The sequence below is a fragment of the Rhipicephalus microplus genome, chromosome 7, assembly GCF_043290135.1.
Source record: "Rhipicephalus microplus isolate Deutch F79 chromosome 7, USDA_Rmic, whole genome shotgun sequence".
Lineage (NCBI taxonomy): Eukaryota > Metazoa > Arthropoda > Arachnida > Ixodida > Ixodidae > Rhipicephalus > Rhipicephalus microplus.
In genome coordinates, this window is record NC_134706.1 from 139529210 (window position 1) to 139590746 (window position 61537).

The following is a 61537-nucleotide window of genomic DNA, read 5'->3' on the forward strand; positions in this document are numbered from 1 at the left end:
AAGGCATTATGTGAACTTTGTTGATGCTGTGACTGATGACAGAGAATTATGACTGAGCCCTTCATAAAAGATGAGCAGTTTTGTATTAATGAAACGGGGTTTATTGGCGCAAGTAGTACTTGCACAGCAGGTCTATTGATGCGGAAAGCGGGCAGCAGCAACGGACCCAAGAATCACAGCACTCGGGGCAAACGCTCGCACTTGGCTCCTCTTGCTAAAGGCGTGACCCACTGCGGCACATAATCTTCTTGCTGTCGATGGAACGCTTGCTGTCGATCGAACGATCGAAGATATCCGAGGAGTAGTCATCCCGCGTAAAAGGAGGAGTAACAGCGTTCAGTTGAAGTTGTTGGCCAGGGTCGTGGGACTCAATAGGCACAATAACGTTGTCATCAACAGCAAGAACATAGCCCAGTGTTTGTTGAGCTCTTGAGGTGAGAAGGCATGAGCTAGGATTGCAAACAACAATTTTGGAAGTATCTTGGTGAGGTGGCAGAACGACCTATGGCAGAGACGTACCGTGGCGGCGACTGAAAACGTCAGATGGGGAGAACACAACTGTAGAGCCGGACAATTCAGTGCGATTGACGGAGACAACGATGGCACTAAGAGGGGGAACATCTATGTCGGAAGCAACAAGAAGCTTGCCAAGTTGAGTGAGCTCATTGTCGGTAGATCGCGCATCAGAAAACACAGAAAATTCCACCTGCGCGCGAGTGCAGTCAATTGCGGCATGGTGGCGTGACAAAAGGTCCCATCCAAGTATCACGTCATGGGCACAAGTGATCAACACGAGAAACTCGATGTGGTGCAGGACGTCCTGAATGTTTACTCTCGCCATACATGCTCCGACTGGTCGAATTGGTTACGCACTTGCGGTATTCAGCAAAACGCCGGAAGGCGGCGTCGTTACTTTTCGTATCGAACGGCAGAGTTTCTGACTCATCGCAGATACGGCGGCACCCGTATCAACAAGCGCAAGAGTTCGTAGACCTTCACCAAACACTTCCAGAACGTTTGTGGGGGACGGGCGAGGACTTGTAAAATGCGACGAATTCGCAGCTCGTGCCTCCGGAGCTGCGGCAGTCAGTTTTCCGTCTCTACGGGGTTCGATCGGCGACGCAGCGGGGACCGAGAACGGTAGCGGCGTGGTGAGAATGAGCGACGGGGACCGAATGGTCGGTAGTCGGCAGCAGGGTGGTAGTCTAGTTCGGATGGGGACGGGTCGCGTTGCACTGACTGTCGGTCGCATTGACGGGGCACTTCTCGTTGCGCGTTGTACGGGGCTGGGAAAGAGTCGTCAGAGTACCTCGAAGCTGCAGCCGGGCCCATTGCGAAGTGCTGGCGACAGAAGCGCGCCACGTGACCTGGATATCCGCATGCGTAACAGATCGGACGATTGTCAACTGTGAACCAAGGGTTTCCGTTATAGCGCTGTTGTGTTGCTGGAAATGGCGTCGTAGGCACTCGTAGAGGCTGGGGAGTCGGCCAAAGTGGAGGTCATGGTGGAGTTGCAGCAACAGCAGCGTAAGTCAATGGCACGGTGACAGGTGTTGTCTGAGAGACGGATGGCAGTGCTTCAGAGACCTGCGCCTGTATTACCTGTCTGATGGCGGGTGCGAGATGCTCAGAAGAGGGTTCCGTTGCCAGTTGATACGACAGACACGAAAGTTGTCGGGCCACCTCCTCGCGCACATATCGTTTGATTTCCAACATGATTGTGTTGTGGTCTAGGGTCAATGCCGCGAGAGTTTCGTCGGTAGCCGCTGGCCGCCGTGTCATGACCTGTTGTTTGCGCAATTCCTCGAAGCTCTGGCAAAGAGTGGCGAGTTCGGACACGGTACGGGGGCTCTTGGCCAGCAGCATCTGGAAGGCGTCGCCGTCTATCCCCTTCAAGATGTGTTTGATCTTGTCTGCTTCGATCATTGAAGGGTCAAGGCGCTTGCACAAGTCGAGCACATTCTTGATGTAGCTTGTGAAGCCTTCCCCCTGAAGCTGTGCGCGTCCCCGTAGACGCTGTTCGGCACGGAGCTTGCGTACCTCGGGGCGACCGAATACATCGGTAATGCGTAGCTTATAACCACCCCAAGTGGCGAATTCCGAGTGGTGGTTGTAAAACCAGAGACTCGCTACCTCTTTCACGTAGAAGGGTACATATTGCAGCTTCGATGTGTCGTCCCACTTGTTGCTTGCGGCTACCTTTTCAAATGTTGACAGCCAATCTTCTACGTCTTGCTCATCGGTACCGTCGAAAAAAAGTGGATTGCGCACGCGTAGTGCAGTGGGCACGATGACCATTGGAGGCTGGGTCGTACCTTGCTGAGTGTTTTCTTCAGCCATTTCTGGGATGGCAGGTAGTTTCCTGTTGCGGAGTTCCAGGTTGAGTTACCCGGCACCTCCACCACTCTGAAACGGGGTTTATTGGCGCAAGTAGTACTTGCACAGCAGGTCTATTGATGCGGAAAGCGGGCGGCAGCAACGGACCCAGGAGTCACAGCACTCCGGGCAAACACTCGCGCTTGGCTCCTCTCGCTAAAGGCGTGACCCACTGCGGCACATAATCTTCTTCCTCTCTATATTATCAATGTGTTATGCTAGTAGCACTGTGTGATGCCTGATGTTATCTACTCTTCTAACAGCTTGCCCGACACGACCTTTTTGCAACGTCTTTTGCAACAAAGTTTCAAGCACCTGTGTGGCTCTGTGGTAGGATACTAAACTGCCATGCAAAAAGCCCTCGAGTTCGAATACTGTCTCAGCCCATATTTTATTCTATTAATGATCGATGGCGTTTGCAAACGCTGGCCGAGGCAGCAGTGGACAACTATGTCCCCAAAGTCGGCTGTTGTCACCTCACAACAGCTTTTGTTGATATCCGAAACTCGAGGTAGAGGAGGCAACCACATTCTCTTGCCCTCCTCCCTTCTTCCCCTGCTGGGCCCCCATAAACATTCTGCATTAGTGATAACGCTGGTATGTGTGATGATACATGCACAAATTTGAACTTAATGCATTTCACCAAACATCATATTACCAATGAACAATTGTTGCACTTGTAGCTATCACCATACCACAAATGTTTCGTTCCACTTGGTCCCACATTTACCCAATGTTCTGTATTTACCAGTCTCACTGTTGTGTTCTATGATGCCAACTACACAAGAAAAACGTAGTAAAAGAAAAAAGAAAATTGCCATAGAAGCATAGGAAGTGACAGCAAGGCATAACCTAGTGCTTGAGTTCCTCACACAGTGTTCTTAAACACAGAGGCAACATGCCACATGTGCTCTGCGTTAGGAATGCATTCGGAACAGTGAAGCTGAACAGTGACCTAACAGATACCAGCACTAAGTGTTTCACAATAATGACACGGTGAGAAAAAGCAGCGGTGTTAGTTACTTCGCACCTTAACGTTGCACACTTGCCAAAAGGTGAGATGTAAAAGAAAGTGCCTCATTCAATGACACAAAGAGACTAGTTCTGGATGAAAGTGGCGATTTGCTCATGAAATAACAAAAGCGTACCATATTAAGAATAAAAAAAAGGCATGTACGGAAGACCCTTCTATTTCGGTTTGTAGCAAGGAAACAAAAAACATGTCAGAAATACTGCAAGAGTTTGTTTCAACTGCGTTCTTTTTCAGATGGATGTGCGGATCCCATGCGTGATTCAGTCTGTGCCTAAACACGCCCGTAAGGTGCTTCCAATCCAGTTCAGTAGCAAGTTAATAATAACGAAAATATTTGAGGTTTTATGTCCCAAAACCAAGATATGATTATGAGAGACGACATGGTGGAGGGCTCTGGAAATTTGGACCATCTGGTGTTCTTTAAAGGGGTGGTGCTATTAAATTTGGAGGCTACAACAAGCTTGTTGGTTGTTTCCTCTATATGCAAGGGTTTTCCACACCAATGTATAGAATATTTTTTAATTCACTTGCAAAGTGTACTGTTGTGACTCTCGGTCGCTGACGGCATGTTGTTCATGAGAAGCATAGCCGGGGTCCGTTTCCACGTATTGAAACTCATGTGTCCTTTTCTGAAACGAGCGTCCAGTGGTGGGAAACGCCATGAAAGGATAAGAATGTGGCAACTCCTTCAGACCGGGAGTCAATGTCTATTCTGGCATTTCCTCCACAATGGTTTGTTTGGAGAGGCTGCGCGGCTAACTGACCTCGTAGGTCGTGATCAAGCCATTATGTCGCTATTTCCATTGCTGCCCCTCTCGGGAAAGGCGGCAGTAAGTTACTTGTCTGCCAACTTGCCTCATGATTCTCTCTTGAGTGAAACCGGCCAAAGGAACAGTGCGTCAGCAAGTGCAGTGACTTCAGGGACCGTGTTGGCTGGTGCCATGGTGGTTGGTCCCATTTGTGTGATTGGTTTTTCCAATCAAAAAGGAGGAGCCTGATTGAGGGTTAAAAACGACGAAGCAAACTGCCAAAAGTTGCTCAGAACCTTGGTTTATTGTTTATCAACCTCGCTCGTGGCTCGTCGAATTCGAACCTGTTGATGTTGTAAATAGTTGTACAAAGCGCCAGTAAATTTGTTTGTTTTCATTTTCCCCAACTTTTGAGCATCGTTTCCTTCACCCAGAGATGCTCCATGGTACCACAGAAGTTTGGGTCCTTTTACTTGACCTTGACGTCTCGGCAGCCCATGTCAGCAGGGACACGTTGGAAAGAACCCTGATCCGCAACAGTATCTAAATGTTCATTCTCCTGATCGAAGCCCATCACTAGCAGGGGCGAACCCAGCCACCCATTTTAGGGGAGGTCTTTTGAATCAACACCGGAAAGGGGGGCGTGGTCATTACCTTTTCATTTCTACTAGCACAAAAACCCTGTAATGACATAAATTCTGTAACTGTGTGTTCACAGTGGTCCCACTCATTTGTGCTAACTGGTGATAGCAGGTGGATGGCAAGCACTGAAGAGAGAGAAAGGGGGTGCTGACAGGCTTTGGAAGGGAGGGGGCGATCACCCCAAATACCCCCCTTGATCCGCCACTGATCACTAGCGCATCCCACACTGGCGTGGCCCTACAGGAAAGGCAGCGAAAGTTGTACAGTAGAAGCTCGTTAACTCGGATCTCACGGGACTGGAGAAAATGTCAGAGTTAACCGAATTCCAAATTATCGAAGGGATCATGAAAACAAAAGGAAAACGTACACGGCACAGACAAACCTTTATTTCTTAAAAAAGTGCGTTATTTTTGCCTGCCTCGCAGTCGAAATTTCTGACAGAACGATCTTATTTAATCTCATCAGGTGGTGGTGCGCATGTTCACTGTCACGAGCACAAACGCAGAACCCCTCGAGGACAGCGAGGGCTTCGGCAGCCTACTGCACGGTGCGGCGACGTCGCGTCGGCTCATCAGGTCTTTCAATATCATAACCTTTCTTTCAAAATCATTTTTTAGCTGCTATGGCCGCTCAACTCCTGCGACGGTCGCCATGAAGCGCGGCGGTGGCGACAACACGCACAAACACAGCCGCAACATGTTAAGTCACAACACAAAGAACCAAGACAGGAAGTAGTACACTAGTAGGCGTAGCGAGCAGCTGTTAGTAAACACTAGATGCGCCGGTGGCCAGAGCGCTTCCGCCGGGTGGTGACTAGCACCACCTAGCCACTTCCCCTTCATTCACTATCATCATCGTCATATTCTGCTGCAGTTCGCTCGGTTTTGGTTTCTCCAAAACTCCGGTTCTACCGTCGGTTACGGCAAGCGGTGCTTGAGCCTCCAAGCCGCCGAGATCGCGTGACTCTGGAGTACCGATAGCCCTCTCCGGAGTTGTCCGAGATAACCGGTGCGCGGCTAAATCCCTCCGAATCGATAATCATTTGACCTCATTGAAATACACACAGTTTTGCCGGAACCGCGCCGCGTGTCCGAGTTAACCGAATTTTCGAGTTAACGAGGTCCGGATAAACGAGCTTTTACTGTAGTGACGTCACACCAGTGAGGTGAGTGACCTACAGCATCACGGCTGCTGCAGCTGGCAGTATGTTTGTTTTGCAGGTGCTTGTGGGGCACGTGCGTGCGAGCGCAGATGATACTCAGTAACGTGCACCACAGCTTTGTGTGGTCATGTGACCAAGCCACCTATACTGCTACGTCACTGCCCAACTGGGCATCCAGAAACCAAAACCCAAAAATGTCCAAATAAGTGTGGCGATATTGAATTATTGAGCAATAATACATGATAATACATCTAGGTGCTTATAATACTAGCACCTGGTCAACCTCCCTGCCTTCCTTTTTTCTCGTTTCTCTCTCTTGTTGCGTGTATCATGCTTCTTGGAGCTGTAAAAAATGCTTGCAGTGAAGAACACGCAAGCCACAAATATGATGGCACCACCCTGTTAATGTGCACTGACATCGCACCGTACACAGGCCTATACCATTTCACTTCCATCAAACCGCGACTGTCATGGCTGGTATCCAATCCGTCACCTTCGAGTCCGTAGCCAAGCGCCATGATAGATCAGTAGCAAGTTAGTGCTTTTCTTTCATTTCCTTGACGTAAATGAAGCTTGCGACTTTTTTCTTTTTACAAGGAAGAAGCAAATGGCTCAGCAACACCTCCTGTTGATCAGAAATGCTGCCATTTTCTTGTTGCCCCCCTAAAGAATTATGGACAGATTTAGCTCGCATTGTTATCCACACACTTCTGACCAGTGCATATACTCTGATCTACCTAGCAAACAACTGGTAATTAGATATGGCAAGAAAGTGTCTTGGAAGCTGCGCACTAAAGGCACACTAGAGCGAAACAACAGATTGATTTACATTGATAAATCATACTCTGATAACTCTAATGGTGTCGATTTCATGATCACAGGTTCATTGATATAAGAGATAATCAAGGTCAGTTTCATTTTTAAAATTTACACCGAAATCTCCACGTGTACCCTCACGAACGGCTCTCCTAGAAGACAACGTACAATTTTGCTGATCAGGAATTACCATATTTACTGTAATGTAAGGAAAGTTTTTTTCAGAAATTTGCTTCATGTAGACAGATACAACTTGAAAAGTTAGGGGAAGCCCCGCCTAGACGACTGAAGTGTGGTAGACGATCACCTGAGCGACTAAAGAAATAGTGCCACTACAGCTCTTGGAAACGTCCTGTGCAGAGGGGCCAACGGCCGTCTAGCTCATGACGTGAGTCTGGAGTACAAGCCCAATGGTGCAGGCTTGTGGGCAGCCGACTTTGAGGGGGAAATGCCGCTGACTTCTAAAGCTGTAACTGACTACAGAGTCAAATTTCACCTTGCAATTGAATACTGAAATTCTATTTTTTCTTCATGAACGTGACCGAAAGTCACCCGTCAGGTTATTGTGGTGGTCACATTAGAGTTGCTAACAATTATTGTCTGAGTGTAACGTCTCAAAACAACAATATAGTAGGCGTGCGCATCACAAGTGAGTTAATACAGTATGTAGGACACAGTAGCTGCCGTTGTCACCTACACTTTCTTCTCGAACGATTTCTTGCTTACGAAGTATCATTGCGCTGAAAGCATGGCAACTTTAAAATTGGGAAAGAGTTATTAGGCAATATAAAAAAAAAACATTTTTTTCCTTTGCGTCCCTTCAGGCATAATTGGGTACCCTGAACTCCACAGACTGCATGCTCTCTTTCGCAATTTTTTTTTAGCACATCTTCACAACACGTTTTCCCAGGTTTTGCATTTTTTGGCCCACAGCCCCAGCAAAGAATCTACAGACGCCTCCTTTTTCACCTGTACCTGCTTGGCGAGTTGCAAACTTGTACTATAATTTGAAGAGTAGTATTGTTTGTAGCTTTTGAGAGATGGAAATTATATAGAAACCCGGACCTGACACTCTAGCCAGAAACTTCATACGTAAACCACAAAGGTATAGCCATTGAGATTTGCTTCTGCTCCAACTGCTAAGGGCTGCCGTGGCTAGAGTTTTTACTTGGGACACTAACCTTCCAGGCTTTGAGGAACAGTATAGATCAAGAGCAGGAGCTGATCAAAGACTCCCTGAAATGATAAAGTGATAAATAAGTTATACTGAGGTGAAGTGCTGTGCCATGCATGTTTTATGACTTAGCAGCACTTTTTTTCTGATTAAAACGGCATGCTCGTGTTATACATTTAGAATTTGAGATTATTTCATTGTGTTTCTTGAAAAACAAATACCAGTTCTGCTGTAAAGTTTTCTCGCCAGTGGTGGAAGGTAGCGATGAAAGCTAGAACGCTGCTCTTGCTTAGCAGCGTGAACCGTGCAGTGTGCAACGATGCCAGCTCAGCTTCGTAACTTTTCCAGTCAAACACACACCTAAACACGCTTATGTTCCATCAGTACCGTGACAGAGTGGAGCAAACATGTGCAGTGCGTTCGTAACTTGCTACAGCAGTAACAAGAAAAAAAAAAGTCACGGTGCAGCATCAGTTTGGTAGATTGCAAATATAGCTTCCTTGTTTTGCAGCCACTTATGAAACAGCTTACAGAAAACTGCAGGAACATTGCTACCCCTAAGTCAATAGTAGTCAGTCATTTACAAGCTAAATGCACTCATTGCACAACAATAATTGTTGCCTAGCAAGCTTGCATTCCATTTCTCGAAAGCAATGAGACAGTTGACAACTACTGATAACAATGCTCCATGCAGGATGCAAGTGTCTTGTGAAAGTAGCAATGGACACTTGTTCTGTGGACTTAAGTGTCATTGTTTGAAAATCACGAAAAATATTTTTGCCACCCGAAACACACATCCAGACGGCAATAATAGCTCTGGTTCAGTGTTTCTAGCAGGGCTGTCTTGAACACAGTTATCTTGCACAAAGCTTGTTAACTTCACTAAACCGCACACAACTGTCATAAATGTAGGCCTAGCACCCCTTAGCGACGAGCTTCGTGGAGTGCAATAAGTACCGCACTTTGCAGTGCAGCAAAGGCAAGGATACGAAAAGACCACATGCTTCAAGCACTGTATTTCGGGCATCAAAATATATGTACAACATGCGACAAGTTCATTATTAAACACGACTGAATGTTCCATTGAAGAAAAAACAAATCGTGAATCACACTTACGCAAGTTGCAGCACAAAATGCCTTTTGTCCATATGTGTTCAAAGTCTTGGCTACCTTCGAGGACAATGGCCTCAAAGGACTGCAGTCTGCCAATCGTCAGATCCTACCAATCACATGTCGGCTCGCTTCCTTCCTCGCTCTGTCCTGTGCCGTCACCATCGTACTTTGCACCTAACGGGCTCCCGAAGTCAACGTCGAACACTTTACACAGACACGAGAAACAGAGTGTAAGAGTTTTCAACAGTATTGCCCATAGGCCTAAACGCTTGTCTAAATAATGCCACAATGAGAATGCCGAGCATGGCATAGCGAAATTTGTTGGACGGCGATTGGGCTGGCTGCGAATTGGCTTAGCCCTAGGCGTGACTTTGGGCATGCAGATGAAGCTTCCAGACTGGACTAAATCTGTCACGTTAAATACTTCAAAGTTTAACAACACAAATAGGCAAAGAAAAACATACGATTAAACTAATGCACAGGTAACCTAGATTCTTTCTGTCATTACTGCCAACTATGGTTGCTCAGCAGCCCAGCTTGTGTTGTGATGAAAAGCATTTCTCTATTAAAAACCTCTGTATTATACAATCCATTGCTATACAACGAAAATTGAACTCTCAAAACGGATTTACAATAGCTTGACGTTTGAAGAGCAACAATCTAGGACCGCAATTACCTCCGATTCTTTTGAATGGAATGGCATTGTATTATAGAACAACTTTTGCACCTGGGCAATACTGAAAAACTCCTACACGATGGTGGTCGACGTAAAATAGATGCTGCACAGCTCTTGGGTGACAGAAGATTCTCTACACGGTGAACTTCGCCACTTGCTGCAGTGACGATATGCGCCGGAGCTGACGTCGAACAGAGCCGTGCCACATTGTGGCTTGGCGGAGACGCGCACTTGCACAGGTGCGCACACATTAACCGCACACACAAACACAGCAGTAGCCTTGCCACGTGACTACCAATCCACTGCTTCAAGCCTTGCGGTGTGCGTAGTACATCTCGAGGGGCTTGTTGACCTTCCAGTACTTTTCGTTCACCTGGTCGAGCGTCATGTTGCCCGGCAGAGGAGTGAACTGGCCGGGTGTGACGGCGATGTAAATGGTAAACGGTGCTACACTGCGGGGAGCTGAAGCGTCCTGCTCGAACTTGTCCAGGGCCAGGCGCATCGCCAGGTACTTCGAGAGGTGGTCCACTGCATATGCAAGAAAGGCCACCAGTTATGACCATTTATATTTCTTAAGCCCTTTCCCTACTAGGCTAAAATTACAACTAAGTTGCCTTTAAAAAACAGAGAGAGAGAGAGAGAGATATACGGGCCTGCGGGCAACACCGGGCCCAGTCACAGCGTAACTTGCCTTTCTAGAGATCACTGGGATCTCTCCAAGGGTGACTACTGCAAGTACAGTTACACGATACACACTACGGGTGTGTAACCCAATATGTCCACCTTCGAAGCGGCACAAGTGATGGATGCTCAGGCTGATGATAAAAAACTATGACTGATCCTTTTGTAACAGGCGCGGAGAATTATACCACACCCTCATAGTGCAATTCACATCGTGTGATGCATGGCGTTGTTCCACCCTTCCGACACACAGCATTCAAATTCGCTAGGGCACATACATTGTCGTGCTAGTTAGGAATTGTAATTCACATGGCGTGGTGCATCACAACAGAGACATAGAAGAGGGACACTATGTGTGTGTCCTCCTCTGTCCCTGTAGTGATGCACCTCACTATATTAATTATGAATACAGAAAAAGCTTGCTAATTAGAGCTCTATTAAGGGGGCAGACTGGCCTTTGGAGCCAAAAAGTGAAAAAAAATTCATTTTTTAAAATTGACATATTTGGTTTCCGCAAGTTTTTTATATCTCTCTGCAAATTTTTACACACCAGGAAGTGGTAATTTTTTTGTAATGTCATTCTAACTGTCCAGATTCTTGGTACTGTTAACATGCAGAACCTGGAAAAAAAAGGAGAACCGACTTCAATGCTCCTTTATAATTTGCCAGAACCTGTGTTAGAAGCTCTGCTACGAATTTATGAGCACCTTTATGAGGATTGCAAAACATGCGCACCACGATTGTTGCTTTTTGAAGAAGCTGTGAGTTTTCAGTTTTTTTTCCATTTTTCTAATAAAAGTAAATTTACGACAGTTCAGTTTAGAGGCCTCAATATCTCGGCAGCTAGGGCTGGTACAACAACAATTTCTCTCATTAGAAACTTGTGTGCGTGTAGAATGCAAGTATTGGAGCAGAATTTCAACTGCTTTTGAAAATAGATATTTAATTTTGCTGTAAAATACCCAGAAAGGCCTAAAAAAAAATGTTGCATACTTTCAATCTGTAGTCATTAGTATATGTCGGCGTATCTTAAATATCACTTTTAATTAAGCACTTTTTTCTATGGCAGCCTTAAACAATAGGGGTGAACTTAAGTTACTCAGGAACAAGATGAGTTAGAGAAAAATTAAATATTTGAATTCAGAAAAAAAAAAAAACTGCATAATCCTGTGCAGTTTGACCAAGATCACTGAAGAAATAAACAGAAAAATGTCTAAGACTAGTCTGCCCTTGAAACTTACAGTTCATTTGAACTGATGCCCTGGTCCCGGCGCAGCCCAACGTATTTCTAACGGGGAAAACTACCGGTCATTTGAACAAGTTAATATATACAAGAAAGCTTGAGTCGAACTAGAAGCCCCCTGGCTTTTCACCCCATCTTGCAGAAATCTGCCCTGAGTGGTCACCCAAATTACTACTTACTTTCCTCTGCACAAAAAATAAGTGCCGTGATTGATTTCCACATATGCTTTTATAGTTGTAAATGTTGTCTGCCTGTCTGCTGCTGCTGGCTCTGTATAGGTGGAACGGCCAAGTCAAGCAATGTTCCCCTTGAACAATTTCAATAAACTAAGAAGACTCAAAATATTGATTGTGTTAACTCTGCCATGCAAATGAACGTGTTTCAGAGCACAAATAGCTTCGTTTATTTTGGCACTAAGGCCCACTGCTTATGTGAATGCAAGACTCTGCTTCTTTTTGGTTTGTTTATGATTGACTGATCAATACATCCTATTTGCTATTAGAGCATGAAATTAATTTCTAAAATTAGCTGCCACAAACACACAGTACTGCCTAATTTAGGAGAATGAGTCCAGAGGTGGCTTCTACGGGTCCTCCCCACACAGTGTGGCCTAATGTCAGTTAATTCTAGTGCCTGCTCGCTAATTCAAACTCCACTGAATTCAAACAATTTTACAGTCCTGTCTGAGTTCAAATTAACGAGCTTTTACTGTGTTTGATTTGTTAATGTGATTCCCTGCCCGACTGGACGCCAGCTATAATCTTTTCGTGAGGCAGTTTCGAGCATCAGAGTGCCTCTGGGGCAGAATACTCTACCCCTACGTAGAGTTTGTGGGCTCAAACCCCACATGGAACCTATTTTTTTTTTTTCTCCCTGTAGAATGGCTGTGACAGACACAGGCAGAGGACAACTACCTCAGCGAAACCACCTGTTGTGAGCCCATAACAGCGTATGCTGTAAAATAAAGTAAAAGAAGAGAAGAAAAAAAAGAGGTCAGTAAAAAAAGGAGGTTCCTTCATTTCTCTTTGATAGGAATCACTGAGAAGACGAAAGTGACCTATAGAAGAACTACCAGCAAAGATATACAATCTGCTATTGCTTGCATGCGCACTGCAATACAGTTGTACTGCCACTGGGCAGCCATGACAGACTTCAATGAGCATGCAGCTGTGTTGACATGCACTACCACACTACCACTGTGCATTTTGGTTAGACTCTGCAGTGGGTCCGGTATGTTGCAACCAGGAGAACTAAACTAAAATTGATGGGAGTGGAAGCTCCTGCAATGCCTTGCCAGCTAAAGTGAAGCCAGCTTTTACCCACCATAGATCTCGGAAAAATCAAGTTGCTTTGATCTGTTAGTGTACAATTTCTCACTGTTCAAAATGGACATAACGAAACATTAATTAGCACTATATTCCTAGCGTGACATTTTATTCTGTTTATGCCAAAAGTATGTATAAATGACTCAAAGGTAAGGACATATTTTATTATAAGTTAATTAAGATGAGTTGTTAAAACACATGTAAATTAAGTTATTGCATTATTCTTGTAACAATAAAATATTGAGTGCCTTGAAGTAAATTTATAGCGATTTCATGCAATTACAGACAGTTTTTCATGGGTGGCGTCTGAAACGGTTGAACGAAAGTTGTTCTGATCAAATAACACATAGAGACGAGTATCAGCGACCTAATCTCCAACAATATTTGCACAGAATTCAAGGATTACTGAAGAAAAGTAGCAACACATAGACACGATTCTAGCACTATCTGACCCGAAGAAGTTGCTACATTAATAAACTCATTGGGCGTGCAAGGTAAACGCTCTATTTCAATCACTGAACGCTGACAGTTATCATGCCCTTAGTAAAATGGCGGCCACAGCCGTCGTCTTTTCAGTGGATACAGCTTCACTCTGAGGCAATAATTTCCATTCCAGCAATATTTCTTAATCCTCCTTGGTTGCAACGAGCTCATACTCAAGAAGGCAAGAGACACACTTTGCAATGTGCACCTTGAATGTACGAGCATGCTTCCTGCTTGCACACAAAATCCATAGGCATAAACTAGAATAAGCTAACACCACGAGGGCTCTTGAAATTGTAAAGCGCTGTCGCTGTCCCTGGAACATTGACTGTAAAATTCTTTTTTACCGATAAAAATGAACAAAGACTGAGGAGATATCACAAAAAATACGTTTGGCGACATGGTAAGTCGGTTTAGGAGTCCGAAGATGATGTTCCTACCAGTTGGCTGCCTTTTGAAACAAAATTTTCAAAACATACCCCGAATTCTCTTATGGCAGTAAGCAGCATCTTATTTGTATTTCATATAAGTACAAGTTATACCAAGTCTGTGCCCATTATTCTCACTTTTAACGTAACTCTAAAGGGGTATGGTAGGGTAAATGGGTCACCTCGGGTACAGCTTGATATCTCAAGAACTTTGCCATATTTTATTGCGGAATTTCGCACCCTCAATAAGAAAGCTTTTGGCCTTCACTTTGAGCGATTTTGGCATCGTAGCTTTCGTTCCTACTTTGTACTTAACGGGACATGGCTTGTGGGCACCTAAAAGTTTTATAGGATCAGTGTTTCATTTGCAGTTTAGATTTGTGCCATGAGTACGAGCTGAATGTTAAGTGCTATGAATACGCTTATTTAGTTTACCAGAATAATATCTCATGATCTCATGAGGACCTCTGCATGATCTATGCTCGTTCCGTGGCTATTTTCACACTTTGCCCGTCAGAATAGCCTTGACCAATTTCGTGCGGCTCCCTCTCGTTCCGTCCCTCCTTCGTTGTGTGTCAAAACGCTAACGAAATAGGCTCTCTGACGACAATGTCTGCGTGTGTTCTTGTGTTATAGTCGAAACCACTCATAACGGTTGCAGGTATAATGATAATATTTCGGTGCACTAATGACGTTCCTATGCAACCCATTGAAACTGCATCCACATATAGTGAAAATTTTTCAGAGCCTCATACTTTTACAATGAAGACTTCGGACATGGTTGCAGCAAAAATATGGCACATACAAAATAATAAAAAAAGAGAAAACAGGCATTTTGAAGCATGCAATAAGCGCGTGCTCGCATGCGCCCCGCTGCAGTTTGCTTGCAACGAAGATATCATAGACCGTGGCGAGCATCGAAAAAAGATTTTGGACACTGCAAGCAAAGTCGCTCGCTTTCCAGGAATTGCTTTATCGGCAGAATGAAAGTGAAGAAAAAAAGAAAAGAAATAGTCAGCTTTTGCTTTTCAAGCGTCTCCAATGCCGTTCTTGGCATCTACGATCGCCTACGATTAACCAAACAAGTTCGAAAGCAAGAAACCATAAATGCGAGAAGCGATAACTTTCTGTGAAGTTCACTGCAATGTTCAACTAGCTGACACCACAATGTGCCGCAAAAGGTTTTCAACTTTTCGGCAGAGACCGATCGATCATTGATGACAACTTTTGCATGGTTGCGGCGGCCCCTCAATGATAAGCAAGAGAAAAGAGCCCAGTCGAGGTGGCCAGTGATGTGCCATTTTGACTCATTGCTGACAACCTTATTGAAAAGTTATCACAGTCATCTGCATACATTTGCTTGGTTGCACGTGTTGAAACTGCGTGGAGTGACGGCGGAACAAGCGCATCATGTCGCCGTTAGCAAGTTTGCCGCGTCATGCAAGGCTACTTGTGTGCATTGCTTGCAAAATACGTCTTCGTTGCGTGAACAAGCAAGCTGCCCAATGCACCCAAAAATGTTTTGGAGTGAAACATGCATGAAGAAAGCACAAATGCACACATACATTGGACAGCAAAGAACCCGGCATGCGATGACAAAAGCAGAGTAGGGGACATGCTGCACGCAAATGGCCAGAAATGATTGGTTTGATGTGACAGTACCGCACCGCAGTGGAATGGTGCAAGTTTATTGCGTAGGTGGTTCAATTCACACGTGAGCAAGCGGGTGTCACTTCACACGCAAAAAAGCAAATCTTGTCAGTGGAGGAGTTGTTGGCACTTTTTGATAAAAAATACCCAGAAAAAGAAAAAAAAATGGTTTGGGCGCTAAGTGTATGTGTTTATGGGCGAGTTCATATACAATGAATTACTGATATAATGACCACTTATGGCAACACTTCCGAGTTCGTTATAAATGGTTTGGGCTGTGTATATAAGTTGTGCTTCAGAATATGTGCACTTGATCCAATAAATTTAGTTGTGAGGCAGCACTGCTGTTGGTGTCCCTTTTCTGTCTTGACTCGATACATGCTGAATACACTTGATTGATTGATTGATATGTGGGGTTTAACGTCCCAAAACCACTATATGATTATGAGAGACGCCGTAGTGGAGGGCTCCGGAAAGTTCGACCACCTGGGGTTCTTTAACGTGCACCCAAAATCTGAGCACACGGGCCTACAACATTTTCGCCTCCATCGGAAGTGCAGCCGCCGCAGCCGGGATTCGAACCCGCGCCCTGCGGGTCAGCAGCCGAGTACCTTAGCCACTAGACCACCGTGGCGGGGCCATGCTGAATACACTCAAGTGCATAACTACACCCAAATAACTGAAGTGTCACCTCTTCTGCAACAAAGGTATGTAGCACATATATTACTTTGATGGATCAAGTAGGTAAGTGACAGAGCAAAGTAGGCAAAGAACTAATTTATTAGTAAGTAATCAGTGGTTACACTAATTAATAAGCATAATTACCAACCACACAAGTCATGTGCAAATCACAGTGTTGTAGTCATACAAAGCAACCATAGACTAAAATTGAGAGACGAAATTTACAAACTATATCTTGAAAGGTATGATTGAACTTAATTTTTTAGAGTAAAACATAATGAGCAAGCAGATGAGCACAGCAGTCGGATTACGTGTTGCACAAATTCGCGGACTCACCTGTCGCATTTGCCGTGGTCTTGATGTAGCGGACCTGGGCGCTGGAGTCCTCCAGCATCATCTGCGGCTGAGGCTTGAACACAAGCTCGATCTCGCTGTTGAGGGCGGCGTCCCCATCCTCCGCGTCTGTCTCCTCGGTCTCCCCTCCAGCGGACTCCGTGTCGTTGGAGCAGGTCGCGGCCTGAGGGGCAAACTCACACGGCTCGTACTTGCGGGCACTTTCGCAAGTGCTCGCTAAGACACGTGAGAGCACTCCGTCAACAATCAATCCGCCACTCAAATACATAAGGTAGTCATTAATCTTTGTCATCAACTTCATGCAGAGCCGTAAAGGCCAGGAGTCAGGCTAGAGAGGTGCGACACAGAACCAGAATGGCTTTTACACTGTCCATTATTTACTGCCCTGTACTTGATGGTGGGTGGTAATTACACACATTTATTTGAGAAGGCCATAAACAAAGCAATGAATTGTGCTGCACATTAAAGGCCAGCTTGAATGGTGACGAAAGCACATTCTATTTGCGGTTCTTTACTTGGGCTGTTCACGATGCCCAGCCCCGATAATGGCACATGATTGTTATGTCTGGTGATGAAGATGACACTGCTGAATGATTGCCGAAAAACAATCAGTGACTTTGCCATTGGAAAACACCACTGAGCGCCGAGCAGGGCCATTATTTAGTGATGAGTCAACTGGCTAAGGCGCTTCGGTTTCCTAAATGTGTTTCAGGGGTCCCCTTCAGGCTTAATCTGACTATATATAGTGCTCCGAAAGTTGCCAGCTTTTCCCGGCACCTGGCTCTTGTTTAATTAGCACAGACATTTTTCAAGGACTCCTCTGACCTCTGAATCTGGCTAATTGGTGTTTATTCCAGGATCCGGGAGTTTCTCTGCCACACACACCGTTGATCCTTTTTTTTTATATTACAGCCCGACTACAATCAAACCCTTTTATAAGAGACCATGATAGAAGAGACAAATGTGTACAAGAGATGCCAGTTTGCTCACTTTGAGAGGGGTTGATAAGAAAATGCACACGTGGTAGCCTGCTTATAAGAGACACCTCCTCAAGGGACAAGAATTGCTCCCCTGTGGATGCCTCTTACGAAGGGGTTCCACTGTAGTACACAGCAGCAAAAGCCATGAATGTCTCACCATTCAAGTGGTGTCTGCATGGCACAATGTTTATGTTTACCTAAACTATACCGCATCAATACGTGCACGTTTGGTGAAGCTGGGGGCAAATCGATCGGAGGTTCAATTTTGTATGGGTGTATACAGGCATATACGGAGACATAGAAATGCATAAAGTATGGTTAATCCCTCCCTCACAGGAGAAACATTATGGCTATGCCTCTAGTGTGCCTTGAAGAAGAAGTCCACATTTATGCGACATGAACGATGTACACTGCAGCATAAGGTATCAATTACCTCCACGCAAATGTAGTGCCGACTCGGAGACAGATGCTGTCAAATCGCTGTTGTGATGCTGTTGACCAAATAAAACAAAACACGCGAAAAGTGATGACATGCTACGGAGGCAATCAATCTATGGCCTGTTTTGGCTTTTATTGGGTTTGCACCACATGATGCCAATGGGGATGCGAACTGCACGGCAAGCCATGCATTGCCATGAAGCCAACCTCTGCTTCCGGATTATTCGCAAATAACCCGCACCCCCACTTTTCAGGCGATCTTATTTCAATTTTTTATGCGGGTTATGTACGAGAAAATACAGTATATGACTGTATTGAAATAGCGAATGCTCTCTCATACTTTTGACGGAAATGATACAAGAGTTCGTTTCCTAGGGCAAGAGGAAGAGTAAAAGCTAGAGTGAACAGTAATGGCAACTGCATCGGTTTAGAAGCATTTGCTGACGGGCTAGCCGGTGCATGGCAGAAGTTAATGGCTTAAATGCATGGACATTTGCGGCACTCGCATCCTCTGTTCTTTATCCCTGTCTGAGCATTGCACTTCTGCATGGACCTCACAATTCTCAACGTAATTTCGATACCACATAGCTCACAGTGTAGTGGAGCATACGCACCAACATGTATGCGCCCTCGGAAGACAATGAAAAGCCCGTGCCCTGCTTGCGCGAGAGTTTGTGCCGCCTTTGCCAGACTTGCCGTACGCCCACTCTTCGTCGCGACCTCGTTGCGACTTCTCTGCTCGAATAAACGTCATCACATTTGGTGGAGGCTGCTGAGATCCCCAAGCAGACCTGGAGCTCCGCTCTCGCAAGTTGCCTGAAAGACTACCGCGAAACATGACTGACGCAGTCGCCAACCAGCCCGTCCCAGCCCAGCCAGCACCATCGGCTGCCCCGTCTACCTGCCCCGGCGCTACTCGCCAGTGGGACCCACCAATCTTCAGCGGAAGTGTTGAGCAAGACGTTGAAGACTGGCTCTCCTTGTACGAACGCGTAAGCGCCAGCAACAAGTGGGACGACGACTCTAAGCTCGCCTACGTTATTTTTTACTTGGCAGACGTAGCTAAGCTTTGGTTTACCAATCGCGAAACCGCCATTGCCAACTGGTCCTCCTTTAAGACCCTCGTAGCTGAAGCGTTCGGCCGACCAGAGGTCCGCAAGCTCCGCGCTGACCAGCGTCTGCGCCACAGAGCCCAGCAGCCTGGCGAAACGTTTACGAGTTACATTGAGGATGTGCTCGACCTCTGCAGGCGTGTTAACCCATCTATGCCCGAAGAAGAGAAAATTCGGCAGATTCTCAAGGGCATTGAGGATGGCGCATTCCAGATGTTGCTAGCGAAAAGCCCGACCTCGGGGGCAATCCTCGTAAGCCTGTGCCAGAGCTTCGATGAATTACACCGTCAGCGTTCCATCGCCCGACAGAGTGTCTCACCACCGGATTCGATCTCGGCTGTCGCACTCACAAATGCCAACGTTCGCCAAGAAAGTCTGTCCAACCAGATCAAAGACTTCATCAGGGAGGAAGTCGCCCGACAGCTCTGCCTGCTGCCGCATAGCGCGCGCCCACCGCAAGTCTGCCTTCGACACTGCAGCAGGCCATACGCACTCAAATTTGCGATGTCCTACCTACAGTGCAGGCCCCTTACGCACGCACTTCAGCAGCATCTAATCTCTCAGCTGTCAACTACGCACCACCTGCACCATCTTCCCCTCTCAGCTACGCAGCTGTGGTTGCGCGGCCCCCACCGCATCCAGTATCCTTATCAGCTCCACCTCCTCCGGCAGCGCCTCCGGTTTACAAGCCCTCACCTCGCTTTTTCCGTCCATCTAATGAGTGGCGCACCCATGACAACCGTCCTAGCTGCTTCGCGTGTGGCATCGCTGGCCACATTGCATGCTACTGACGCCGCCGTCCCACACCTGCGTACGCCTCCTTTGGAACTCCTACCTATGCGTCGCAGCAGGCCACCACGTCTGCATACGAACAGAGGCACTCTGACTCGGATCGTCGCCCATCAACTTCTCGTTTCCCATCTCCTCGTCGCCGATCGCCATCTCCTATGCGTCGTAGACCACCTCCTGAGGAGGGAAACTAATCAGTGCAGTTCCAGAGGCAAGAACTGCAACTTCTGCGCAATTATCAAGGCCTCCATTTTCGCCGCAATATGTTGTTGATGTCAATGTTGAGGAAGTCGCCACACAAGTGTTAATTGATACTGGGGCCGCCGTTTCTGTGATGAACGCAAAATTTTGTCGCAAACTGAAGAAAGTGACCACATCTCTCTGTGGCATGGTGCTGTCCACGTCTAGCGCGCAACGCATTCATCCCTCGGCTGTGTGTACGGCGCGCGTCGTCATCCAAGACGTTTTGTACATCGTCCAATTTTTTGTACTACCATCTTGCTCTCATGACCTCATCCTGGGTAGGGATTTCTTATCAGGTCATGAAGCTATCATCGATTGTTGCCGTGCGGAAGTGTCCCTAGTGCCAAGTTGTGAATTTCCATCGCCCGACCATTCACCACTGCTCTGCAAACTCATCGCTGACGACGACATCACCTTGCCTCCGGAAGCTTCAGTCCCTATTAGCCTTTCATGTGTGGCGCAACCTGACGCCACGGTGGTGTTTTCGCCATCCCCTGTATTTACTGAACGCAAGGGCATCGTGCTCCCATTTGCCATTCTTACAACTGCGTCTGGTTTAACCGTAATGCTGGTTACCAACCACTGCAACTACCCCATTGGCTTACTCCGTGGTGAAACCTTAGGATATGTAGAACCAGCCGACCTTATCGATAATATTATTCTTCCCGACAAATCCCCATGTCACATTGCCGCAATCACTCAGGCGTCTGAGCCATCAAGCTCGCCAGCCTTCGACAATGCTATAGACGCAGACCTTCCCCCCTCGCATCGCAGCCAACTTGTTGCTCTCCTTAACAAGTTTCGCTCTTCTTTCGACTTTCAGAAACCTGCTTTGGGCCGCACCACGACTGTCACTCATACTATTGACACCGGCTCACATTCGCCTCTGCGACAGCGTCCTTACCACGTTTCTGCCGAAGAGCGCCGCGTCATTATGGAGCGAGTAGATGACATGCTTAAACGTGGAGTCATACAGCCTTCTCAAAGCGCTTGGTCGTCACCCGTGGTTCTGGTAAAGAAAAAAGATGGCACCGTTCGATTTTGCGTGGACTATCGCCGCTTAAACAAGATTACAAAGAAAGACGTCTACCCGCTACCACGAATAGACGATGCTCTTGACTGTTTACAAGGCGCCGAGTACTTCACATCCTTGGATCTGCGTTCTGGGTATTGGCAGGTACCAATGGCTGAATGTGATCGCCCTAAAACAGCCTTTGTAACGTCGGACGGCCTATATGAGTTCAAAGCCATGCCATTTGGGCTCTGCAACGCGCCTGCGACGTTTGAGCGCATGATAGATACCATACTGCGGGCCCACAAGTGGAAAACTTGCTTGTGTTACCTAGATGACATCGTAGTCTTTTCAGCTGATTTCCTGACACATCTTCGTCTCCACGAGATTCTGACGTGTCTAGCTTCTGCAGGCCTACAACTTAACACCAATAAGTGCCACTTCGCAGCCCGAAAACTAACCATCTTGGGACACATCATCACAAGAGACGGTGTTCTTCCGGATCCCGATAAGCTTCAAGCTGTCGCTGACTTCCCAATGCCCACATCACTGAAAGCCCTAAGAAGTTTCGTTGGTCTTTGCTCTTACTTTCCTCGCTTCGTGTGCAACTTCGCGTCCATCATCGCACCTCTGACTAGTCTGCTTTCCAACAGCAAAGGTATATCTGCATGGTCACCTGCATGTGACGACGCATTTCACCAGCTACGCCGCCTGCTGACCTCGCCACCTATTCTTTGCCACTACGACCCCACTGCTGCCACAAAAATTCACACTGATGCAAGTGGCGTTGGTCTTGGCGCAGTTTTGGCACAACGAAAAGGCACCCAAACCGAATACGTAGTCGCTTATGCAAGTCGCGCTCTTAAGAAGGCTGAATTGAATTATTCCGTGACAGAGAAGGAGTGTTTGGCCATAATCTGGGCGCTTACGAAGTTTCGCCCGTACCTTTACGGCCGTCCTTTCGACGTGGTCACAGACCACCCCGCTTTATGTTGGCTGTCCACCTTGAAAGACCCGTCCGGACGTCTGGGGCGTTGGGCACATCGATTGCAGGAATACGACATCCGTGTCGTATATCGTTCCGGTGGCAAGCATGCGGACGCCGATACACTTTCCCGATCGCCATTAACACCAGATGTGGCTTCTCTGTCACCCCCTTTTACCACCTTGTCACCACTCGACACCACTGACATGCTTTCGAAGCAGCGTAAAGACCCATACCTAGCCTTGTTAGTCGACTACCTTACCGATCCGTCTACTATCCCTTCCACGAGATTGCTACGCCGGCAAGCAGCCCACTTTTCCTTACGAGACAACATTCTGTACCGCAGCAACTACATGCCTGGTGGTCGGAAGTAGCTCCTTGCTGTCCCAACTCATATGCGCTCTGACATCTGCATGAATTTACATGCAGATCCCCAAAGTGCTCACGCAGGTGTCCTGAAAACCTACGAAAGGCTGCGTCAACGATATTACTGGCGAGGAATGTATCGCTTTGTGCAGAAATACGTTCAGTCTTGCACCACTTGCCAACTGAACAAGACACCTCCGCGGCACCTTACTGGCATGTTACAGCCGCTCCCGTGCCCGGCTCGCCCGTTCGACCGCGTGGGTATAGACCTCTATGGCCCCCTCCTATATAGTAGCTCTGGAAACCGGTGAATTATTGTCGGAGTCGATTATCTGACACGCTACGCTGAGACTGCAGCTCTACCAGCAGCGACCGCCCACGAAGTTGCACTCTTCATTCTCCGCAGCTCCATTCTACGCCATGGTGCTCCGCGGAAATTACTAAGTGATAGGGGTCGAGTGTTCCTGTCGGAGGTCATCCAAGCTATCCTCGCTGAATGCAACATTATCCACCGGAAATCTACCGCATACCATCCACAGACAAATAGTCTTACTGAGCGGTTCAACCGCACACTTGGCGACATGCTGAGGATGTACACCTCCTCCGACCACACTGACTGGGACGCTGTATTGCCCTTTGTTACCTTCGCTTATAACACCGCGACGCAAGGGACTACCGGTTTTTTCCCGTTCGTTCTATTGTATGGCCGCGAACCTTCCCACCCACTCGACACTATACTCCCGTACCGCCCTGATGCATCTGAGTGCTCCCCGCTTTCGGAAGTCGCCAGATACGCTGAAGACTGCCGTCAGTTGGCTCGGTCTCTGACAAGTGAGGCTCAAGGTTTACAAAAGACTCGACACGACGACGCTCACCACATAGCTCCTACGTTTCGTGCTGGCTCCCTTGTGTGGCTTTGGGTGCCCCCGCACGTTCCTGGCCTGTCTTCTAAGCTTCTGGTCCGGTACCATGGTCCGTACCGTGTCATTGACGCGACCTCCCCGGTGAATTACATCATCGAGCCATTAACACAATCACCAGATTTGCGCCGTCGAGGACGCGAGACCGTACACGTCGACTGTCTCAAGCCCTACTACGACCCCTTCATTGTGCCTACTCCCTGAGTCGCCAGGATGGCTACCCTTCACCCCGGGGGTATTGTAGTGGAGCATACGCACCAACGCGTATGCGCCTTCGGAAGACAACGAAAAGCCCGTGCTCTGCTTGTGCGAGAGTTTGTGCCGCCTTTGCCAGACTTGCCGTACGCCCACTTTTCCTTGCGACCTCGTTGCGACTTCTCTGCTCGAAGAAACGTCATCACAACAGCTTTGATACGCCCAGGTTGTGTTGTTAAATTTTGCTGCGATTGTGGTCATTGTAAAGTTGCTATCATTTGTACAATAGATTACTCAACTTAACAGAGAGTTCTTATCAAAAAATTTCACTGCTGGAAGTCACTACTAACACCAGACTAGAATAGTTGCAAATTATGAGTTTTATAAAACAAGTACAGTCAAACCTCATTTATAACAAGCTGACATCTTACACAAAAATAAGTTCGTTGTATCTGAAAATTCGTTGCAAAAGTATGTTCCTAACAATGTATTTTTTGCAAGACTATCCTTCATTTATTTGTTATAACTGATATTTAGTTATATCAAGGTCTGAGCATACCGTATTTACGTGCATGATTTGCGCACCCTTAATATTTTACCAGATTTTCGAAAAAAAAAAAAGAACTAACATATATCGTGCTCCTTAACCCACCCGAGCCCGCTTGCCGGCGCGCACCTTTGGACATTTCGATGCTTTGGCCGAGTGTGTGCTTCGCCGAGCAGACGAGCGCAGTCAAACAGGGTGCAAGTGCGAAGTCCCTTCTTCCGAGGACTTCCTCCAAACTAGGGTCTCTAGAATACCGCACCGGAACACAAACCTTCTGACGGGTCGCCAGAACTGCTCGAGCGTTCGCCTTCCCCTATCTGCCAACCTCTACTGCTGCGATAATGGTGAGAATGCACGCTTGCGTCACGACACAGATGACTTTCTGCATCGGAGGCGTGGGAAAGCCTGTCGCGCCAACTGTTCCCCTTGTTCTCTGCGTTCCCGCTGCAACGCATGCTCGGTCGATTTTGGAAGTTTAGGTTTCTCCATCCAGTCGATGCGTCTTGACAGTTCTCTTGCGATGTGCTACAGTAATTATATAAGGCGAAATTGAAGCTCAATGTTGTAAATTTCCCCCACGAAACCGGAAGCGTGCTGCTTCAAAGCACTTCAAATACTTCAACGTGACGGCTGGCGCGATCGGTTTATGAAAAAGCAGAAGAGTGGCGCAAGTTTCCAGCCATTGAAGAAGGCCTTTTCAATTGTGTTTGGATGCTTAGTTCTTCCGGTATCGCCGTGTCGTGGGACCTAGTTTCTCCAAGCATTGTCGAAAGAGCTTTAAAAAAGATGGGGCGTTCAAACGCGCTCGACGGAACCAGGGACGATGCTCTATGGGAGGATGGTGGCAACGGCCGCGACGATCACTCTCAATTGGACTTCGTGATCAGTGATTCCCACTAGACCGCGCGTGACTGGACCTGACTGGTTAAAGTGCTTGCTAATTCTTTCAAAAGTAACAAGTAGCTCTTGTTTGTGCTCCAATTTATTTCTTCTTTTTTAAAATGTATATGTACTGCGAACGTTAGAACTGTGACACAATATTTGGTATGCGCTCGACAAATCCCTGCATAATTTGCACAACCCCTTCTTGGCACCCTAAAATCACGAAAAAGTGAGCAAATTATGCAAGTAAACGCGGTATTATAATTCCCCCCCATTTTTATTATTGCGTTGGCAAGTTGTATGAAGTTTTGACTTGCGTGCTGGCAACTTGTAAAAGTGAACAGAAGCCAAAGCATACTATTCATTCGAATGCCATTTGCACTATTGCAGAGCATAGATTTCAAGGCGAGCAGGAGTCTTCGGGTAGCATTCTGCTGGATGGAAATCGCCATCTGGCAAGCCTGCATATCTGTTCTCAAAAACCATCGGCACACTTTCTGTCAAGAGTGCCAAGTCGCACTGATAATTTTCCACCACTCTTTCACTAGAAAGTATACTCTCGTGCAACGACAAGTGCAAGTAAAGCCCTTTTGTTTGTTGAGGGGCTAGAACCACATGACCTGTTCAAAACTCTATTCTCGTGAAAAGCCTGAATTCGCAACAAGTACACTCAAATCTCATCATAACAAAGATAGATCTTATACCAAAATAATTTCGTAATTACTGAAAATTTGTTATAACATAAATTCCTGGCACTATTCAATACTTACTTCGTTATAACCGATATTTTATTACATCCATGTTCATTATATCGATGTTTAAGTGAAGGAGAGACTCCATGAGCTATCTTTTTTTTTTTACTGGGCTGGTGTAGTACTAACTCTGATGGTCACCCAGGCGAAGATGTTTCTGGTTCACCATGTGACACGGTGCATTTTTTGGACATACAATGTCACTAGTTGATGCTAACTGAAGAAGGCAGGAAAGGCACCGCCCAGACGGCGGAAACACGGCAGCCAATCACATCTACGACTAAATGGTCCCGCTCCTGTTCTTATGCATGTTTTTTTGAGTGCTTGTGCAGACTCGTGCACATCCTCCTTCTAGATGATAATACTGTCGCCTTCTGGAATTGTACCAGACTACAGTTCTGTAGAGATGGCACCTGCTTCGGGTTACACAGAGCACAATAAAGGTATCTAGCAAACAGGAACGTGAAAGCATGGGTACGCACCTTGCGTGGACAGAATAGATGCAAAACAGGATAGCAGTGTGCGTGACTCTGGCAGAATACGGTTGGTGCTAACCCCGGTTAAATGAGTTAACCATGGTTAAGCTTTCTGCAGGGGTGCAACAGCCGAAATGCAATTTGGAGCAATTTTCGGAGCAGCAAAATGTTACTATTGGAGCACTAAAATCTAAATTTAGAGCAAGTTACAGTGAAAAAAACCATACATTTTTCTTCCGTCATGACATACGAAACTTAGAGCAGTGTAAATAAGAAGGCTTACATCCTGAAAAAGAAATGTATAAACTATTCAACATCAACTAAATCGTGCAGTGTTAGCATGAGCACTGTTATTTCAATGAAAGTAGTATTTTGAACCACCCCACTGAGCAAACAGTGATAAAGTCTATATTAGCATTTTCTGCACCTATGAACTCATTTGGTAGACTCTGCCAAGCTCGTCGCCTTAAAATTTGGGAGATTTGTGAAACCGATGATCAGGGGTGGCGGGGAAAAAAAATGGCATACAATTTAGTTTGTCTTTTAGGGAAGCAGAAATGTCACAAACTGCTCCATGTAAGTGCCAGTAGCTTATTTAGATGCCAGCTATTATACTGGTACTCAGAATTATGCGGCGCACAAACGCATGAGTAACCTAGCAATATGTGCAGTGCCCCGTGAATAGTGCTAACAGCCCCTTTCAAATCTCAATACGCTTTTCCACTGGGCACCGTTGTACTGCAGCGAAGGCGGCATTCTCTGCACGAGTTAGAACTAAATCCAAGAAATTAATTTTCTAACCGCTACACCCCCCCCCCCCCTTTCCCACCTTTTTTTTTTTCTTTTACCGGGGGGGGGGGGGTTAGGTGCCACTTCCGCTCCCTTGCAAAGCGCTTTCGACCTGGTAAAGTAACAACGGCACGTGCCTGTTGGCCCGGCGGTGGTACCGAATATCTACCGCCAGGACCATGGCCGGGATGACGCAAATAAAAAAAAAAAATGTTTTATGCGCCGCTGCTAAGGCAATCGATCCAGTCGCTGGAAACGCCGGCGTTCGCAGTACGTCGACCTTGTTCACGCGAGGGAAACGTGACATACACTTCCAAATTTAGTTTTTAACAAGCCATAGCCGCATTTCCAGGCTAGGAAATTTATATTTCCCGTGAAGCGTTGGTGGCAACAACAAAGCATTGTTGTCTTGAAGTTCCAACATCCTGCCAATAGGTATCCGCTACGATCAATGGACCGATGGGCGCGCAGCATTGTTACTTTATCTGGTCATATTTTAAGTACATTCAAGGCACTCAAGTTAAGGTCCGTGCGCTTTGATGAATGGTGCAAACTGCAGATGGCCGACGTGGCCTGCATTTTTCGCCGAAATTAACGCACCCGACAAAATTTCGAGGCTGGCTGGGCGTTTCGGTGCAGCTTGGCGTGACAATCAAAAATTGCATCAAATTTGCGCAATTGGCACACCTGTTGCACCCCTGTTTCTCACCACAGCCACTTCAGACATGGCTGTGGTGATTTGACCGCTTGAGCAGAATAAAAAATCATCAATTGGTTTTTTAAGACCATTTTCCAGTCTTTAAGAAATGCGAAAAATCAAGCTGTTCACAGTATAGCACACAATGACAACGTTAGGCGCAGTTTGTCTTGGCTATTTTGAGCCTCGACATACAGCTCCCGGCCACACAACGAGCCAGAGTGGCGGTTAGGCATGGCCTAACTGCGTTCCCTCTGTGAAAGATTGTACTCTTTCTCACTTCAGTGAAGTTGTTTCTTTCTCTCTCTTGGCTAAAGTGTTTGTTGTATGCGGGTGTACCGAGATGTCACATTCAGTGAGAGAACCTTAGGTAGTAAGTTTGGTTGCTGAAACTCGACATACACCCTTTGGTGCAGGTTGGGCGCAGACTCGTTAAAATTTGAGGAAACGCAGCAAGATATAGCAGCCAAGGCACTTTGGTGCATTTTGGCACAGCGGTAGCATCACTGATATGGTTACCTAACAATTCTGCAGTTAGTGTCAAGCATCATTTCGCCCCAACTTTCAGTTCACATGTGGATTATTGCCACGAAATTAAGAATGCACAGACACAGGGGCACCTACACAAGCATTGTACCGCATTTCCCGCCTTGGAAGAGACGACGTGTCAGAAGTGACTTGTGCAGTCATTATTATAATGTCCTCCATACTCCGTTTCCCACATCAGGTGCAATGCTGCGGAAGCTATGCAGGGGCGGCGCCAGGATGTTTTTACTGGGGGGGGGGCAACCACGAAAAGTGAGTTCCTCCGGGGGGGGGGGGGGGGGGGGGGCAAGCTAGCTCTGCTCCTACTAGGTTTTCAATATATGCTTCCGGGCACTTGGGTGGGCATAGGGGGGGCAGGCGAGAATTTTGGGGGGGCTCCAGCCCACCCTTGCCTCCCCCTGGCGTCGCCCCTGCAAGTAGTTCGGTGAGCAACACTTATCACTCCGCACATATTGTGGTCGGCTCTTGTCATAGTAAACGTTAATGTGGGCGAGCAAGTGCTTCCCCATGACGCATTGCGACCACCTGCAAAACAAAACACTGAAGAATGAAAAGGTGAAGACATTAACTAATCCAGCCATGTGGTAAGAACCATACACTGGGGTTTGCTTACTTGTAATGTACAAAACATCCTCATTTAATATAGAGCCTTAAAATGAGAACAAAAAATCTATTTTGAGTAGGAATGACACTGAACTACTTCTTGATTCGAATGCATCAATTGAAAGAAGTCTTGCTAGCCTCCACAGTATTGCACCTGATGTGTGATACAGAATGTAGTTCACAAAGTAATCACTATATTTTTGACACAAGCCGGCTAGAGCGAGTGTTACACCGGGTTTCTCTACCTGTTGGGTCTTGGGCCTCTTGCGTGGCTGTGAGGAGCCCACGCTGCTAGTGCTGCTCTGGTTGGTGGCGTCGCTGCAGCTGCCGGGGGTCGGCGTCTGACGTGGTGGTGGCTGTTGCTGCAGCTGTAACTGCTGCTGTTGTTGTTGCTGCTGTTGTTGTTGCTGTTGCTGCTGTGGTTGTTGTTGCTGCTGTTGCTGAGGCTGTGGTTGCTGGAGCTGCTGCTGCTGCACCGTACTGCTGGCAGTAGGGGCAGCCGCCCCAGAGAAGGAGGTGGGCATGGTCGGTGTGGCTGTGCTTGCGACCTGGTGGCTGCCGCCGCTGTTCGACGTTGCGCCAGAAGACGGCACCGACACGCACGCGGTAGCAGCCGGGGTCGCCGGCCCGCTGCTGCCATTGTTCTCGTCTCCACCGTGCTTGCGAACGCGTTGGTTGCGGTTGAGAGCCTGCGTACGAACGAGCAGTTGAATGGGATATGCAAACCAGAGGGATGAACTCTGAACTACACATAGATGGTTGAGTGCTTTACTTGAGTGCTTTACATCAGATCCGAAGCAAATGTGCTTCAATTCACTTCGTAAATTAAACACTCTCACCTCCTCCCTGAACATAAACCTCACCTTGCCTTTAACCTCCATTTCATCTCACACTGATCATTGCTATAGATTTGGAGTTTTTCAAGCCTGCCCTAGGACCTGTTACAGGTATTTTATTCTTAGGACAAATCAATGACCTGAATCCTTAAAGAGACTGACAACCAATTTTCATGCTACACATTTTCTTTATTGTAACAAAAAGCTTAGTGGTCAGAGTGCCTAATAACTTAATACTTTTACGTAAAACACTGAAATATTCATAATGAAAATTCTCCACTTGCGACAAATATGAAGTAGTACACAACACATGGTGCAAACAGCTAGATGCGAGCGTGGCAGCAGTTCACGTTTGTGCTCTGTGGTTTGGTGCACATGCATGCACTCTGGGCACGTGTGCTGAGGCTTGACATATTGCATTATTGCCGTGAAGGCAGCGCCGCATCTTATTGTGCAACAATTTTTACTTTGTAAGCAGCACAGAATAGAGCTGGGATGAATAATAATACAGACACTCTAATTTTGAGGTATTAGTTTGGTGCGGATGAAAGCATCAGACTACGAGCAGCAACGTGAGCGACTCCATAATGTAGCTTCAAGGTTCTTGCGTTAGGCTGCACAATATACTGCTTACTTTGTGACTTATAATGCGATTTAAAAACTTAAATCCTACTACAATCAAGAAAAGTGTGCTTGAGTCGGTCACTCTTAATGCACGGTCATTTCATTTCCATCAGGATATAATCATGCACTCTGAATAGTTGCCAGCCTTTTTGAGCGAGCCCTTTAGCAGCAAAGTTGTTGAAGCTGGCAGTAAGATGTCCATTAACAAAAAAAAAAAAAATTATGCCGTATGTTGCCATAATTTTTGTGAACACTATCTATGACATTATTCGTCATTTTTGTTACCTGTTACACACCTCTAAGGCGTACCTGTTATACACCAGTACAGACAAGGATTTCAACACATTCAGAGTTGCAAGCTTTACACCTAGTGCAGATTTGCCCATCACTGCCCCTTGGCTGCTGCTTGATCCGCTACGAATGCGGAGTCCAACGGCACGCAGGATCCAACGATTGAATCCCAACGCCGGCGACGATTGTAACCAGCGTGCTTTGCTGAAGCAGCAGCAGCCAAGAGAATTATGGGGCTGTTTGGAAATGGTTGTCTTACTATTAAAAAATAACTGAAATAATATTTAATTTGGTTCAGTTCTAAAATTCACTATTTTACACCCGTATATTCAAGTGTCAAAACCCAAATCTGATTATGAGACACTGTAGCGGGAAACACTAACTAAATAAATAAAGTTGGACTCCTGGTGTACTTTAATAAGTGCCTAAACCTAAATAGAAAAGACTCTTGTCAAACGGAAGCTGAAGGGAGCAATAAAATAGGTTCCGCTTAACAGGAGTTTCACTTACTGAGGGATGAACAGGGAGGCCGAATACAAGTACGAAAACAATATTAAAAGCTGTTGCTCCAGTTAAGTGGCCATTCCATTTAAGTGATTTTTGTTTTACTGTTACTGTATACAAATTTTCAGAATTTCTCCCCCTTTGAAATGTGGCCGCTGCAACCAAAAACTAAGTTTGCATCCCATCCTGATGCCTTGCAACAAAATGCAAAGCAGCAAAATTCTGATAATGAGTACGGATTGCACACTTCATGAGAAAAAATATTTTCAGAAGCTCCCGTGATGCCTTATGTGTTGCCCATAGAGACTACAGAGTTCAGTGGCACAGAATTTGGGCTGCAACATGGCGACCATGGTTGAAGGGGCCCTAAGCCTTCCTTATACAGGGTTATGTGAAACTGGCTTTGGGAACACCTGTAGTTCAGACAGCGTTCATGACACTGACGGTTTTCTATGACAACGCAGCCATGCAGTGTTGGCACAGCTTTGATCATGGGCGGTATGTGGCAACTTATATCAAGCCCGACTGTACATGGCAGCAGCGCTGACTAGTGATCGCTGGTTCACTAGTCAACCCTAGGGGGCATGTACTACTGAACACCAGTGTCACTAACACAGGTCTGCACAAACAGGACTCCCTCAAAGAAACATTTCTCTGCTAAGGGCTCAGCAGGATTTGACTTGCCAAAATCTTGCTCTATCCAGCAAACCTAGATCTGAATACTCACAAAAACTATACTCAGCCAGGTTCACCTACACTTGCTCGGGCTCATGGGCTGCACCGAGCACATGAGCCTGTCAACCCATGGGCAACTAGGGAAGCAAGGCAGTGTTCACTGGTGGATTTTGCTTATATTTCTGTCATATGGGGCACCTTAAAAGCCCTTTGAGGCACTTCACTTCACCGCTAGTGTCATTTGCACACTAACACGCTAGAAAATTTAGTGACACTGGTTGCACTTATCGACGAGTACATTTGCCAAGCTCACGACGGAGTGTCTAGCCTCGATAGCAGTGGCTCGAGAATAAATAAGTTATTATACGAACAGGAGTTCACAACAGTTTTTAGGTAGTATATTCACCGTTAAAAATATCCTAATGAGTGAAAAAAATATATATATATATATATATATATACACACACACACACGTACACACACATGTACACATGTTGATACACAACAGCCAGCACAGCATTGCTGCATAAAAGAGAAAGACGTCGGTTCCTGGTTGTTGATGAACTGTCGCCATCTTGTTCACCGAGCACATAATTTAATAATTAAGTTACTCGTAACATTATTGGTGGAAGTGGACGATTTCCGCACCTTGATGGAAAAGCACAGCAGTCGCAACATCGGGGACTCTTCGGCTACTTCAATTGCCAGTGCCTCATCACCACCGGCCTCTACAGCCGAGTCGACAACCAACATCACCCTGCCACCCCTGTGGAATCTTGGCACTTTCTCCACTGACGGTACCTTCGACGTTGACTCCTGGCTGCACCGGTACAAGCGTGTCAGTGCTACCCACCGCTGGCATCGCACGCTCATGCTCGCCAATACTGGCATGCCGGCGAGCTCATGCTCGCCGGCATGCCATGGGCATGGTTCGAAACCAATGAAGCCGAAATCACAAGCTGGGATCTCTTCAAAACGAAGATCCGTGATCTTTTCGGCGATTCATCTGGTCGTCAGCTCGCTGCCAAGAACTCTCGCCACTCGCGCCCAGACGTCTACTGAATCGTACGTCTCATACAATCTTGACGTCTTGGTGCTTTGTAGCAAGGTCGAGCAGCGCATGTCGGAAGATGAAAAAGTTAATCCCGTCCTGAAAGGCATTGCTGACCATGCCTTCAACCTGCTGGTTTTTAATAATGTCACGAGCGTCGACATGATCCTGACAGAATGCCACTGTCTAGAACAGTCTAAAGCCTGCAGCGTCACCCACGGCATCATGCGCCTGCCGAACACAGTTGCTACTTCCTTTCGCGATGACGCCGTACGCCAATTTCCCCGATATGAACACCTCACTCGCACCATTCGTTGCAAGGTCGAGGCAGCTCAACCAGTGGTTACTCCATTCCCAATGCCTGATCCTTCACCAACCACAATCTCACTGATACAAGCCGTCGTTCGTCAAGAATTATTGAACGTCGGCCTACACCCCGTTCAACCAGTCTACTCTGCCGAGCCTTTTAATCGTCGTCCATCTGCTCCTCGCTTTTGTTCCAACTACTCTCGACAGCGCAATTTGTCCGAATGGCGTACACTGGACGACAAGCCTATATGCTTCAACTGCCGACGCGTCGGTCATATTGCTCGCAACTGTTGCAATCACTGGGCTCCGCCGGCACACTATGGGCCTCCTACCAAGGCCACTTCTGTCCACCAGTTGTCCTCAGCATTCGATTTTGATTCCCCTATGCCAACCACATCCTCTGATGCTGCCGCACCTCTGACGAGACCTCGCTACGCCCGCTCATCATCCCCTGCTCGCCGTCAATCTTGTTCGCCCCCACAACGCCGTCCTGCCTCTCCGACCTATTAACAGTGCCCCCGACCGGGAAACTAGGCAGTGCAACTTCTGGAGGTGGAGCTGCATTGATGACGACCTCTTCAAGAAATCCTCGTGTAACATTACCGAATACCCGGAATCTGGTGAACGTTATGTTAGACAATGTACCTGTGCGTGCGTTGATCGATACCAGCGCGCATGCGTCCATAATGAGTGCTGCTCTTCGTCGCCGCCTAAAGAAGGTTATCACACCCGTCCTGAACCGAGCCGTTCGAGTCGCCGGCGGGGGAACTGCCGCTATTATTGGCATGTGCTCTGCCCGTGTGAATATTGCCGATAAAAGCACTGCTGTTCATTTCACCGTTATAGAAAATCGCCCTCATGATCTAATTCTAGGTATAGATTTTCTAAGTGCTCACTCGGCCCTTATAGATTGTTCAGCCGGCTGTCTTGACCTTGAGATGCCTCTACTTTCTGATCCGACCAACCCACCCCAAAGCCGTCTTTGCTGCATTGATTTCGTACGCCTTCCACATAACCGTGTTACACGCATCGACCCCTTCTCTACGCCACCTATACCTGACGGCGATTACATGGAGGCACCAATTTATGCCATGATGCTTTCGCATGGCGTCGCTGTTCCGCACACTATTTTGACAATTTTTGAAAACCGCACATGCCTTCCTATTGTAAATTTTGCCCTCACTGCCCAAATTCTTCCACAAGCTGTCTCCCTGGCCGAAATTACTGCCCTATAAGACCATACAGTTGAGCCCTTCAGAGTGGATGATTGCTGCCCCTCAGACCATGACCCAACTCTATCACGTTCATCGGGCGTAGACGTTGACCGCATGGTACCACCAGACCTCGCTCCTGATCAAGTGGAAGCCGTCCGTCACGTCCTGGAGTCCTATAGTGACATTTTTTACTTCGCCAGCACAGCCTTAAGCCGAACGAGTGTTGTTATTTATCGCATCAGTAAGGGTGACGCGAGTCCCATTCTCGCGACAGTTTGGATTAGAGTCCGGCCTTCGTTAGGAAAGCCAGACTTTGGTCCAAATTGTCGAAATAAACGCTTTCATTGTTGCTGTTCTCACGGAGGATCTACTTGATTATTTGCAACACTACGGCCACTTTTTCCATCATTGATTGATTAATATGTGGGGTTTAACGTCCTAAAACCACCATATCAATATGAGAGACGCCGAAGTGGAGGGCTCCAAAAATTTAGACCACCTGGGGTTTTTTAACGTGCACTTAAATCTGAGCACACAGGCCTACAGCCATTTTGCCTCCATCAAAGATACAGCCTGGGATTCGATCCCGCGACTTGAGGTTCAGCAGCTCAGTAACTTTTGCTATATATATATATATATATATATATATATATATATATATATATATATATATATATATAAGAGAAAGAAGTGTATACCTAAGGGCTCCTTTTTCCCTGTTTTGACACAATATTAAAAGATCTGACAGTCAAGAAGGCCAAGGAAAGGAAGGTAAAGGGGAAGTTACTAGAGCGAACGGTAATCTAAATGTGAAGAAAGAAAAGTGGGTGAAAAGATAACTTGCCGTGGGCAGGAACCGAACCTGCGACCTTCAAATAACACATTATTCGGAGGGGTGCAACATGCAGTGGTACAACATGCAGGGGTGCAACAGCCAAAATAAAATTTGGAGCAATTTTCGGAGCGGCAGAATCTTACTTTTGAAACATTAAAATGCAAATTTGGAGCAGGTAACGGGAAATGAAACATCTATTTTTTATCATGAAAGACCAAATTTAGACGAAAGAAGGCTTACATTCAGAAAAACAAAGTATGTGCAAGTCACTCAACATCACTTAAATCATGCAGAGTAAATATGAGCATTGCTGTTTCAATAAAACTAGTGTTTCGATCTACCCCAATGAGCAAACAATAATAAAGTTCACATTACCATTTGCCACGTCTGTCAAATCCTTTGACATAATCTGCGAATCAAAATGTAGATCTGCCAACCTGGCGACCTTGAAATTCAAAGAATTCGTGAAACAGAGGAGTAGGGGTGGCGGGGGAAAAAAAAGAGGAAAAAAGATCTTGTGCAGTTTTTTCTTTCTCTTTAGGGCGGCAGAAGTGTTGTAGACTGCTCCAAATGAATATCAGTGTCTTTTTTAGACGTCGACAATCATACTAGCGCTCACAATTATGCGATAGTATACACGCATGAGTAATTGAACGAAATTTGCTGCCTCATGAGTAGTGCTAACATCCCCTTTCAAATCATAATACGGTTTTTAGCAGGACACCGGGGTATTGCAGCAAAGGTAGTTTAAGAAGCGTTGTGCACGGGTTAGAATAGGCCAAGAAATTTTCTAGCACTGCTACGCTCCCCCCCCCCCCACCCCCTTTAAGATGCGGGTTAGGTTTAGGCCACAACATGTCGGCTCGCCTGCAAGGCGTGTTCTACCAGATAAAGTAACAGCGACGCACGCCCATTGGTACGGCGACAGCACCAGATATCTATCGCCAGGACGATGGAACTAATGCAACTTCAAGACAGAATATGTTTTATAGGCCATTGCTATAGCGACCAAAGTGGTCGCTGGCAACACCAGTGTTTGCAGCACGTCAACTCTTTTAGAGCGCAAAAAATGCGATATGCACTTTCAGCTCTAGTTGCTAACATGCCATAGCCGCTTTTGCTCACTATAGTCAGATACAACTTTAGAAGGCAGCGGCATTTTCACCTCAAACGCAGATGCATAGGCGCGCACTTCAGGAGACGTCATAAGCCAGACGGTTGATGACCCTGCCGACACAGAATAGGCTGCCTTCGTTGCTTCCAGCTCAATGCACAAACGACCGATCATTGGCACCAGTGTGACAAGATAGCTCAGCATCCAGCTGCCCGAATGAGCAATTTGAGCTTGTTAACGATACTGAGGGAACAATAGTGTTTCAATTCAGATATGGCAGCACTGAAAGGGCTTCTATGCCACTTCTCAAATCGATCATGATGTGTGAGGGACGTTGTTTATCGGAATACGCGTTTTAGAAACAGTCACAATTTTCTGAGTGGGACTATTTCTTTAGTGGCGGAGTGGATTGGCTGCTGGGCTTCGGTCATCTGGGTGGAGCCTCTTCTGTCTTCATAAGTTGTACCCAACCATAGGAAGTTCACATTTCCTTTGAAGCAATCGTGGCTACGGCAACGCATTTTTGTCTTGAAGTTGCGAGGCCCTGCCAAGAGGTATACGTTGCGGTCAGCGGACTGATGGGCGCACGGCTTTGTTACTTTATCTAGTCGATCACGTTTCACAAGTACCTTGACCTAATGGGACTAAGGTTAGCGTTGGTTAGGTTACCATGGTTTAAGGTTAGAGTCTGCACGCTTGGATTGAGTGATGACCCAAATGCAGGTGGGCAACTTGGCCCCTATTTCTTGCTGAAATTAGAGAAGCTAAGAAATATTTAAGGCTGGCCGGGCACTTTGGCGCAGCGTGGCGCGATTTCAGCAAATTTCATGATTTTGGCGCAGCTGCTGCACCTAGTGGTGTCCGCCGAGGCGGTTTCGACTGGCAGCAGCGGCGCACGCCGTGTAAAATCATCTGCAACAGCATAGAAACCGAAACGACAAATTAAAAAAGCTCTTTACTGTGTCTTTTTTGCTTAATTAGCTGAAATTCAGAGCTTCTAACACAGACAGAAGAAAATGACATATGCGATTACTAGAAAAAAATTGGCAAATATTTCGTAAATGCTGTGTTTTTATGCATGCATATAGAAAATTTGAAAGAAAAAGGGGGGGGGGGGGGTGAGGGGGGATTCTTATTTTAGCTCATGGACAGTGTATTATTAATTTCAGGGGAAGTTTTGACCAACTGCTTAGCGCTCGTCAAATTGCGATTACCGCGGCTGAGATCGAACACGCATCAGAACACTGCGGTACGTATGTTGAATGTATGTTTATTGCTTCCCCAAATGTGCAACATACTTCTTTTTGACACCTTGTTCGCATATGTTTCCCTATATTCATGGCGGTGATCTGCTGGCATATCATTTGAAAGAACGACCAATTCAGCCTTGAAGGACGCCCGCATCAACATGCAAGCTTGGACTAGCAACTCTTTAAAGAAGCAACACGGTTCGAAATAAAAACCAAGACGCACATGCACTCCACGCGATGCAGCTGGTACAGATAAAAAAACTCCGCATGAGACAATCCGATAATAGCTAATTACAAACAAACGCCCATGTGCTGTAAAAACCATAAGTATTTAACACAGAGCATGATACATTCTAAACTACATTGTTCTAAAAAGATGATGAGCCTCTTTTCGTGATAACGCTATGGAATATACACGATCAGGATCATGTTATTTCCTTACTTTTTACATGCTTCAGTCAGTTCCCTCTCGCATTTATTTCATTGCTGGGTATCGTTAAAAGCTGGCGAGCAACCGCACATTTTGCAGTCGAGCAGGCGAGTCTCTTTCCGCTGATGTGACGGACATTTCAAGTTTTTTGAGCATCCCGCCTGGCCTATGCACTCTCCCACAAAACAAGGAATGACTAACGTCTCTGTCCTTCCTTTCCTCCTCTTCCTACATAAAGAAATGGTATGCAATACATATGACAGCTAACAAATTAATGAGCCCTTTTATATGTACAACACTTAGTCAATTACATGGCCAGTAGTGCAACTACTCCTTGATTTTCGGTTTTGATGATCTCACAAAATCGCAAAAGCATTGCATGGCGTCAAGAGTTCGGCAACTGTTTTTCACGCTATGAGAAATTGTGTACTAGTGCTCGCCTCTGTACCCACTTTCACGTGTACCTCAAGTCCTACCTGTTTCTTATTTAGCTTCCTTTTTTTTTTTTTGCTCAACCCTCCAGCCTTTCAACGGATGACTCAATGCTGCAGCTTTTCACCGAAGGCTTTCCAAGTGTTGCCTAATCCCCTCAGTGATGTTGTAGGTATGCGTGACCCCAAAAATCCACCTTTTTACTAATAAAGGTCCTTCAGAACAAAAAGAAATCACAGCATATCCACGGAGTGAATGATGATGAGTGGGGCGAAGCGTCCATCAGCCCGTCTGTCCGTGCGTCCATCTATGCGTCCGTCCGTCTGCCATGCGTCCATTTGTCTGTACATCTTCTAGTCTGTCTGTCCATCTAGTGAACACTAAGTACCGCCATCTCGCGTCCCCTGTGACACATACCCGCTCCGTGCATCCGTCTGCTAGTCTGTCTGTCCGTCCATGCACCCGTCCGTGCGTCCATCTAGTGAACACTCTAAGTACCTCCATCTCCCATCTCGCATCCCGGTGGCTACGTACGACAAAGACAGGATGGACAGACCCATGTCCTAAGGAGCTTCGCGCCTAAAAAAGAGAGGGATAGGAGGAGTTACTGAACAGTACTTTGCCAGTGTCAGAAGGTATTTTCCAGCTTTTTCTTTTGCTTTTTTTGTGAAGTGGAGTAGCATTGAAATTGCACAAATGTACTTGTCGACAGAACACCTTGTTGGGATCGGCCCCGAGTCATGGAGAAGGCGGTGGGCCTGCTGAAGGCCGTCCAAATATGTGTATCTTCCTCCCGACACCGCAACTGCGGCGCTATGCAGAGGCAAGCTGTTCGACGAAGATTACTGCAATGGTTCCTAGCCACTACACCCTGCTTGAAGAGAGCGGTATTAGAGCAGATGACAACCAGCCCCGATGATTGAGCGTGGCAAGCAGCAGTCCTTTTCTTGCTCCAGTAGCACGAGCGTGAGACTTATGACCCCGCTAGATTTTCACATCACGAAGGGGACACATTGGCGTCATAGGTAAAGTGTGGTGGCAACACCTTGTCCAAAATGTCGACTTGTGTGGGCGTGGACTTAATGGAGATGACATCTACGTCTGGTTTCACAGTATGTTCGTCACATAGCAAAATGCTTGTCCTGTAATCTTTCTAAATAAACGTCATGTTTCCTTCAGTATCTTCAAGCTGCCTCTCAATTGTCTTTCCGAATCCCCTGTGCCAGAACGACCGGACACAACACTTCAATGACCTCTAGAACAGCCTATATATCTCTACAGAGTTTAACGCCATTTCGTAATCTGTCATATAAAGGGTTCTGTTTTTATTTGACCGTTTTATCAATTATTCAATTACTCTCATAACGATGGTCTATGGTAAAATACTATGCACAATTCAAATTATCTTTCTAAATGTCTCGAACAACATGCTGAAAGGAGGTTGATCGGTCTGTATAGCTTGTGGACGAATGGTGAAATAGATTACGCGTTGATGAAGTCATTTCGTATATGCGCATGATGGGAAGTTATCGGGAGCAGAGGAAAGGTGTGAGGATGGCTGTTATGTCACTCGCATGGTGATGAACGTGATGATATTTAGCTAAGTATACTTTATAAGAAGCCAACCAAAAGCCCCAAAAAAGTGCTGGACTAACAACTAAATATTTACTGAAGAAAGCCCCCACACGCATGAATCATCAGTGCATGCGTAAACGCACGCATGAATCATCAGCACATGCATAATAGGTTATCTGAGCTTAGAAACGTTGCACGTTTAACAGTACAAGGCCAAGAATTAAGCCTGTCAAGGTGTTGCAAAGAGCGCAATTTCACAAAACGCCGAAATTTCAATGCCACATGCACTTGTTGACAAAAAACAGGTTCACATCACATATGTCACTTTGCCTCTTTCATTAATTTGAAAGGCTTCGCAAGTTTCATGTTAAATGTTATTTCTCAATTCCCTTTTTTTTATGACACCCTGATTTGAAATTAGGGGCGCAGCTACAGCCTTGGCAGTGCAGACGTACGCGAGTTTTGAAATTTCCTTGTCATGAGGCCGTGTCTGCAAAGGTCAGAAGGGCCGATCAGCTTCAATGACAGGCTGTGTAAACACCGCATTCTAATCCCTACAGGTACTGCTGGAAACTCACATCTGCATTGAAAGTGTCATTGGCAAAGGAATAGAAAATAAGCTTGACCGTAAAGTATTTAAAGCCATCAAGATAAAACAAAACATGGCAAAGCGTCATGTGTAAATCATCCATCAGCTTTCCATACAGATAAAGAATTCTTGTTGCTACATAGTGATTGCACGGTGGCGTCGATATTCTAGTGTTTCAGGATAATGTGCTGTTTGTAACACCTTAACACCTGTGCACTGTTAGGGGTGCAACTGTGAAATGACTCAGATAGCCTATTATGCATGCATTGCTGGGTTGTGTGTGGGTGAGCTTTCTGCAATAAACATTGTATTTGAAGTCCAGCGCCTATTCGGTGTGGCTGTTCTCCTTTGCTGTCTTCGTGTCTTTCGCTGGTTTCCTCTTCCGAATATTATGAAGCAACTCGCACAGCAAGTTGTGTTAGTGATGTCCCGTTTCGAACACCATTGTGACAAATCGGCATCTAGATCTAGTTAGTCGAAGATAGAAAACAGGCGAAATAAGGTGCAGATTACTCTATTTGATTTTCTGGCGAGTGCACGACAAAGTAGAGGAAATACAAGACATTACGTACTCCCACACTTTAGTGTTTTACCCACATGCATTCACGTTATGTGCAGTACTTCACATGAAGTTTATGGTGATCTTAATCTCGCCTAACTGTCAACCTTGCTGAGCCTGTCAACTGGATCGTTTTATAGAGCATATTTTATCTGTTGTGTTCGTCTTTTTCTTTCTTCATAAAAGGCTAATTCCTTAACTGACTTTTTCTAAATGAATACACATGCCGCAAACAGCTTCATATGCTTGGAAGCGCTTCTACATTAACTAGCGTCGATATTTCCCTTTGAACTGTAAATTTTCCTTCACTCGCTTTCACAGTCGTATTGATTGTTATTACAATACTGACTTTCCACACCCTTTAATCGTCTATATTATGTGAAAAGGAGTATGTCGACTCAATTGTCGGACAGAATATGTTGGTATATAGTCCTCGCCAAACACCGCCATTGGCGCTGTCGCTGGCCTGTATTTGCTTAATTAAAGTGAGCTCGAAAGTATACCTTCAAATTAGCGTTTATTTTGAGTCCAACACTACCTTCCTACGTTATTAGGAGCACTTAACAAGTTTTTCTGATCCAGTTATTTAACTGTAAATGGCAGGCGAATCCACTGCGAAGCGTTTGCTAGAGGGCAGAATTAAGAAAGGACCAACGATTTACGGGTGACAGAATAAACTGCCAAAGAAAGGCAGTTTTACCAAAAAAATTAATCGTACATAAATGGCGCGCCTGGAGAACACATCGGCGGCGGAGGCGTCAGCGCGTCGATCAGTCGGCGGCAGTGTGTCGATCTCTTGGCGCACACCTCTAGTTGCACCTCTGAACACGGCATTCCACTGCAGCACGTGCGGATGCACACCAGAGTTCGGAAACTGCATGGTCATAGGAAGGTACACTAGCATGTGCAAGCTGTCCGATAGCCAAGGTTTTTCATGTCAAACTAAGGGGCGACACCAGCGTAAGCAAACCATTCGTCACGTTAAGAAAAGTGTTAATCATCTCACATGTGCCTAATCTATTTGCATGTGGGGACTGCTTAATTATAACTTTTCAATTGACAGCTTCCGCCCGTTGTTATCGTGATGAAGGCTTGTAGTTTAAAGTGCCGTGTTTTATTACATATTTTTCTTTACCATATTTTTTCATTTATAAGATGCACTTCTTTCCTGATATGTTCACTGATGTGTCTTATATATGCAATATGCAAAAAGTCATGCGATTATGTGAGACCACTATGTTGACCTTTCATTTGCGATTACGATAAAGTGAGCGCACGTGCATTCATAAAACGATATCTAATCTTGTTATAACAATGAAGCGGATGTGGTTTTAGAGGTCAGCCACTCATTGTTCTAGCACCGTGATGACCACAGAGATCACGGCCACAATAAAAGCCACAACCGTCAAGCTAATTTTTGTATTGTTTAAATTCCTTGTTTTTAAATGAATCCTTCAGCCAATGGAACTGAGGCAATAAATAAAGAAGGGCAGGACAATGTTTAATTCCAACATTGTAGCGCCCGCAATACCACTTATAGAAATGAAAGTACCACGTTGTTATCATCATCATCATCATATTAATAATTAGTTTCCGCGTGAGAGATCGCATCACTCCAATCCTGCATTAGTTGCAGCTTCCATTTGCCATTTAGGTTTTGTATGCATGTGCATAGGTGTGAAACGTACAGCCGGTTCATTGTGTGTTTCTGCCAAACCTCATAATCCCGTAGAGAAAACACCAAAGATGTGCTCCAAAGTGCTTTCAACGCCACGCAAGAGAGTTACCCAGACGTTGACGACAACCCCATGATGCTGCTAACCGGCGCGGAAGAACTTCTGACAGTACACTTAAGGGTGTGGTTTCGAATTATGTCGAATAAATAATGGTTTTTCTGTGCCTCAGAACAGCATTATTAAGTTTTATACTGCTGCTTACAGACATTAAACGCTGTGTGTGACTATGCTTTTCGCAATGAATGTACGGTGCATGCATCGTGTTTTATCATTTTGACGTCAAAAATAGGTGCTTCTTATATATTGGAAAATACAATAGATTGGGTCGAAGCACTTAAACCCTCAGTTGTTAGTCAACGCTGATCCTATGTGTGCCTTTGGCTTGTGTTACGTCTTTCTTGCACTGTTCATACTTTTTGCAACTGTTTTGAATTTCGTGCTGACACTTCAGCACATGAATGTCAGTGAGATGACACAAACTTCAAATTTTGTATGCTTAATTGAAAAATTATGTTGCAATTACTTCAAATAACATCACATCACATTTCAATTACTATAAATACCATCCTCTATCCTAACATCCTCGACTTTCTTGTCTGCTACTATCAAATAATGCAGTGTCGAACAAAGAAAAACAAGCCCTAAACTGCCCCTTGTCTCTGTAAAGGTATTTTTGTTTATATTTCTCTTGCTCGTTCAATGAAGCTTTCTGAAACTTGTGCTGTTGTGGCTATGTGCCCCCTGGGTTAAGAATTCCTAAAATCTTTGCATATCTTCCCACCAGATAGACACTGTCGTCAAATACTAACAAGTCTGACTATTGCCGCCTCATTACACAAGTTGTGAGAGACGTCGACGGACCAACAACACAATGCCGGTGGGACGGAAAGGGCGGCGCACGCACCTCTTCCACGGCAGCCTCCGTCTTTGATCTTTCCTGCTTCCTATTCTTTCTTTTCCAACTTTTCTGGGCTTTGTTTGCAATAAAGAAGTCTTGAAACAAATACCAACATGTTGAGTCGCCTTCCTTTGGAGGCCCCTGCAGCCCAAGCCACCCTGCTTAGCTGATGCACAGTGAAAAGACAGAAGTGATTTGTTTACCAGCTGGAGATAGCAATCAGAGTCAACTACAGAGTTAGGGCATAAGCAATCTTCTATATCTTTGGTTAAAATGTATGATGCATTTAGGGACAAATGATTACGCAGCTTCTACGAGACGTCAGAATCCACGATGTCACAGCAAGCTGGTGGGGGAACTTCATTGGAGCATTACCACCTTCATTTCCTTTTGGAATCTTTTCTCACTTACCAAGTGTCCTCTTGTGGCAAGGTGGTGCTTTTGATCTCGCAAAATGATAATTTACAAACGTGATAAAACTTGTTTTTCTATTTATTAGTGTCCCTGTGAGCGCACGTTACGGGTTCGGCCAAGTACCCGCCTTGAGAAAAGACCCACCTGCATGCGCATGCCTTCCTCAATGCTGTGTGCCAGGGCCTGCGAGTGCTGCCGGTTCAGCTTGGCTAGCACGCGTTCCTGGTGTGCCTCGTACTCGTCCCGGCTCGGGTAGATTTTGGCGATGAGCATGTCGAAGTTGGGGTCCGCCCGCAGCGAGCGTTTGGACACCAGCTTCTTGCGGCAGGTCGGGCACTCCTGCGTGGAGAAATGCACAAAAAAATCACAAGCGAGATGACGTGATCAGGAAAAAAAAAGGAAACTGAATGATAAAAAAACTGATCTTCTTGGTGTCACAAAGCTGCCTGTCAACTTGAAAAACAACAACAACAACAAAAAAACCAAAGGCAGGCGTCTACAATTGTCTGTCATAGTGTGAGAGATAATTGCAGAGCGCACAGATCACAATCTTTTTTTCCATGTCGGTGAATTTGTTTCTAAGGTGCTGATCCAATCTGGGAAAGGTCCACCATGTGATACTAGTTCCCATCTGAAAATGAAATGTTTAGAACTGACACAGCCGCTTTCTTAGCAAACATCTCAAACAATAAAAAAAAGATTGGGAGCACCTAGTGTTTGAGTGAATTTGATGAGGAGGGGCAGACTGATAGTGCAACGCAACCAGAATAATAGAGCTGAACTTAGCACTGACAGCACTCACATTTCTGACTGACATGCAATTCCACCACTGTACAGGAAAACCCTTCAACTCAGTGAATTTAGCCAGCTGCACAAAATTTCATTTGCTTTGTTCTTTTTTGTTCTCAGAACTCAAGATTAAGTGCTCTTGCAGTTGCAATTAAGGATCCCACGTGATGAATTTGCTTGCAATCTTGGTCAGAAATTAGGTTGATATTAATAAACTTCAGCGTATATAAAGGGAAGCCAAAATGAAAGATCTAGCATTAAGATGCCATCAGTGTTTTCAGGAAGGTCATTAAAACACCACAGACCATCAGTGCTCTCTTCTCCATGAAGAGAGCTGTGCACAGATATTGTGTTGTGAACACTTTAAAACACTTTTAGACAGTGACTTTTCACTTCTTGGAGCAGCATTTGGAGCAGGAAAAGTACAACTTTGGAGAAGCCACAAGTGTTTTCTTAGCGGAAAAAACACTAGCTTGGAGCAGTTATTGGTGTTTTAGGAGCAGATTGCGAAATATGCCATACAACTCCTAGAATTCAAAGCATCGCCGAAGTGTAACATAAATATTATTATCGATTATAAAAGATATTTTACAGCCTACAATCAACATAAATTGCAGAAAACGAATGATTAGATTGCTTATCGAATGCCTACGGTATGAGCAATCTCAATCATTTTTACATATCACAGAGATTGAGATTGCCTTACAAAATGCAATCTCAATCATTTTTACATATCACCGAACAGTCTGCATGTCAAACTGAAAATAGCTAAATGGTCTGAAAGTGTAACGTGCCAGTTCTTGTTGCATAAATTTGCATATTAACATGCAAGGATCATACTATACTAAGTTTCTTTAGAGCTTGCAAGTTGGTCAGACAGTTAAAGTTGCTCATCTTAATTTTATCAGTGTCATTTTAGAGTAGGTTCGGAGAAGTTGGCAACAAAAACCACAATTTGTAGCAGTATGAAGTAGCATTTCTCATTTGGAAATGTTTGGAGCGACCGGAGCAACACTTCCATAACTGCCTTTAAATGACTTTTCTACATAAGAAATGATTGCTAAGAAAAATTGTCCATTGCCACTGTTATGACAAATTTGGAAACGAAAAGTGGGGTAAGCCAGCATTGTACCAAAAGAGAACTTGCGAGCGAAAGTTCCACCAGAGAGCATAATAAAACGATTTGAATAAAGTGGTGAACTCTTGCCAAGAGCAGTCATAGATGATGAGTAAGCTTCAGAACAACAAGATGCTAGTTGTTCTGCAAGAAGTGGAAGATAGCTGGTACTTCAAATCGACTTCTTTAATGCATCCTCATTGTCCCAACTCAAGACCTTACTTTGTACGCACAACAAAGTTAATGAATTCCTTTTAAAAGAAGCGCTTGTAAGGCACAGATTTTTGTGCTGTGCTGTGCTAGCAAAGGCACAACGACGAGGCCCTCAATAGTGAGCTGGTCACATGGGTGTTTGTATGCATTGTTTTCCCGATAAGCGACGCTCTCTCAATTGTGGGTTGGCAGTCAGCTGTTTCTGATATGGTAATTTGATTTATTTTTACTGGGGTCACTTTTTATTTCACCCCAAATTTCACTGTCACCGGGCGATCACCACACGACCGTCGTTGTTGCCTGTAGTAGCAGAAGTGTTGCGCTGCTAAGCATGTGGATGAAGGTCTGATCCCAGGTGTGGAGGAAGGCAAAAGTTACTGAAGATTATGATAATGCCTAAGGGTAACTCTGAGGCCAGCTTCATGTTGGGCCAAGGCTAACTCTGTTAGACTTTTTGCAAGGTGCCCATTAGGCAATAATTCGTAAGTTGCTTATGTAGGGCAGTGCCCACTATGCGATTATTTGTGCTTCTGCAGATAAGCAAGGCACCCACTACACACCTGTAAGGTATTATATGCACTTGGTCGATGCTGCGTGTAGCTTGGACAACAAATTATGGCTAAGCACTTTGCAATGGGTGGGAAGCGTTAAACCACACACACATTATGCAGAAAAAACATTGCATTATGCCTAGTGTTGTCCCACTCTTCTGCCATGCTACATTAGATAGGTTAACACAATTCCTTGCCCGACATAACGCCTGTCAGAGGGTCTTTCAGCAAGCGAGCTACAAGCACAAGTGTGGCTCTGTGGCCGACTGCCACGCGGAGGGACAAGGTTCAATTCCCATTCAATCACGGGGCACGTTTTTCTAATTTTCTAATTTTATTATTCCATATCAACTGATTATACCAGCGACGGCGTTGCCGCTCAATGGAGAACTGGCACCTAAGAGCTGCACTCTAGAAACTAGGAGAGAGCATTTCACATTGAAAGAAAAAGGAAGCAGTAGGTCCGGCATGCACAATCTAGGCTTCACTTGCCTACACTTTCTAGACGGAGAAAGGGTTTACGAACTTTTTTTCTATTTACGGATTAAAGCAGCAAATGCATTACCTGTGCATGACTTCATATTTCACTGTGTGTGTTCTGCAAGCAATCAACTGTTGTTTACTCAATGTTTTATTTTCCCCTACTTCCATGTGGGGCGGCACATGGAGCACACGCGCTCATGTGTGCTATTCTCAATCGTTTCTTTCGTAACAAGCATGCTATGAAAGCACTTAAATATGTATGGCAGTGGCTATAGAAGAACGAGTATGCTTGCCAGAGTATGCTATTTGTTTATGTGCCGTGTGACCATATACCATGGTATAAATCACTTGGATATTTGATAACCAAATGTGCAACCTGGATTTGGCAAATATGCAGGATTCTGATTTTCAAGCACATAAAACAAAGCTACTAATATAGCATGTAGGATCTGAGCTTACTCCTAGCTACAATAACTTCTTGTAACCTTTAGTAATGGCTTTGCACAATGCTTACAGTTGTCACGTCAACTTTTCACACATTACCTCCAGACAGGTTTCAAGAACCTTTCCTTCAGCACTTGCCCTGCAGACCCTTGCAAGATGTTGAAATATTTACCAGCCTATTTTCCTAACAATAGTTTTCTTGTGAGCTCAGGCATGTAGCGTTTGTTCTTAACCTATACAGCCTTGTTCCTTCAAGCCCAGTTTTTTCAAGAATGAATCAGTATTATCTTGGCCAGATATCAGGGGTCTTCTTTCAAACAACATCTTAGCAATCTCTAAAGATAATCACACATGAAGATAAGTGACATTCTCGGCACATGGACTACTTCTGCCTGTGCATTTCACACAAGATCACTTATAACATTCCTTGGAGAAATGCTTTAGCTCAATGAATGCGTTGCATATCTCTTGCTCCCTGTTACTTCAAAGTTGACTGGAATGGTATGCTTGACATGGCGACAAACAAAGGCGCAAAGTATTTGCAGAATGCTTTGACACTATTCAAAACACTGTATATACAGTTTTTTGAAAAGCCTCAAGGGGGCCTCAAACAGGGGGTGGGGGGTCTGCACTGCTATGGAGCATGCTAATGTGATCACTGATCACCAGGAATATACACTACCTAATGTAAGCAAACACCAGCAGTCAAGGAAACTTAAAAAGAATGTGCCCTTTTGCAGTTTTGCACCCACTTCACTCACAGAAGCTTTGACAACCGAGCTGCATGTTCCTCACACACAGGTTATCCAATGCATGTGTTGTCCGCTATAGCAGGAAACATGCTTAAGAAAATCGATGCATCTCCACAAAGCAAATAATGACGAGCGGGCGACACTAGGTCCTAAAGTCCATAATATGAATGTCGCCAATTAATATAAAGGATTCATGCTCGTAGGTGTCTTATATTGTTCTGTCCCAATTACGATTGATATTAGTGTATGGCGAAACTTTTTAATGTCTCATATGTTACCTGAGCATTGCTCGATATAGTGTAAATTGAGTGACATAAAGCGACTGTTAATTTAAAGGCTTGTTTTAATTTGTTAGACATAAAAGTAATGAGAATTAACAGACAATAATGACAGAAAAAGTATAGGGGATGTTACTATAAGTAACTGTAATGTAAATGTGAAAAAAAGAAAAGTGGATGAAAAGATAACTTGCCACCGGCAGGGTGCAAATTGTAAAGGCTACAGGTGGCGCTGACTGACGCTCGCACGTTTAAATGTACATATATATCCTATAAAGAGGATTGCGGGATGACTGCCACCATAGCTCAGTGGTAGAGTGTCGGACGCGTTATACGAAGGTCACAGGTTTGGATCCTGCTGGTGGCAAGTTATCTGTTCTTTCTTCACATTTACATTACAGTTAGTTATGAGTGATTCTTAAGAGAGAGAAAGGAAGAGAAAAGTGAGCCCCGTTATTGTCTGCTTCAGTGAGCGACACCGCCACAGTAGCTCACAAGGGATGGGGGTGAGGAGGGATAAAAAGGGTAGGAGTAAAGGTGTAGAAAAGAGGAAGAAGAAGCGACAACAAACTGAGGGGATAGGAGAGATAGGAAAGATGGAAGCACGGTCACTGGAGTCCGAGGACGGAGCACACTTGCGAGAGCTCTTGTCGGCGTCGGTGGATGGCGTAGAGCAAGTCCAGTAAGTCAGAGCTACACTGTCGTCGAAGGTCGTCGGCGGCAGGAGGTGACGTAGGGCGAGCCCAGTCGGCCAGAGCTACGCTGACGCCGGAGATCGCAAGCGCGCGAGCGCACAACCGGTCGGCTCGGAATCCAGCAAGCGACTCCCCTTACAGTTAGTTAGAACAACATTCCCTATACTTTCCCTTGCATAATGGTCTGTTAGTTCTCATTCATAAAGCGACATAAAGAGTCGATGACGAAGCTCGTTCCTAAGATCCATAATGTGTACGTTGAAGTCCCCAACTGCCATAAAGGGTTTGAGCTTGTGTCTCGCATCCACGAATCTACCCGCGACGAACCCTAGGTCCTAGGGAGCTTCCACCTAAAACAAGGAAAGCGATGTGTTCTCTGTGAACAGAGACTGATTGATATGTGAGGTTTAACGTCCCAAAACCACCATATGATTATGAGAGACGCCGTAGTGGAGGCTCCGAAAATTCCGACCCCCTAAGGTTCTTTAACGTGCACCCAAATCTCAGCACATGGGCCTACAACGTTTCCACCTCCATCGGAAATGCAGTCGCCGCAGCCGGGATTCGATCCCGCGACTTGCGGGTCAGCAGCCGAGTACCTTAGCCACTAGACCACCGCGGCGGAGCAGAGTGAACAAAGTTCGGCCACTCGGCCATCACGTACTTCTGAATCCAGATACCGATTTCGGCGCCTGCAGTTGAGATCTGAGATAGCGTTTGAGATTTGTAACTGCGACGACTGCCTGCTTGGGCCAACGCGAGAGCCGCACGTGACACATGCGCTGAGGTGCGTGCCGCACATCTCTGGAATCTCATCAACCATCTGCCTTCGACAAGTCGCCACATATCGACATAGTCCGCTCGACACAGCGAACCGATCACGCCGCTGTGGGTGCACCTCAAGCTAGCTTCGCGCCTTTAGTGCTTTGAATATGTCGCACAGTTTGTTTTACTTTGTCTTCGTCTCAACCTCTTTCGGGGCGCTCAGCGTGCACTGAAAAGCCCGGCGCGACAGAACGCCGTGGTACGGAGAGACAATCCCCTCACCGATTCGGACAGCTGTCTTCGCGGGGGATCGCCGCAATATCGCGTCGAAAGCGTCAGCTGGTCTCCCGGGGCTCGCGGCGAAAATTTAGCCCGCGGCTGAAGGCGGACGAGCGCACGGTCGATTGTTTACAGCGAACCAAGCAATCCGCGCACAGCGGCCGTGCGTGCGCGCTGCCGGCACGGCTGCACAAGCGAAGCCACAGCCCTCTCACCTTGTTGCCGCTGCGCAGCGCCGTGATGATGCACTCTTGACAGAAACGGTGCAGGCACTCCTTGGTGGTCATGGTGTTCTTGAGCATGTCCAGGCAGATGGGACACATGAGCTCGCTGTGGAGGCTGCGCGGCGACACGGCGATCTCGGTGCTATCCGTGATGACGTCCTGAGGCGTCCGGTTCATCTCGTACAGGCTCAGTTCCCACGTTCGGTTCGTCGCCTGGGTCTCCGACGACGACATCTTGGCTGCTGGGGCACTGCAGGAGCCGCAGCGACTCTGTACCGCCGCTACACCTCCGTGCCGGTAGCTAACCGCGGGCTGAGAACACAAGGGCTCGCGCCGCAGCGACCGCCGCCGCTGTTGCTGCTGTTCCCTGAAACACGCTCGCCGCAAGAAGGCGCCACCAGCAAAGTCGAAATTGACGGCGATGATGATAGCGCTAAGGCAGCAAGAGAGCGCACGTTTTTTCCACGTTTAGTTTCGGTTGTTAAACCCCAGATAATAATATCTGGAGTTTAGCATTCCAAAATTATCATATCATATGAGAGACGATTCTGATGAGAGGGCCATCCAGCGAGAACAGGAGGCGGCTGAGAGAAAAGGTCTATCCGATGTTTTGAATAAAGTTTGTTCACTCACTCAGTGACACCTTAGTGGAGGGCTCCGTTAATTCCGACCAGCTGGGGTTCTTTAACGGGTACCTAAATAAAGTACACGGGCTTCAACCACTGATCTAGTGGAGATCAGTGGGCCCAATTAACATTTCTGCCTCCATCGAAAATGCAGCCGCCGCAGCCGGTGTTGGACCCCGCAACTACAGCAGCGGGGCTTTCGATCTGTGAGTGGGTCGGTCCCCTCCTTTGGGAGAAATAAAGCTTTGATCATCATCATTGGTTGTTTAATCCCAGGAACAGGAATCTGAAGCGAACGTTGAAAGTAGTCTGTTGACTGCTTTTTTTCAGCATACGCGAGGAGCGATGTAATCTTTCGATCCTTAAGCAGGAGGGTGTGCACTGCCACATCCAGCGGCCGGGGCACTGCAAACAGTGGCGGATTCAAAGGGGACGGGGGGGGGGGGGGTTCGGTAGGGGCGATCATTCTCCCCCCAAAAGCCCGTCGGCGCCCCTTCCTTCTCTCTTTATTGCTTGCCATCCACCCGCCGTCACCAATCAGGACAAATGAGCGGGACCACTTTGGCCACATTAACAGTATTTGTGTTATATGACAGAGTTTTTATGCTCGTAAAAACAAAAAAAGTAACCTATCTAGTGTTATTTCAAGCACCCCCCCCCCCCCCCTAAAATAAGTGGCTGGATCCGCCCCTGATTGCAAACCCCTTTCCCACCGATATTTCGAAATCATGCAGAAAGCCTATTCGAAAAAAAAAACAATTCACTGTTGCTTAATATTCGTTGTTTCTTTAAGTATTCGAGCCCCGAGCAGGACAGAAACGACTGATGAGAGGGCCATCCAGTGAGTGCGGGAGGCGATTATTCCAACTATGAACAGTTTTCTCACTAAGAGAAATTCTGTTGAAGAGGGTCATCGGCTTGAATCCACCCTCTTCCAATCTCGTTCCACAGCAATTCCGGTGTCGATGTCGGTTGTGAACGGAAAAGCAGCGCTGTCTGCGAGCGAAAATTCGAAATACATGCAAACAAATTAACAAGAAGAGCCTGCAGCTCAAGTTGGTATCGATACCGCTATACGTGAGCGGGGCAAACAGTTCTATCACAGGGCCGCGCGAGTTCTTGAAACTACTTGAAAAAAAAAAAAGACATCTGCGAATATAACGTAGTGCGAGGAGTTTCCTTAAAGGGACACAGACGCTGAAAAGTTCTTCTCATATCAGTATATTACGATATCACAATAGACGCTTTTCAATATTGTAAAGTTATCCTTCCTGCTATGCAGTTTGAAAAACTAATGGCTGCTTGTCACTTGCTGCGAATAGCCTGTTCAAGCGCGGTTTGCTTACGCAATGACGGGGAAAATGTAGAGTGGGCTCTCCTAATAGAAACACTCACGATAGACAAGCCCTAGCACGTTGACGCCATTTCTGGGACAAATATGCAGTGCAGAGAAGTGCCCTTGCGAATTATGAAAAGTGACTGTATGATCAACCTCCTTGCTTTGGCGGTGCTTGGACGAATGAGACGTTGCGGCTGAGCCTTCCTTGTTCTCTTCCGGGTGAGCGGTTCCAGAGATGCACCAAGAGCGGCGACAACATGAAAGTCGTTCTTCAAGTTCCCCAGGGCCGTCGGCGCCCCTCGTAAATCCCTTTGGACACGCCTGACCAACTGACGGCTTAGGAAGAGCTGTTGGCTGTCGAGGCTGCTCGCTTTGTCGTTAAGGTAACCCGGGCAATGAGTGGAGCGTCTGAGAACCGTCTGCGGGTGCATTTCCCACGTTCTCCGTGGTGCCTTTGTCGCCGTTTCCGCAAACCTGGTCTGCTCGGCGCTGCAAGAAGGCGCCTGATTTCTGCAGCTTGGTTGGGAGCACGGCGCAGCGCCCGTGCAACGGACTACGAAGTTCATTTCCACGTAGGACTCAACGTTTTCGTGCTGCGCTGTGTCGTGCGCGGTGAGCAGTGTTTTCTCCCTCGCCATGTGATGAACTGGGCGTGTCTCTTCCCTCTATTCTGGGTCGGGAAGGAAGCTATGTTTCACCTTACCCATTTAAGGGCGGAGGTGAAGATGGCAATTTTCATTGAACTGTCCTGGCTTCCATTGTTTTTCCTGCAGGGAATCCTGGGAAGGCCAGGGCATAAGACGCGAGCGTCGACACGCTCCAGACAAGTTCCCAGAAGTTCCCATCAGAGCTTCTCTGCCCAAAACAAATCTTTTTCAGAAAAGAAGAAAGAATTCAGAGAAGCTCTGCTAAAAAAAATTGGACCTTTTCTGGGGCCTTCTCTACCCAAAACAAACTTTCTTCAGAGAAGAAGAGACAATTCAGAGAAGCTCTGTTCAAAACAAATCTTCCTCGTCACACGACCCTAGCAGGGAGGACATGCCGGGACAGACGTATGGATCATGATGAGCTGATGAGTTACGTGAGTCTGTGAGACAAAGCGCCTCTGGGCACCACGTCTCTTTCCTATCTGACAACGGCATGATGCTTCCCCCATCATGTAGTCACATGGTACCTGTATATAATGTAATTAAAAGTTACTGTTAACACCTTCGGGATCTCCTTGACATCTCCCCGAGATTCTGGCTGGCTCCGGTCCTCTGGGCAGACACCCGACTACATCACTGTGCCCCTCGTCACGGGAAGACGCTTGTGAAGTGAGAAAACGTGCTGAAGTGAGAAATTAAGCTTACTTTTCCAATCTTTCTTATTTGTCTTCCTGTTCTCTCATGCGACAATAGACCTTTTAACAGGAGAGAGAAATAAACCAACAAAAATGCCATGCTAGGCTGCGCGCGGGAGTACAAAGGCTCCCCGCCTCGGCAGTGCACCTGGGGCCTCTACAGGATAGTGTGTGCGGGGGGGGGGGGGGGGGGGCACGCCTACCTAGCAGAGCCCAGTGAGAATAATGGCAGCATCGAGGAAGCAGTTTGTGAAAGGTCTATTAGTGAGCCATAAATAAAAAAAACAAGTTGCATAGCTTTTAAAGGCTTACGTAAAATAGCAGCAATATATAAAAAATAGCTGTTTCACAATTTCGCGCCATGGGGGGCAAAAACGCGACTTCGTTACTGCATTCCCTTGCGATGTAGTTTTTATTTTTCGCTAGCCGTTAGCTTTCCCCACGATACGTGGGCGTGTAAGTGATTCTTAAGAGAAAAGAAGATAAAAGTGAGCCCCGTAACTGTCTGCATCAGAGTGCAACACCTCAACAGTGGCTCACGAGGGATGGGGGTAAGGAGGAATAAAAGGGACAGGGATAGGGGCAGGGACAGGGAGACCCACATACAGAAGAAGATAGAAAAGATGGACACGGTCGCAGGAGTCCGAGGATGGGGTACCACTCAGCGAGAGCTCCACGGCGTCAGGAGATGGTGGAGGGCGAGCCGGTCGGCCAGAGCAAAGCACTATCGTCGGAGATCGCGGGGGCACAACTACAGTGTTCTAGAAGCACAACCGGTCGGCACAGAATGGCAACGGCTGCCACGAGCAGCCACAGTGTTGAAGCGTGGTTTTTCTATTTGGAAACTTCGCTACCAATGATATTTTTTTTGGGGGGGGGGGGGGGGGGACGAAAACAAGACATTCACGAGAACGAGAGAAACAGGACGGGCGCTGCTTTCTCTGAATTGCAAGCTCAACAGCATAATACTTGTAATTTAAATTTAGTGTATTTCGTATAATTGCCGTTAAATTACATTGTTTTTTAATCACCTAGGCCCATTCCTAAAATAACATTGCAAAGTCTCCACGTTACATTCTTGGCCAATCTCCCAGAGTGGGTACAAACAAACAATCTTCAGACTAATCTAGCGCCCTTCCTATCTCTCGTTCTCGTATATCTATTGTTTTCGTGTTCGAAAAATTCGCCATTAGCTACGCCCAATCTCACCGCATTTCAAAAATTATACCACGCATAGTACTCTAAATCCTGCCTATTGCATTGCGAAGGTATTACTCATTTACCCCGCAGTCAGTTGGTGTGACACCGAAAAACGGAACATAAATTACGTCATCTTCGAAGGCGTGTTCTTTTGAAAGAGAGCGTTCGATTACCGAACGTTGCCAGGTGGTTGATATAACGAGCCCGGCAATCTGCGTCTGTGAATGGCCGACTAACGTTTTTACTCACCGCGCGCGATTAACCGATCACCACGTATCACTATCGAGGTGGCTTTCCTTTTTGCACAGTAAGTTGCAGTTTTAGGAGACGCTTTTAGAAAGGCTGTAACAAAGGTTAATCATGCGGTAAATATCCTATTTATTCGATTAGTTGAACGAAAATAGAAATAAAACGCATATTTACTAAAGTAATGATGACATTTACCTTCCAAATTTCGAAATATACTTGGCACGCTAATGTCCAAGGGATTAAATGAAAGCAAACAACTCACTGAAGAAAAAAAAATCGTTGGTACGAGAGAAAAAGAGAAATGCCTTGACGGGTGCGACGCGTGACAAGTCAGTGCATGATTGATTCATTGATATGTGGGGTTTAACGTCCCGAAACCACCAGATGATTATGAGAGTCGCCGTCGCGGAGGGCTCCGGAAATTTCGACCACCTGGGGTTCTTTGACGTGCACCCAAATCTGAGCACACGGGCCTACAGCATTTCCGCCTCCATCGGAATTGCAGCGGGGATTCGATCCCGCAACCTGCGGGTCAGCAACCGAGTGCCTTAGCCACTGGACGACAAATCGCTGCAACCGGTAGGAATAATATCTGGGTTTTCACCCCCCCCCCCCCCAAAAAAAAAGGATGAAAAGAGCACGATATGATTTATGAGAGATGCTGTAGTGGAGAGTTATGGACCTCCTGTGGTCCTTTTATCGTGCATTGACATTGCATTGTACCGACAGCCCCGGAAAACTTGCGTCTTCTCTTCCATCCAATTCTGGCCGTTGCCGGGAACAAATCCGCGATTTGCGGGCCAGCAGCTGAGCACGACCGCTACACAGCCGCGGCGGTCCCAGTTATTCATGTTACCGGGCAACACTGAAGGAACTCTATAAGGTTCAACCTAAAGCCCTTTAGTTCGACCAACTTCCAGAAAAAATGGGGGACCCTTAAGCTCCGCAGTTCAGAACTGAACACGATAGCGATATCCTACATGTCCACAGAGTGCGCACTTCCACGGCCACTGGATATGGGTGTTCTTTCATCCAGGGGCTGTGGTATACTTCAACCAATTATATAGTGTATACTTTTTTTATTGTGCGATGTTACATGAGGCGTTTAGATTGCTGATTACTACATTGTAATCGACAAAGTGTAAAGTGGCTTGTGTCAGTGAAGCTTTCGCATACGACTGGGTTCTGTGTAATGTGTAGCATGCTTTAAACCATGCACGAGCAAATTATGCGCGTGAAATGTTTTCGAACTAATTGCTATGTGCCCACGGTATGGTCGCGCACAGTAACGTGTGTGCCTTCAGTAATAGGTGGCTGGCTTCAAACCACAGCATTGTTACGATGATCAGCTGAAGTAAAAATGCGAGGACACTTGAGCTTCGCCTTCAATAGTAGATCGCGGTGACATAACCGGGCCTCGAGCACATCGTCTTCTTCAATTCTCCGTGCCGTGAAGAAGCGAACGACTGTGCGCGTAACATCATTCGTGTCCAAGTATCACTGAATGCCAACTGCATGCAATCACATTTGTTAACCGTATGCTTATTTCTTTTGTGAACCAGCGAAGGCCCTACTACACGTCCGTAGTGGGGCCTTCACGCGAAACATCGCGAAATAGCGCAGCTGTCCGCTTTGTTGATGCTTCTGCTGCTCCTTGGAACATTGACACCTACCCACACAGGGAGATCGGCCTTGAGTCGGGCGTATCATACATACTGGATTTATGATTAATATTTAGTAAGAGCCAAAGTAATTTTGAGATAATTTTTTCAATGTAACGTTAATTATGAATGATTGTAATCTTACGCTGCACTATTTTGTGTAACCTTCCAGCGACTGAAAATCTTTTGACTGTAGGAAGACTGAATAAAGAATTGTTAGTAGTTCATACACCTACCAAATCTGTTCAAGTCGCATATGAACTTTTCAACAGCTTTCAAAATATTCTTTTCCGATTGTCCCAGCGCAGAGGGCCCAAATGATAACGGAACGGCCGACGTAACTGGTAGACCACGTTGCCGCAGTGTAATTTCGGTACTTCGTTTTCTGCGTAAGGAAAAACATCGGCAGCTCAACAAGAAGTGTTCGATAGTTTCAAGTTCATTGCAATATGAGCAATAAGGGGAGACCTCCGAACCCGCTCTGTGCATGTGAAAATTGGTATTTGGAATTCTACAATGCATTCTGGTTATTACAACTTTAGCCCGTCTTGCTGCACACCATTTCCTGCTCCAAGGGAATTCTATACTTACAGAAAGCCCAATGATGCAATCGAGACTGCAGATACGTCTCAGCGCTCTTTAATGAATTGTCCTCTTTTACTCCGGCCCTCTCACGTGCACATGCCGCCATTTTCTTCCTAACTTAGAAAATTTACAAAGCCACGTGCATACATTAGCCACGCATCTTTCAGTAGACGCGACGCGCCTTTCTCAATCGATCAGTACCGTTTCACCAGCAGCTGGCAAAGCGGAAGGAAGAACATCCATGGGTGCAGAAAACGAGCGTTAGCCAATGAGATTCGCCGATGGTGCTTCAATTGCTATCGATACTTGAGAAAAAAGAGGGAGAAATCAAGGAATTTTCGGGTGGGTCATTAAAACATCAGCTATACTCGGCGACAGCTTTTCTTGGCACTGACGGGAAGCTACGGAGCCAAATAACGTGCATCCTAGCACCAGTGAAGGTATATAGTTTCAAAGTAGCACTCGCATTTTCAACGTGAAAGATAATAAGGGATTTTAATACTCAGCGCAGGCGCGCACCATGCTGCGTTCCTTCGACGCATGCACGTTTCAGCGCGTCCGGCGTCCCTCCGTCGCGAAAAGAAGGAGACGCAGTGTTGTCTGGGTAACGCATCGGCACGAAATGCAGCATGTCGCATTTCGCACCGGTTGCCATCGGGCCGCTCGGACGGACGCTGGTCGCTCGGACGGACGCTGGTCGCACCCGGCGTCAGACTATAAAGTGCTCGCGTTTTGCTAACGTAGCGTCACTGTGCCCAGCGTGCGCGCGCGTCAACGCTACATTGGAGTATATTCGGCCCTTCATGATGCACTCGCAGCCGTTTCGCTAGATCCACATATACCAAACTTGGTGTTACGTGACGTCAATGGACGTGACGAAACTATAACACTGGCGCAAACATGATAATCCTGACCAGCGTGTCATGTAAGAACATGACAACATACCACGCTCATAGCATGCTCTCAGCCGTTTCGCTAGCTCCACATATACTGAATTCGGTATCACGTAATGTGAATAGATGACGACGGTAAACGACACATCCAAACATGATAATCATGACACAAAAGTCGTGTACGCATAATTTACCTCCACCTTGTAACGTTCTGGTGATCTTAAAGTGACATATCAACATTCCTCTTTCGTGCTTCGCATATCATCGATTGCCACTGTATACGTGGTATCTGCCAATTTTTTGCATATTTCTCGATTCTTCGGTCACCGACAAGATCATTTTTCACCCACAATTACCACCAACGCCGACATTTCTGCTAAACGAGCTCTTTACACTATCGCCTCGTCATGGAGCGTATTGCCGCCAGCACGTAGTGGGTTGACAGCAAGAGCGGCTCTAAATCTGGAGGAAAAAAGAAGATCGCGTTCTTCTTTGCTCGAGAGCCAGCCACGACTCACGCATCGTCCTAGTGCTAGCTACCTGGTGGTTTAATAAATCCCCCAGTACTTGTGACTCATCGTGACAGTATTATAACGACAGAGTGGATACATCGAGATATACATCAGGAGTAAACACGTGCGACCTTTACGTGACAACGTGCCTCTTGTAGTGGATCATACTGAAGATGTGTCTGGCGGGTGAAGGAGATTCAAGTGAAGAATAATGAAGAGGATGGAAATAGCTCTAACATATAAAAGGTGTTTTTCTTTATTCATGCTAATTTATGTACGCGATAACGACTATACAGGCTGATCTTAACGGTTGAAAAATAACAATTGCACTCTTTTCGCAATACGTGCGTTCCTTTCTCTTTTTTTTTGGGGGGGGGGGGTATTAGTATGTGTTCAATACTAAAAAAAAACACACAAGGCCTGCGCTGAAGGCGCAGCACAGTCACAGCGAAATCTAAAAGAGCGGCCTTTCAGAGTATTTTCTAAACACTCAATGCGTAACTGCTGCAAGCACACTTGCTCGATACCCACTAGGGCATTAATAATAAAAATTTGAGGGTAGTAGGCCAGCATTCGCTATTCTATTTTTCGTCATTCTTCTGATAAGTGTGGTATCCGCTAAACTATTGCGAGGAATTTTGTGTTCTTTTCGATGGAAGCGAAAATTCTGTAGGCCCGTGTGCTCAGATTTGGGTGCACGGCAAAGAACCCCTGGTGGTCAAAATTTCCGGAGCCCTCCACGGCGTCTCTCGTAATCATATGGTGGTTTTGCGACGTTAAACCCCACATATCAATCAATCATGTATTTTGTGCCGATTGTTCATGCAGTGGCTGACGACGATGAGGAATTATGCCTGAAGTGGGTATGCGCCACAGTTAATAGCTGAACAAGAACTAGCTTCTGTAATGGGTTGGAGCATTGAACGACCCCCTATGCTATTCGCATTGTGCCACGACTGCTGGACTCTCCAGTGTGCCTTGAATAGACTCGATGACCGGCCATTTCTTGAAGCAAAGATCTTAAGAGCCTGGTCGTGCAGCACATCAGCACAGAAAGCCACACGAGCCCTCCTGAGATACTTGTCAACAACTTCATTGAGGGACCGCCTGTGAAACTCGTCATTGTGTGTATGATGTGACATGTGTCTATCCTTCTCTCTCTTTTTTACTCCACTCTCCCCCTCCCCATGTGTAGGGTAGCAAACTGGACGCATAGTCTAGTTAACCTCCCTACCTTTCCTACATTCCTTCTCTCTCTCTCGCGACGACTGCTGGTTCTTTTGCTGTTGTAAAATGCTTTATAAGTCGTGCTAACGCGATTTCTTCCTGCGACATCAAGCCTGAATAAGGCAAGTTTGCCAAGAAGTCTCAAGCACCACCGTGGCTTACTGGCAGAATAACTGGGCTGGCACGCAGCGGAACCGGGTTCAAGCCCCACTGTGTCTTTGGCACTAAGTTTTATTTTCTCATTTCGTGATAGTGGTCACAGACACCGGTGGCGGAGGCGGCGGCGGCGGCGGTTAACTACGGAGCTGCGCGAGACACAAGTTACAGCTTTCGCTTTAAAATTCTCACAAAATTATGATCGACTCCTGGCCGATCCACCTGAGCGGGTATGAGCCATGTTTGAGGGATGATCACCATCACGTTCTTGTTCCTTGTGACTGGATCGGTCCCCCTTTGTGGCCGAGTGCCAGCGATATAAGAGGATCGTCACCCTACGTTCCATTCTATATAGGATAACTCAACCAGAAGCCGGGCGCGGTCTCGTTCGTCGTCAGTGGCCGTGCCAACTCATCAGTGGTTCCCTGCGATGCCGCGCAACGTGCTCACTTTCGTGTGGCGCACGGTGTACCTGCAGAGCGTACGCCGCCACGGCATCGCCACGCTCATCGAGATTGCGGTGGTGGCCTTCGTGTTTTACGTCATGACAGTCACCGGAGAACCCGCCCCACCGCTCGCCCAGGATTCGGACGAGGTGGACGTGCGTTCCGCCTTGGTTCCGCCTAGAGTGACGCACATCGTGTACACCCCGAGGAGCGAGTACTACGATCAGCTGTTGCGTGCCGTGTCCCTGGAGATCTACACGCGCCGCGCGAACGTCACCCAGGACGGTAAGTGTTGCAGTATTCTCATATAGCCCCAATAATTTTCGTTTCAGTGTCTGTTTTGTATTTAACTATTTCGAAATAATGCGCTTTTCTCCCATAAAGATCATGGCAGGGCGAGAAAAGTATTCGAGAATAGGTACATGCAATTAAGAAAAAAAAAGCAGTCAAGGTACAA

The 61537-nt window shown here is 46.3% G+C and overlaps 1 protein-coding gene across 2 annotated transcripts; it reads right to left on the reverse strand.

Annotated features, from left to right (window-relative positions):
• Positions 1 to 8949: 8949 nt before the first annotated feature.
• Sce (E3 ubiquitin-protein ligase Sce) lies at positions 8950 to 51214 on the reverse strand. 2 transcript variants are annotated; one of them, XM_037430605.2, is made up of 5 exons: positions 50836 to 51210; positions 44399 to 44593; positions 29164 to 29607; positions 16569 to 16749; positions 8950 to 10269 (listed from the first exon to the last, which is right to left on the reverse strand). In XM_037430605.2, the coding sequence occupies exons 1-5, from the start codon at positions 51076 to 51078 to the stop codon at positions 10049 to 10051; spliced, it is 1284 nt and encodes a 427-aa protein (XP_037286502.2). In that variant the 5' UTR covers positions 51079 to 51210; the 3' UTR covers positions 8950 to 10048. The 2 variants fall into 2 exon arrangements, 1 of the variants encoding a protein (XP_037286502.2); XR_005110811.2 differs by having other exon boundaries at positions 10134 to 10269; positions 16569 to 16802; positions 50836 to 51214.
• Between the last annotated feature and the right edge of the window lie 10323 nt (positions 51215 to 61537).

Bases quoted from the DNA above. Each gene is read 5' to 3' on its own strand.
- Sce (XM_037430605.2), bottom strand. From the start codon at position 51,078: ATGTCGTCGTCGGAGACCCAGGCGACGAACCGAACGTGGGAACTGAGC. The intron at 29,608-44,398 runs GTGGGTCTTTTC...GTTCGTACGCAG, and splicing joins AGGAAGGCATGCGCATGCAG to GCTCTCAACCGCAACCAACG. The intron at 16,750-29,163 runs GTAGAGAAACCC...TTTGCCCCTCAG, and splicing joins AGAGGCCCAAGACCCAACAG to GCCGCGACCTGCTCCAACGA.